We start from the raw sequence: 72,089 nt of genomic DNA, 5'->3' as shown, positions 1-72,089 counted from the left end.
AGACAAATCTATTAAAATCCTAAAATTCACGGAGGACAAGACTGTAGTTGGTCTTGTAGGGTAATGTAATTGAGGGAAATGTACATAATTCACAACCACTGATATTGAGTTGAGGTTGCACTTTAAGAGGCTGGTCTGACATGATGAGGTTAGCATGAAAAGATTGAGCATGCTTGTGCTTAATGCTTGGGGGTTCAATAAAATGTGTTACATTTCATTAAACATAAAACTCCTCACTTTGTCTTATTTGATCCTGATGCTTTAGGATAATTCCAGAGTTATTGAACATGTTGGCCAATGCAATTGCTTTGAAACTGCCAGAGTTTTGGGAGCAAAATGCAGTCGCTTGGTTCATGCTGTGAGAAACCACTGCTGACACCAAATTCTACTATGTGGTAGCATCACTCAGCAATTCCATGGCTACAAGAGTTGTAAGTCTGTTCGAACAACCACCTAAACACGATGAATACTGATCGCTGAAAACTCACTTTTACAGACTTCAGGAATATCAGAATCTGAGAGTGCTAAACTGTTGCTCTCCTTATGAAGGATCAGCAATGCTAGGCCTTTAGACTAATAGACCACATGCTGTCTCTGCTGGAAAATCACCTTCCTTGTTTTATTTTTATAGAATTCTTCATGCAGCAAATGCTTGATCAAGTTCACATAGCCCTCACTAAGCTTACTATGGTCCTTTTCGGGTGCATTGCTAAAATGGCTGATAGTCTACACTCAGCCAAGCAGAGATGCATAATTCCTGCTGTCTCTGCTTCAATAAGCCCAGTCAGCAAGGCTGCCAACATAGGGACATGTGCAGCTACAAAACAGACGATGCCAGGTCTGTGTTTCTACCTTGCTCGTTTTAGCTAGGAAGTGCCGACCACCTTGCAGCTTTGACAGTGCCAGCACAGGGGAACATCAGAGATCTGTGAACACTGTGGGTTCCAGCTGCCAGGGTCACCTAATGTTCATTATGGACACCCTTTCAGGGTGACGATTCTTGTGTGACACAAGTGCTCAAGTGAGTGTGCTCCCAGCATCACCTACTGATGAGAAGCCAAAGAGCAATAAGACTTCCACTGGAGACCACCAACAGCAGCAGGATCCAGACCTATAGGACATGTCACATGACAATTTGCGTCAGTGGTGACGTTACACATGGGACTTTGACCTGGCTAAAGTGGCTAGATCTCTGCTCAGTGCAGATTTCCTGTCTGCTCATGGACTGTTAGTCAATCTTAAGAACTGCATGCCAGTGTATATCCAAGAATTTAAGTCATTATCCTGCTCCCCCAGTAAGTTCCCCATGACTGTCAAGTGCAAGCACCACCACATGAGAGTTTACTTGACTGCTGGGCGAATTCCCAGACCTCACCAAGCCCACATTCTCCACTGCTCTCACAAAACATGGGGTCAAGCACCATCTCCTACAACTGGCCTGCCAGTCCATGGCCATTCATGTAGACTGGACCCAGAAAAGCTGGCAACTGGGAAGCCTGAGTTTGCCAACAGGAAAGACAATGCATTGTATGCCAGTTGAACAGCCCCTGGGCTTGGAATACCCCCTCCACTCCATATGGTCCCCAAGTCCCTGTGGTGATTACCGATGCCTTAATGAGGCCACCAACTCTTATCATTACCCGGTGCCACACATCCAGGACTATTTCACACGTTTAGCCAGAAAGTTAATTTTTTCCAAAGTTGATCTCGTTGTGCCTGTGTGCTCAGAGGACATTCCCAAAACAGCTGTGATAACCCCATTTGGCATCAGTTTCTGCAAATGCCATTTGGACTGAAAAATGCAGCACAAATGTACTAGAGAAGACCTTCCTGTAAAGGAGACTGGTGCAAGAACAGAGACTGGGCTTTTAACAGCTAAATCTGAAGTCTTGCCAGCTGCTTTCCACCAGTGGCTTTTGACAACTTGTGCTCTTTGATGATTGTCTCCATAGATCAGAGAAATTTGGAAACTGTTTAATTACAATTATAATCAGACTATTTCAAAATAACTTTTATAAAAATCATACATGTAACACAAATTATAATAGAGAGAAAAGAAGTCAATCGCCAACCCTAGTAATGAGGATCAGCACCCCATTCTCCTGGAATCTAAATCAGGTATACTGTCACTGACATACTGTCATTTGTAAAATTTCTTGTTCTGCAGCAGCAATACATTGTAGGCATAACAGATTAATACAAGCTACAAGAAAAGTAAACTAGTGCTCAAAAAGGAAAGGTACTGTTCATGGACCATTCAAAAAAATGATGGCTGCAGGGAGAAAACTGTTCTTAAAGAGTTGATTGTCTTCAAGCTCCTGTACCTCCTCCGCGATGGTAGTAATGAGAAGTGGGCACATCCTGGTTGAGGATCCTTCATGATGGATGGCTTGAACCACCACCTTTTGGAGATGTCCTTGACCATGCGGAGAGTTGTGCCTATGATGGAGCTGACGAAGACTACAAACCTCTGAAGCCTCTTTCAGTCTTGTGCAATGGGGCCTCAATACCAAATGGTGATGCTCTCCGCTGTACATCCGTAGATATTGCTAGTCTTTGGTCTTTGAAACTCCTAATGAAGTTTAGCCGCTGGCCTGCCTCTGATATGATTGCATCAGTATGTTAGGTCCAACATTAAAGTGCTCACCCGTTCCACTCCAAGGATTGGCATGTGTTCTCCCTGAATTCTACAATCAGGATTACTAAAGCAACAGGGTCTAGTACAAAATGGCTAATCCTTCAACTTGGTACAACCAATTGGACTTGCTGCTGGCTGAATCAAAGATGGAACAAGAGGTCACATAGACTGGTAAACATTCTCCATTTCTGGTGAAAGTCAAAACTTACTGACAGGTTCTCTGCAATTAGCCTGTTGTTCCCTCATCCCCACCAACTAGTCATCTGTGGAATCTCCTCCATTATCCAGCTTCCGTGTCAAATTTCAAAGTAATATTATCGAAGTACATGTGCCACCCCGAGATTCATTGTCTAACTAGGCTTAGAGAAAGGAATTGCTTTAAGCACTGGGCAAGAGGAAAGAATGTTGAGCAGCTATAGTTATTCAATTGACAATGGAATGCTGGTGATCAATGATACAAATTATTACTGATTGCCTGGCAAACCCATCTTATTGTGGCGGAGGGGGGTTGTGGACAGAGCAATGTGGTATTTCACTGATGATAATATATGTTGCAATGATGCATTTTAATGCTAATTATTTGTTATTGCACTGTGTGTTTGGAATGCAGTACAACAGAATTTGTATCAACATGCATCATTGCAATACTACATCATCATCAATCCTGCTCCAATGAGAAAGACGATTTGCAAATTATTTGAAAAATACCTTGCCAGGAAGACAAATAAAATGAAAAAAAAATGACAGCTGAGTTCAATAGAAGTGTTCAATAAAATCCAGTACGTTCCCCACTGTCTTAAGTAATCTACATCTTGCTTGGTAACACGCTAAGCTGGCACTGTTCACTCCAGTGTAGGTACATTGCATCAACTCCCATTGCCTGCAGTCATAATAACTACCATCACCATTACGAATAACGGTGCATTTACTTGCCTTGATTATGTTTTGCCACTGGTGAAGTGAAATGTGTGATAAAACCCATTATAATCTCCTTGACATTAATGTTTTCACTGAGCACCATCCAGATGCATCACTTACGCTGGCTCTGGCTGCGGTGATGTAAATCTTTTCCCCTTGCTGCGTTTACAGGAGTGGATCTGTGCTGTCAAGTGGCAGCTTTAAATTATGCAGCAGCCTCCCATTTCAAAGCACATCAGCTGCTGCAGCCGCAGGATACCAACACTTCATTACTGCCCGTGACAGAACGTATTAGCCTTGCTGCAAAAATGAGACAATGGGGATTCTGTGGGGAGGTGGACACAAAATAATTACATGATCAGATTTCTACATGGTTGTTGAGAGCTTTTTGTGAAGGCAGTACTTCATGTCATCTTCAAAGCAGGGGAACTGGCAGTGCAATCTCAAATGTCTTCCATCCCCTTCCACAAAGGAACCCCCCCCCCGGAGCTGCAGCCTAACAATTCACTGAGATTTTAGAGGAGTGATCCTTAAAGCATAAAGTTCAAAGGTTCAATTTAGTGTCAGAGAAATGTGTACAATATACATCCTGAAATGCTTTTTCTTCACAAACATCCAGGAAAACAGAGAAGTGCCCCAAAGAATGAAAGGCAGATAAATGTAAGTACCCCAAAGTCTCCCCAAGCTCCCCTCTCTCTCGCGTGATCGCGGCAGCGAGCAACAATTCCCCCACCAGCAAAATAAGAAGCCAACATCGGTACCACAAATAAGCACTCAAAGTGAGCAAAGCCACGGACTTGTGGAGCTTAGGAGGATGATGGCGCCTAACGGCAACTCCTTTACTTGCATCTTCAGAAACAGCTCTACTTCTACCCTTAATATCTTTATTTTTCCCTCTCAAGGTTCTTTTGAAGACCCTGACCTGGAGTTACACACAGGCTTTGGTTCTTTGCGTGAATGGGACCCATTCTCGGGGTTCCACAACTGGCCGTTATTCAACATGCCAAGAGTTTAGACTGAGAGAAGATCTCGGGGCTCTGGAGACGGGCGGATCGAGGGTCAGTGTCACAGCAGAAGACTCACATGTCGTTGGGGAGGCCAGAAAATCTTTCGCTGCGGGCCCGAAGACCTGAGGTCTTTGCGATCTTCAGACACAGAGCTCGAAAAAAGCGACGAAACGGACCTCTAACATCGAAATCCATCTGTTTGCTGTTATGTCTCCCACTCACTGTGAAAATGGGGGACACCTCCCTCTCCCTTGCCGGGGAGAGAGAGAACCTGTGATTTGTTGAATGTTGGATGAAATGCGAGGCCTTTGGGCTAACTTTGGCCTGTGTCTTTGCTATTGCTTAGCACACACTTGGGCTCGGTGATGGTACAGATGCGCATTTTTTTTTGCTGGTGAGGGGAGGGGGGATTGTTGTTCGGTACCGCTTACGCACAGTAGGGGGGAGCTGGGGGGTACTTTGGGGTTCTCACGTTTAACTGTTGTTCATTCTTTGGGGCACTTCTCTGTTTTCATGGATGTTTGCGAAGAAAAAGCATTTCGGGATGTATATTGTATACATTTCTCTGACATTAAATTTGACTTTTGAACCTTTGAACCTTTGAACCCCAAAGAGTTGCTTACCGCATAAGTTTTGGATGTAGCGGTCCACTGCATCTGAATCAAAGCATCATTGCCTCTCCACACCTTCATACCAAGACTGATCATAATCACCTCTTGAGGGATCGGAAAGCACATCCTAATGTAGAACCAGATGAGGGATACAACTTCAACATGTTAGAGTTGCTTTCTAGCTGTGTACTAGTCTTTTGTTGTTGATTCTCTTCAGTTACACTTAGGTCATTTGCTTACCATAGCAATCAACATTTACATGAGAAAACTAACCTAAAAAAATCACATACAAGATGTAAGAATTGACCTACCAAGAGAGGTTAGCTAGATGGGGCTTGTAATCCTCAAGAGCAAACGACGGGAACAGAATTAGGCCATTCTCCTGCCTTATTACCATAACCCTTGATGCCCTTACTAATGAACAATCAACCTCTGCTTTAAATATACCCAATGACTTGACCTTAACAGTCATCTGTGGCAATGAATTAAATTAATTTTGTTCTTTTATGAAGGAAAATAAAAGGAAAGTAAGACCAATCAAAGATTGCAATGTAGACCAAAAAGATTCATCTTCCATCCTGACAAGGTCATGGTAAGCTAAGGACAGTGGAGAAATTAATAGGAATGTAGAAGATTGATTTCAAATGATTGCAGTCCTAAGACATTTATAGCCCTCAATAAACTTAGTTTGGTCAAAAGAGTAACTTAGGTTATAGAACAAAAAATAGAAATACTTTTAGCCATGAAAACACTGAAAACTTGTGCCAACTAACTGGTGGAGTTGTTCAAACGCATTTCCAATCTCTCATTGTTACGGTCTGAAGTTACCACCAGCTTTACAAGCAGGTCACAGTGCCTAAGAGCAGTGTGAACTGCCCAAACAATTATCATCCAGTAGCAATCATATCCATGGCGATGAAGAATTTTGAGAGGTTGGTTATGGCTAGAATTAACTTTTGTCTCAGCAAAGTCCTGGACCCACTGCAAGTTGCCTATCACTGCAATAGGTCTCTGGTGAATGCGATCTCTTTGGCTCTTCACATGGCTTTGCGTCACCTGGATAACACAAATACCCATGTCAGGATACTGTTTGTTGACTACAGCTCAGTGTTTAATGCAATCAGTCCCACAGTTCTGTTCAAAAAACTGCAGGACATAGGCCTCTGTACCACCCTCTGCCACTGAACCCTCAACTTCTTAACCAGAAGACCACAATTTGTGAAGAACTGAAATAACCACTGTCACAAACACGAATTCGGCAGTGCAGTGGATACGACAATTGCGCTTGTGAATTTGCACATGTCAGCTAATTATTATTTAACTGTGATAGTATTTAACTCCATACTTGTCGTCGTAGTGCTTGTCGAGACTTGGACAGAGCACAGCAAAGCTTCGCTGCTGTTTTGCATTCGGCCTTCCCTGAGATATTGGACTTTCAAGTCAACTGACTCTGAAGACTAGCGGTACTCGTTTAATGTTTATATGTTCTTTTCAGCTGCAGTGTAGACTTTGTTTCCCTTTTGAGAGTTTTAGTTAACGGCCCTGTTTGGCCTGGCATTTATTATTTTATTTTCCCTTTAACACTATTTGTATTAAAGTCTGTGAACTATCGACCTGCTTCAGTGTCTCCCACTCCACATTTGGGCCATATCCGAACCTAGTAACAGCAAGTCTCGACCACAAAGATGGACCCAGCAGAGAGAGATCAGCTGACCTTGACCGTGAGATTCATTAGTCGGGTAGGAGACAAGCTACTGGCAATGGATACTGTTCTCAGTGAAGTTACGGAGGCAATGAGTCAGATAACCTTGTGCCGACAAGCCCAGTCTCACTTGGAGGAACAGGTATCATCCCGAACCGCAACTCGATTTCCGCACTCACGGCCACGAACTTACTGTGAACAGCCAGCATCAGCTGACAACCATTAACGAACACCGCTAGTCTTCAGAGTCAGTTGACCTGAAAGTCCAATATCTCAGGAAAGGCCGAATGCAAAACAGCAGCAAAGCTTTGCTGTGCTCTGTCCAAGTCTGGACAAGCACTACGACGACAAGTATGGAGTTAAATACTATCATGATTAAATAATAATTAGTTGACGTGCAAATTCACAAGCGCAATTGCCTTATCTACTGCACTGCTGAATCCATGGTTGTGACTATCTCTACCTCGCTGACAATCAATACTAGTGCACCTCAGGGATGTGTGTTAAGCCCACTGCTCTACACTCTCTACACCCATGACTGTCTAGCTAGGCATAGCTCAAATGCCGTCTATAATTGTGCTCACTGCACACCTATTGTTGGCAGAATTTCAGATGAAGAGAAGGTGTACGGGAATATCAACTGACACATCAGTAGATGTTGCAGCAACAACCCTGCACTCAACATCATTAAGACTGTGGAACGGATTGTGGATTTCAGAAAAAGGTGAAATGAGGGAAAACACACACACACACTAGCCCTCAGAGGGATCAGAAGTGGAAAGATTGAGCAATTTTCAAGTTCTGGCATTCCTGTGTGTCAATATCTCTGAGGATCTATACTCGGCCCAACATATCAATGCAGCTACAGAGAAGGCAAGACAGCGGCTATATGTCATTAGGTGTTTGAGGAGATTTGGTAGGTCAAAGACGCTAGCAAATTTCAACAGATGTACCATAGAAAACACTCTAACAGGCTGCATTACCATCTGGTTTGGGGAAGGAGGGCCAATGCATAGGATTGAAAGCTGTAGAAAGTTGTGAACTGTCAGTTCCATCATGGGGACTAGCCTCAGTAGTACCCAGGACATTTTCAAGGAGCAATGCCCCAAAAAAGCAACATCCATCATAAAGGACCCCATCATCCAGGTCATGCCTTGTTTTCATTGCTACCATCAGGAAGGAAGTACAGAAGTCTGAAGCCAAATGCTCAAAGACAAATTTCATGACATATGCTGATGATAGCCAACCTGATTCTGATATCATCTGATGTTTCTATAAAGTCATACTATGGAATTTCTAATATCTACAGTACACATACAGGTCACACAATGTTAGTTTAGCAAGAGTATACTCCGTCTCAGTGCACACTCCAATATTGTACTAATAGAGGCCAAAATAGGACTTGATCATCAGCTTTCTGACTCAAGTGCACAAGTGCTCAATGAAATCTCAACTGGTTTACCTTTACAATGAACTAGATCAAAACTCTAGAGAACAGGGAACAGCCCAGTTACATAGAATAATAAAGTAGAGACCATTCAGCCCACATTGTTGTGCCAACTTTTAACCTACTCCAAGTTCAATCTAACCCTTCTCTTCCACATAGCCCATATGTGGGATGACCACTTATTCACTCAATAATAAATGGAACATTCAGAACTTTAAAGTGGCCTCTGTAATATTTTGAAGATGCCACATTCACGTTGTCTCCATGCTATACACATACTTTAAGGCTCTACTTGTTGCTGTATTGGAAAAATGCCATTCTTCTAAGAGATAACATTCAGTGATTTTAAAAAAAGTGAATGCAGTTGGCTGAGGCTAACAGCATTTTGGACAGAGTGAAAAACAATCAAGTACTTTGTTCTGTTGTCTCTCTAGTCAACACAAATCTATGCTACTGTTCTCCAAACAGGAATTCACAACCTGTTCTAATTGCTGTTCTCTACTCTAAGTGCCACTCTCTTCTCTCATGTCCTCCTAAACTGCATCTGATCTCAGAATGAGGCTTTCCATTCATAAACATCTCTGGAATTTCCCGCTTTTTCAAAGAACAGGGTTCCTTATCCACCACCATTGTTGTTGCAGTCACTCATATCTCCTCCATTTCCAGCACATCAGCCCTCACCTCATCCTCCTGCACCATAACAGAAATAGAGTTCCCCTTGCCCTTGCCCATCACCACATGAGCCTCCATATCCAGCACAAAATTTTCCATAACTTTCACCATCTCCAGTTGGATCCTACCACTAAGAACCCCTCACTTTCCACAGGGGTGACTCCTTGCCTGATTTCCTTATCCACTCGTCCCTTCCCACTGATCTCCCTCCTGGCACTTATCTCTGCAACTGCCCCCAACACCTTCTCCCTCACCACCATTCAAAACTCCAAACAGCCCTTCCAGGTGAGGTGACAATTCACCTGCATGTTTCCTGGACTCCCAGTGCAGCCTCCTCTATATCGATGAGAACCAAGGGAACCATTTGTCAGCCATCTTCATTCTGTCCATCGCAAAAGGTGGGAATCTCCTAGTGGCAACCCATTTCAATTCACCTTCCCATTCCACGTCTGTCCAAGGCCTCCTCTACTGCCATGAGGCCAAATACAGACTGGAGGACCAACACGTTGTATTTCTGTAGCCTCCAAAATGATCACATGAAAATCAATTTATCTAACTTCTGATTTCTCCTCTTTTTCCATTCCCCATTGTTTCCCATCTCACCCATCCTTTTCACACCTGCTCACCACCTCCCTTTGGTTCCCATTCACCTTCCCTTTCTTCCATGGTCCACTGTCCTTTCAGGTTTTGTTCTTCAGCCCTTTACCTCTTCCACACATTTCCTTCCAGCTGCTTTCTTCATCCCCTCCTCCTTCAACCATCCGCACACCTTCCCCCTCACCTGGTGTCACCTACCGCCTGCTAGTTTGCACTCTTTCCCCTCACCCCATTACCTTATTTTGGTTTCTCTCCCTTCCTTTTCAGTCCTGAAGAGTCTTCACCCAAAACATGAACCATTTCTCCCTCTTCATAGATGCTGATTCACTTACTGAGTTAATTCAACAATTTGTGTGTGTTCGGCGATCAGCACGACTGGTATTGATGGCACAGCAAGCCCCAGTTCAAGTTTAATCTCAATTGCAATTCAACCGTACGTAACATGCTGTACGGCTTCACTGCTAAGACTAATGTAATGGCTTCTCTGTAATGTTCCACTGTTAAGGTAATGGTTTCTCTGTAGCAGCAATGTTTGGGTTATGGCTAAAGACAACAAGACTTTGGCATGTATGTTATCCAATGGGAAAAACGTTGTTATTTCTTGTGTGTCTGGGAGCCGGGCTTTTCACGGTCTTTCATCAGGGAGCGATGGAGAGAGAGGACGTGAATGGAGAGAGTCGGAAGACCACCAGATGGGGTGGAATGAGGAGTGAGGGTCAGAGGGACGGCTACGCTTGGGGGTCGATGGGAACAAATGAACGAACAGTGAGCTTCAACGATGCACAATAGACTTTTTTCTTAAAATGGGCCCTTTTACTTTTTATTTTCTTTACTATCCCTCTAACCAGATTAAGATTTATAAAGTTCAATCATTTCATTGCACGTGGTGTACTGTCTGATATTTTGTGGTGCAGATGTGGAACCGGGCAACACATCACGCAGCATCCACACAAACAAGATTTCTTGTTTTCTCCTAGATGAACACGTGCAGGTAGAGTCTGAGGGTTGAACATACATGAATACAGCCGAACAAAACAGCATTACTCCAGGGCCAAGGTGCAAAACACAATACTGACAGTCATACACAGCACAAGGCACATATAGCATACAAGACAGCAAGCACATTCAAGATATCAGTAAAATACAGGCACACATAAAAATATAGTCAAAGATCCTGAGCCCAGGCATGTTGCAGTAGCTTACAGTCAAACAGAATACAGCTTGTTTTCTGCCTCATTTGACCAACAAGGACTGAAAATGTCAGTCTTGTAGGCAGATTCACAGATATAATCACAGCATGGAAAGAAACCATTCATCCCTTTGTTTTAATGAGCTCTATGTACCATCCATCCAGCTGGTGTTACTTTCTCAGCCTCTCCCATAGCCCTGCAAATCCTTTCTTTTGGCTGATAGTCCAGCTCCCTTTGAGCACTGATTGATTCAGCCTCGTCCAAGCAATGTCTTCTGGACGTTAAGTACTAACTGTACAAAAAATCATCCCTAATGCTACATTCTCTTGTGCCAGTTACCTCCAGCTTCCAGCTCTTGTCCCATTCCCATAGGCGAAGAGGTTACATAGCATCCAGCCAGGACCACAGTCTCAAAAAGAGTCACTGCCCCAAGCTTTCAGACCGAACAACACCTCCATTCATTAACCCACACCACCACTACATTCACAACACCTAACATCACTTTATGTACATTCAATCAGTCTATAACAATTACATTGTTCTATAAGATTGCTTTTATATTTTATTTATCATGTTTTGTCCTTCTATTGTGTACTTTATGCTTTGTGTACTTTTTATGTTGCATTGGATCTGAAGTAGCAATCATTTCATTCTCCTTTACACCCGTAGACTGAAGAATGACAATAGACAATCTTGAATCTGTTGGGGCAGTGAGTACAAGAATTGGGAAATCATGTTACAGATGTTGATGAGAGAGTGTTGTGTGTAGTTCTGGTTGCCATGGAAGATTGTGAGCATGCAGAATAGATTCACAAGTGTGCTGCTAGGACTGAAGAGCTGGAATTATAAGAGAGAAGACTGGATAAGCTGAACCAGTTTCCCTGCAGCAGAGTAAGCAGACAGTGACATTATATAGCATCACGATAAGGCCATTGTATAGTGTCACGATAAGGGTAGGGAAGTCGAAAACTGGCCGGCATAAACTTAAGGTGAGAGGGGAAAGATTTAAAGGGGACCTGAGAAGCAAGTTTTTCCACACATTGTCTTTATTAATGGTGGAACCAGCTGCCAGAGGCAGTGGTAGAGGAAAAGTATAATTTCAAAACAAATATGATTATATGATATATATGTACAGTATCTGAAATACATCTTATGGAAATGTTTGTTTGATGATGAAATTCAATATAAAATAAATTTTAAAAATAAAATTAAAAAAGAAAATGGATCAAACACAGGTTCAAGTAGTCATCTTGAACAGCAAAGAAGTGATGGGCAGAAGGGCCTATTTCTGCACTGGACTACTCAATGACAATGGGATAAACAATGTTTCACATTAAACTGTGACAAGCTACAACTGACTGGACATTCTATCCAGCAAGTAATGGGACCTCAGAATCTGTGCTGATCTTTTCACAGGGTATGAGCTGGAAGAAAGTCATTAAGTTGTTCATGCCAACACAAATTTCTAGTCACTGGACCCCCAAGGCTAAAAATTTACAAGTTGGCAAATAAGTAACAAGCTAACACTGATTTGTCTTCTTCTGTTCTCCACAGACTTCTGAAGTAGTCAACATTAGAATTTTCACTGGAATGAAGCCGATTCACTAGTCCTTCAGAATACAAATCCGTTCAAACTTTTCCCCCATTAAAACATTGTTGTACTAATGATCAAACAAAACATTACTGCTCCAGACATCTTGAAATCTTTTAGCAGGCGAATGGAGTGAAGATGATTTAGAAAACGGTGGACAGGGTTGATCCAGGAGGTTGAAGAGATGACATGGGTTACACTAACACGTCGGCCTTAAAGTTGCTTCGGATATTGAGCTCAGGGGTGAATTTGGTCAAAATCTTTAACATCTATTTTATCTTCAGAAATTTCATATAATGACTTGTCATGGTAGTTGTGGCACTTGCACTTAATTTCTGGCGGTTGCTCAGTTTCCACAAACTCTTAAAAGAAGTTCTCAACTGTACCTCCTCTGAGTCATAACTGGTTTTAATTTCTCAGCCTTGGTTCAGGACATACAAGAGAATTTGTATAAGAGGAAAATACTTACACGCTTTACTGCTTCTTGTTTTTAAGTGCATGTCCTCATCTGGCTTCAATCCTTATAAAACATTTTGGAAGATCACATACACCTCATCAACCCTCTTACTTTATCAGCTTAGATAAGCATGATTTGGACAAAAAGTGGAAGTGTAGTTCTGATCCAGAAGCTTGCCAAATATTTTGGAGGGAGAACAGGCTTGTATCACAGAAGTGATCCTTGTCCGCTGCGCCACAGAATAGAGCAGCCTTGTGGCCCTGCAGGAGCCACACAGATGTCACAGAGAGGCAGTTACTTGTGTTCAGTAACAGAGACAGAGATCCTTCAGTTCACTCCAATAAGTAGCAACAGGGACTGGACACCTTGTCCCACCTGCTGCTCACTAATTCCAACATCCTCCATGATAATGGAAAAAGTCAAGGCAAGGCCAATCTTCCAAGATGGGTTAAATTGACACCCACATCCCTAGCAGTAAAACCCTGTTTGCAGATCACACCAATCTACCCAAGACACTCTACTGCAAGAAGCACCTCATTCACCCACTTGGCATATCAGCAGGGTACTAACTGGTTGGCAACCTGGACATTTCATTGCTAAAGCTCTCAAATCAAGCAAGAGGGAATAAAAAGGACCAAAAACAACAATGTAGCATGGTGTGTTTTTGCAGATTTAACTCTCCCTCATGATAGTATCTGTGCACTATTCTATTCAAGACTTTATAAGTCTTCACAAATTGCTCTGGAAGAGAACATTTCTATCCCTGTATCTGGTCAAGATCCTTAATGGGGCTTATTAAATGCTATAATGGATGATAGAAGTTATGTAGCACAAACTGCTGTTATGCATCATCTAACCAGTAAGAATAAAGTATTGACAGTAGAAATAGAGCTAATACACATAATGCACACTGAAGGTACATTGGATGCCAACTTGCCAACTATATATTTAAAGTAGTCATTGATTAGTCAAATGCATGCAACAATGCCTTCTGAAATGTCATTTATTTAATCACAAAGTGATTAAAACAACAAAGGAAGCCATTCAAACTGTCAGACCCATACTGGCCCAGTCCAAGAGCAATCCAGCTAGTCCATCACAGCTTGGTATGGCATTGGCTCTGACCAAGACCACAAGACACTGCAAGGCTGCAGCCCAGACCATCACCATGGCTAGTCTCCTCCACTCCCACCTCTACTTGCCGTGGGAAAGCAGACCCTTTTCACCACAGTCATTCCCTCTTTTTTCTATCCACACTATCCTTTGGCCTTAACAGTCACAAGCTTATAGATAATGAGTATCTGTAAGCATGTGACTGTTAAGGCCAAAGGCTGGTTTGGATAGATTTGATTACCAGTCACAAATTTTCCATTGTCAGCTATTCTCTCTTCTTCACCAAACCCCAGCCCCTCCCATCGGGCAGAAGGTACAATAGCTTGAGAAAACGTACCAGCAGGCTCGAGGACAGCTTCTGTCCACTGTCATAAACTTCTTAAACAAACCATTTGTATAATACGCATGAACTCTTGATCTCTTAATTTTACCTCAGTAGTTCTTGTACCTTAATTGCCAAGCTGCAATACACTTTCTAGAACTCAAGCATTGTTATTACTCTTTATTTTGTTCTACATCAGTCTACTTATGTCCAAAATGATCAGTTTGGGTAACACACAAACAACGTTTTTCACATGACACAATATTAAGCCGATCACCACCCTCCCCGAGACCCTTTTGAATGCTAGAATTGAAGATGCATCCACTATCCCTCTGAAGTAAATTTCAGATCCCTACTATGTGCTACATGTAAAAGTTTACTCTCCTGAGTTTTGATTCTTTTGCAGATCATCTTCATTTTACATGCCCCGATCCCTGACCCACCACTAATCCGAGGGAAATAGAAATATAACCAAAGTCAGGGGGTACTTTTAAATTCACAGAAACCCCAGAGATTTTGGCATGAGTTCACATACAGTATTTCATGTAATCAGTCCTTTACCCACACTACCCAAGAGGAATACGAATGTAAAGTGTCAGCTATATTCTGCTACCAATCATTGTATTCAATTATGCTATGTGTGTTTCAATCCTGTTATAATCAAATTAGTTAGATGCATGAAGGCCATTTATCTGGGGAACCTTCTTTGACTTATATAAAGTCAGTTGAATACTAACCACAAAAAGTAAATACCTTTGTAGGTAATCCAAAGATGTTTCTGGAATAAGTGATTAACATTATCGTTTTAGAATGAACAAGTTTACCATTACTTACTTGCCATAAGTAAATTAAAGGTTTGTTCCAAAGCACATTAATGCTCAAAAAGAACACTGTAGTGTACGTTGAAGTCATTGGTGAGGCCACACTTTGAGTACAGTACACAGATTCGCTCACCCTGTTACAAGATGTGATTAAACTGGAAAGAGAGCAGAAAAGATTTACAAGGATGTTGTCAGAACTAGAGGACATGAGTTCTAACAGCAGGTTGGCCAGGCTAGGACTCTATTCATTGGAACATAGGAGAATGGCTAGGGGCAGGGGCAAATTGTGTAGAAACGCTTAAAATTATGACAGGCAATAAAAATGGTGGCTGGCACTAGTCTTTTCCCCAGGAAATGGGAAACATTTAAGAGGGACTAGAAAGGCAACATTTTCCACACGGTGCATGGAACAAGCTTCCAGATGAAGTGGTTAAGGAAGGTACAACAGCATCATTCAAGAAGTATTTGGATAGGGAGATGGTGGTGGAGCGCTTAAAAGGACTGGGCCAAACACGGGAAATTGGGACTAGCTAGCAGTCACCACCATTGGCATGGTCTTGTTGGGCCAAAGAGCCTGTAATCCTCTATGACTTTGCCTGTACTAATAAGGCTGGAATAAACTCTTCTGCTTGACAGCAATTAACTAACTTTTCCTTGAGACAAGAATTGTTTCCATAATTATACTCAGGGATCAATTTATGATGTTCTAGTCTAAACTGGGAACATGATAGCAGTCTCCCTGTAATCCAAAAATTAGGTGAACTTTAATACTTCACAAACCTGATGCAAAAGGTTAAATGACTTTATTTTACTACTAAAAGTGAACAGTGTCATGGTCAAGCTTACCATCAAATCTCATACTGAAAGCAACAATATCTATCTGGAATTCAGAAGTTTCAGCAAGTCACTTATCCTGCACAAATACAACTTTCTCTCTTTCTCTCTACCCTTCCGTCTTGACTGGAAATTAGCATTTGATCCAGGCTGAATAAACTAACCAGCAAGTTTTTAGCCCCAGACTTCTAGTCAATAAGAACCAGGTTTAGCTAATGGAAATAGTAGCATTATTTAGTATTATTGGTGTGTGTTGTATTGGATGCTGTCAATATGTCCAAGTCCTTAAACTGGGCATTAACTAATCAATTCCCTCACCAATCCCTGAACAGAGACTTACACCATATTGAATCTATCTCAGCATAATAAATTACTATTTTTCCCTTAGTATCTGATCATTATTTAGATTGAACATTTTTAAAAAATTAAGAAGCTTCAGGAACTCAGGAACCTACCATTTTTCCCATGCTTTAAATGGCTGGTAAGCAGACAGCTTTGGTAAAGGCACAGAATCTGATGAAATCTCCTTTTCTAATTCTACACCTAAACGTAAAAGTTAAAAAAAAATCCACATAACAGGACAGTCAATTAAGACTTACTCTGAGGAGCAAAGCTCCACCAAGTGGATTATTCAACTTTAATACTGACCCATCACTGCATCACCCAGCTGTTCATAATAATTTACCACAGGAGGAGGGCACTTAGCTCATCATAAAAATGCCGCATCTCTGAACGTTGTGCAATTAGTCCTATTTCTTCATTCCTTTCCCCAGAGGTCATTTTAAATTCGGCTCTGAAAAGCTGAATGTGAGGGCAATATTTTTAATTCAAATCATACCAAGTATCTTTCCATGAAAGAAACAGCAACACCTAACTTAGTGATTTTGGCAACTAAAGTTGAAGTCGAGGGCACCCGTTCTCTTATTTCAGATAATTGAAAGGATAGAACTCAATGTTTCTCTTCATCCAATAACATTGGAAAATGATACAGTATATCTGATATCTTCAATAGTATCAGATTTGTGAAGCTATATATCCTACTTATCAATAAATGAATAAATCATAAGACAGCTTTATCCTCTATTCATAGTCGTGCAATCAAGGAAGAGGCCATTCTTCCCACTGTGTCAATGCTAGCTATCAAGTACTTAACTACACTAATCATATTTCCTAACTCTCTGTTGGTAGCCATCCATGATATGACATTTCAAATGTTTACCTAAATACTTCTTAAGTGTGTTTACTCCTGATTTCATCACCCCCTCATGCAATGAGTTCCAGTTTTCAGTCATCTACTGAATGAAACCACTCTTCTCAAAATCCCCTCAAATCATCCACTCCTTACCTTAAACCAGTACCATCAGGTTATGGATTCCTCTGTCAAGCGAGAAAGGTTCTCAGTATCCAACTTATCCATGTCTTCATAATCTGTATAACTCAATCAAGTTCCCCTCAATCTTCTCCACTCCAAAGATAACAAAGCCAGTTTATTTAGTCTCTTTTCTTTTAGGTGGAATGCTCTGTCCTGGGTGAATCTTGAGGGATATCATTTGCACCTTCTCCAATGCAGTATCATTGTTCCTATAGTATCGTGACCAAAACTGTACACAGTACTTCAGTTGTGGCCTAACTATATACTGTAGTTGTACCATAATCTTCTTGCCCTTACATCCATGACCCAGCTAATAATTATAAGTATATCATGTACCTTCTCAACCATCATATCTATCTCTGACCCTGCCTTCAAGAAAATTTGGATAAGTGCACAAAGGCCTCTCTGCTCCCCAGTACTTCCTAGTTCTACTACTCACCGTTTACATATGTCATAGCACTATTAGACCTCTTAAAGTGCATTACCTTGTGTTTTTTAGGACTAAGTTCTACCTGCCATTTCTCTGACCATATTATCAAGTGATCAATGTTGTTTTATATTCAAAGTCTTTTTCTCCTCACTATCCACAACAACACAAATCCTCATGTCATCTAGGAACTTACTAATCATTCCCCTCCAGATCATTCATATTTGTGCTCAGTGACCACTTGATTAGGTACCTCCTGTACCTAATAAAGTGACCGTGGATGTACGTTTGTAGTCTTCTGCTGTTTCTGCCCATCCATTGCAAGGTTCGATGTGTTGTACATTCAGAAATGCTCTTCTGCACACCACTGTGGTAATGTATGTTTATCTGAGATACCATCTCCTTCCTGTCTGCATTCTCCTCTGACCTCTCCCATTAAAGAAGTGATTTTGGCCACAGAACTGCCACTCACTGGATGTCTTTTTTCTGGTTTTTCAACCCATCCTCCGTAAATGTGAAAATCCCAAGAGATCAGCAGTTTCTGAGATACTTAAACCACTCCATCTAGCATCAACCGTCATTCTACGGTCAAAGTCATTTAGATCACATTTCTTCTCCATTCTAATGTCTGAGCCCTTCCTCTACTTCTAGCAAAGTTTAATGGTGGTTGGCAGACCAAAGTAAGGTGCATTACTGCCACCTACTGAGCATCATTCAAGCACACCAAACACTTTTCTTCCAGAAAGTCTTCCACCACCGTCCCATTCACATTTGTGTCACTACAACCCACATAGCACTATGAGCATTAATATCTCCTCACCATATAAACTTGTTTTTCCCATTTCTATCTACTCTTTACAATACATCTTTCACAGGGATTATAAAATTTTATTACCTGTAGTTGACTATTCTTTCCCCAAAACCAAACTACATTTGACTCATAAACATCTCCATTTTCCAAAACTCTATGTGCAATCCTTTTTTTAACAAAGGTAGCTTTTTTCTCCTCCATTACCCATTTTCGGATCACGTCTTATATCAACATAACCTTGTATTCTTAAAACTTAAACAAGATTTCAACTAGGTTCCCTGTACACATATACCATCAGATTTATTTGGTAAATCTTCAACAATTTTTTTAAATTCTTCACCATTAGCTAACAAACTTTTAGCAGTAACTCCTTTGAAGTCTGAATATTATTTACCCCTTCTTGTAAAGCATTGTTAATAACTTCTAAATTTAAGCCTTTTATCTCTAGATGTTCTCTGCAGCTTTTAAGATCATGTAGTCCCCTTGTTCACATCTTTACTGTTATGCTGTGGGTACTTCATTTAGCAGCTCTTTAAGAGCAGTTTGCTCTGCTTTCAGCCCGTTTGGGTTATTCTTGAAGATAAGAGATAATGTGGAATGTGTCCCATCCAGTTAGCGGAAGGTTTTCTTGGTGAGGGACAATAAGGTTGGTCTTGGGTTTTTGTTTGAGAGGAGATGAAGAGAGAAGACACAGAGGAGAACTGGTTGTAGCATACAATCCAGTGGGAGACCCGTCTGTTCGAGATGGATTGCGAACAACGTTCGGAAGGTGGTGTGTGCTTTCACATTGACCAGGGGCCCAGCGCGTGAGTGACAGTGAAGTTCAAGATGAGCTCCCACTTGTACACATTTGTCTGTTTAATTAGAATAGGCCCTTTTCTTTTTGTTATTCATTTCTAATCCTTTAGTTAAGATTCATAAATATAATTCCTTTAATCGCATGCAGTGTACTGTCTGTTATTTTGAGTCATTAACTTGTAACAGGGTAGTGAATTACACAGCATCCACTCAAACTGGGAGCTGGGGGGGGCTCGCACCTCAATCTCACACGCTTTGCGGGGCCAAAGATTGTCTTCCTTTGCCTTACCTAGCGAGGAAACCAGAGTGTTTCAATCATTTTAATTTTCTTTCCATCTTACTTTTAGCTTGGGCTGTACAATTTACCACATCTGCCATGAAAGTACTAAATTTTAGTTTTTCAGCAATCAACAAATCCTTTATTATAAAATCACGTACTTTACACACTGACTTTAATCTACCCATATTTAGAATATTAGTAGGTCCCACTGGCACAGTCTTCTGTATTTTATGAAGAGCCTCTGCATTTGATATGCCGATTTTCACCTGAACACGTTGTCCTTCCACAGCTTTCTTTATATATGCTCCACCACATCGATCACACTGCCTTTTACCCCTACACACAGCTGCTACATGACCAAACTTCTGGCACTGAAAACGTCTCAGAGAGAACAGCACATAGACTTATATAACCTAAATTAACTCTATCCAACAATTTTTTTCCTTCAAATTTAATCAACACCAATAAGCTATCCATTCTTACTCCACAATGAAGCCCTTTTAAATGTTTAGAGTCCAGAATTTTTTCCCTGACCAAATTATTTTAACTTGGTCCATGGATACACCTAGAAACACTCTTGTGATTACTCCATAAAACCACTGCTATTCAATATAATTCCTTGGTGTTATTTATCTCTCTTCCACAGCTTTTAACTCCAGAGTTCTCTTACATTGCTTACTATCATTACAAAGCACTAAGAGTACCCCATCTCTTAAAGGTTTTATGCCCATAATATCTCCTTTTTTCAGATTAGATTAGATTATGAGGACACTCAGTCCTCGTTTATTGTCATTGAGAAATGCATGCATTAAAAAATGATACAACGCTCCTCCAGAATGTTATCACAAAAAAACACAGGACAAACCAAGACTAAAACTGACAAAACCACATAATTATAATATATAGTTACAACAGTGCAAAGCAATACTGGAATTTGATAAAGAGCAGACCATGGGCACTGTAAAAAAAAGTCTCAAAGTCCCAATAGCCTTATCATCTCATGCAGGCGGCAGAAGGGAGAAACTCTTCCTGCCATGAACCCCCAAGTGCCACAAACTTGCCGATGCAGCACCATTGGAAGCACCCGACCGCAGCGAACTCTGAGTCTGTCTGAAAACTTCAAGCCTCCGACCGGCCCCTCTGACACAGCCTCTCCGAGCACCATCCTCTGCCTAGCGCTTTGACCCTGCCCCGGCCGCCAAGCAACAAGCAAAGCCGAGGACTCGGGGCCTTCCCCTCCGGAGATTCTGGATCACACAGTAGCAGCGGAAGCGAAGCAGGCATTTCAGAAGTTTCACCAGATGTTCCTCCATGTTCTCATGTCCGTCTCATCAAATCAGGATTGTGCACGGCACCCTACTTGACAAATAACAGACATCACCACCGGAGTGGCAGCTGCGAGCTGCGTCGTGCTGCCATCTTCTCCTCCCGTGCTTTTATTTCAAATACTTAGTTAATACTTTAGCTCTCCCTTCTTTCTTTTATTTAAATCCTGTCTACTGTCTTCATCACTGGATAATAAGACACTACAATCCTCAATTTGCCGCTTATTTTTCCATTCCCCTTCCTCCATACGATTCCTATCACCCAATACCATTTCCCATTCACTATCGCCATCTTCTTTGTCACTTCCTGCCATCTGTAACCCCCTACCTGGGATCTCTACCCCATCCTCTGCTGCTGCTCTGATTCACACTCAAACTAAAAGCTGCCGTGAGAAAGGTCCGCCCATCTGGCTGTGCTGACGTCTGGTCTGAGCAACAACTGAACCTCTTGACCACATCTGCATGCTTTCATTGATTGAGATGGTACCACCTGATTGGAGATACCTGCATTAACGAGCAGGTGTACAGGTGTGCCTAAAAAAGTGGCCACTGAGCGTATAACAAACAAGGGTTCCAGAGGCCCACCGTGCTCTACCACCAGCCAAAGGGTTCCAGATGCAAAGTAACCCATACACTCTGCCCCCCTTTTAACAACTTAATTTGGGATCCAATTTGCCCTTGATCCCATTAACACTTTCTGTAGGGGCACGATTGACAGCATCCTGACTGGCTGCATCACTGCCTGGTATGGGAACTGTACTTCCCTCAATCACAGGACTCTGCAGAGAGTGGTGCGGACAGCCCAGCGCATCTGTATAGTATAGCATAGAATAGTACAGCACAGTACAGGCCCACAATGTTGTGCCAACCCTCAAACCCTGCCTCCCATATAACCCCCCCACCTTAAATTCCTCCATATACCTGTCTAGTAGTCTCTTAAATTTCACTAGTGTATCTGCCTCCATCACTGACTCAGGCAGTGCATTCCATGTACCAACCACTCTCTGAGTAAAAATCCTTCCTCTAATATCCCCCTTGAACTTCCCACCCCTTAACTTAAAGCCATGTCCTCTTGTATTGAGCAGTGGTGCCCTGGGGAAGAGGCGCTGGCTATCCACTCTATCTATTCCTCTTAATATCTTATATACCTCTATCATGTCTCCTCTCATCCTCCTTCTCTCCAAAGAGTAAAGCCCTAGCTCCCTTAATCTCTGATCATAATCCATACCCTCTAAACCAGGCAGCATCCTGGTAAATCTCCTCTGTACCCTTTCCAATGCTTCCACATCCTTCCTATAGTGAGGCGACCAGAACCGGACACAGTACTCCAACTGTGGCCTAACCTGAGTTTTACAGAGCTGCATCATTACCTCACGACTCTTAAACTCTATCCCTCGACTTATGAAAGCTAACACCCCATAAGCTTTCTTAACTACCCTATCTACCTGTGAGGCAACTTTCAGGGATTTGTGGACATGTACCTCCAGATCCCTCCGCTCCTCCACACTACCAAGTATTCTGCCATTTACTTTGTACTCTGCCTTGGAGTTTGTCCTTCCAAAGTGTACCACCTCACATTTCTCCGGGTTGAACTCCATCTTCCACTTCTCAGCCCATTTCTGCACCCTATCAATGTCTCTCTGCAACCTTCGACAATCCTCTACACTATCTACAACAACACCAACTTTTGTGTCATCTGCAAACTTGCCAACCAACCTTTCTACCCCCACATCCAGGTCTTTAATAAAAATCACGAGAAGTAGAGGTCCCAGAACTGATCATTGTGGGACACCACCAGTCACAACCCTCCAATCTGAATATATTCCCTCCACCACAACCCTCTGCCTTCTACAGGCAAGCTAATTCTGAATCTACCTGGCCAAACTTCCCTGGATCCCATGGCTTCTGACTTTCTGAATAAGCCTACCATGTGGAACCTTGTCAAATGCCTTACTAAAACCCATGTAGATCTCATCCACTGCACTACCCTCATCTATATGCCTGGTCACCTCCTCAAAGAACTGTATCAGGCTTGTTAGACACAATCTGCCCTTCACAAAGCCATGCTGACTGTCCCTGATCAGACCATGATTCTCTAATAGATGGATCCTATCTCTAAGAATCTTTTCCAACAGCTTTCCCACCACAGACGCAAGGCTCACTGGTGTATAATTACCCAGACTATCCCTACTACCTTTTTTGAACAAAGGGACAACATTCGCCTCCCTTCAATCCTCCAGTATCTTTCCTGTGGACAACGAGGACATGAAGATCCTAGCCAGAGGCTCAGCAATCTCTTCCCTCGCCTCATGGAGCAGCCTGGGGAATATTCCATCAGACTCCAGGGACTTATCGTCCTAATGTATTTTAACAACTCCAACACCTCCTCTCCCTTAATATCAACATGCTCCAGAACATCAATCTCACTCATATTGCCCTCACCATCATCAAGTTCCCTCTCATTGGTGAATACCAAAGAGAAGTATTCATTGAGGACCTCACTCACTTCCACAACATCCAGGCACATCTTCCCACCTTTATCTCTAATCGGTCCTACTTCTGTCATCCTTTTTTTCTTCACATAATTGCAGAATGCCTTGGGGTTTTCCTTTACCCTACTCACCAAGGCCTTCTCATGCCCCCTTCTTGCTCTTCTCAGCCCCTTCTTAACCTCCTTTCTTGCTACCATATATTCCTCAATAGATCCATCTGATCCTTGCTTCCTAAACCTCATGTACGCTGCCTTCTTCCACCTGACTAGATTTTCCACTTCACTTGTCACCCATGGTTCCTTCACCCTACTATTCTTTATCTTCCTCACTGGGACAAATTTATCCCTAAAATCCTGTAAGAGATCCCTAAACATCGACCACATGTCCATAGTATATTTCCCTGCAAAAACATCATCCCGATTCACACCCACAAGTTCTAGTCTTATAGCCTCATAATTTGCCCTTCCCCAATTAAAAATTTTCCTGTCCTCTCTGATTCTGTCCTTTTCCATGATAATGCTAAAGGCCAGGGAGCGGTGGTCACTGTCCCCCAGATGCTCACCCACTGAGACATCTGTGACCTGACCCAGTTTGTTACCTGATACTAGATCTAGTATGGCATTCCCCCTAGTCAGCCTGTCAACATATTGTGACAGGAATCCGTCCTGGACATACTTAACAAACTCTGCCCCATCTAAACCATTGGAACTAATCAGGGGCAAATCAATATTAGGGAAGTTAAAGTCACCCATGATAGCAACCCTGTTATTTTTGCACCTTTCCAAAATCTGCCTCCCAATCTGCTCCTTGGTATTTCTGCTGCCACCAGGGGGCCTATAGAATACCCCCAATAGAGTAACTGCTCCCTTCCTGTTCCTGACTTCCACCCATACTGACTCAAAAGAGGATCCTGCTACACTACCCACCCTTTCTGTAGCTGTAATAGTATCCCTGACCAGTAATGCCACCCCTCCTCCCCTTTTCCCCCCTCTCTATCCCTTTTAAAGCACTGAAATCCAGGAATATTGAGAATCCATTCCTGCCCTGGTGCCAGCCAAGTCTCTGTAATGGCCACTACATCATAATTCCATGTATGTATCCAAGCTCTCAGTTCATCACCTTTGTTCCTGATGCTTCTTGCATTGAAGTACACGCACTTTAGCCTTTCTACCTTACTCCCTTTACACCCTTTATTATGTTTCTCTTTCCTCAAAGCCTCTCTATATGTTAGATCTGACTTTACTCCATGCACTTCTTTCACTGCTCTATTGCTCTGGGTCCCATCCCCCTTGCAAATTAGTTTAAACCCTCCTGAACCACGTTAGCGAACCTACCTGCAAGGATATTGCTCTCCCTCGAGTTCAGGTGCAAACCATCCAATCTGTACAGGTCCCACCTTCTCCAGAAGAGATCCCAATGATCCAAAAATCTAAAACCCTGCCCCCTGCACCAACTCCTCAACCACGCATTCAACTGCCATCTCCTCCAATTCCTACCATCACTGTCACGTAGCACTGGCAGCAATCCTGAGAACGCCACCCTTGAGGTCCTGTTCTTCAGCCTTCTGCCTAGTTCCCGAAACTCACACTTCAGGACCTCATCCCTCTTCCTGCCTATGTCGTTGGTGCAAACGATGTGAACTTCCCACTATTCAGGACACTTACAAAGACAGGTGTGTAAAAAGGGCCCGAAGGATCATTTGAGACCCAAGTCACCCCAACCACAAACTGTTCTAGCTGCTACCTTCCGGGAAACGATACTGCAGCATAAAAGCCAGGACCAACAGACTCCGGGACAGCTTCTTCCACCAGGCCATCGGACTGCTTAACTCATGCTGATGCTACTGTATTTCGATGTTATATTGACTATCCTGTTGTACATAATATTTATTATAAATTACTATAATTGCACATTGCACATTTGAATGGAGACTTAACATAAAGATTGTTACTCCTCATGTATTTGAAGGATGTAAGTAATAAAGTCAATTCAATTCAATTCTGGACCAGTCTCCTAAAGTGAGACCCCTTCAAAGGCCTTTTGCAGTCCACACAGACTGCATTAACTGCATTATCTTCATCAACTCAGTCACCTCCATAAAAAAAGTCAAATTAATCACACGGAACCTCTCCTTAACAAAGTCATGATGCATATCCTCAATCAGTCTCCAAGACTGATCCTATGTGCAGACAATGCACAATTCAGAATCAGAATCAGGTTTACTATCACCGGCATGTGACATGAAATTTGTTAACTTAGCAGCAGCAGTTCAATGCAATACATAATATAGAACAAAAGTAAATGACATGAAAATAATAAATAAATAAATAAATAAATAAATAAATAAATAAATAAATGAATGAATGAATGAATAAATAAATAAATAAATAAATAAATTGCTGTATACGTATATTGAATAAATTTTTTTAAAGTGCAAAAAACAGAAATACCGTATATTAAAACAAGTGAGGTAGTGTCCAAGGGTTCAATGTCCATTTAGGAATCGGATGGCAGAAGAGAAGAAGCTGTTCCTGAATCGCTTCCTACCTGATGGTAACAGTGAGAAAAGGGCATGCCCTGGGTGCTGGAGGTCCTTAATAATGGACGCTGCCTTTCTGAGACACCGCTTCCGGAAGATGTCCTGGGTACTTTGTAGGCTAGTACCCAAGATGGTGCTGACTAGATTTACAAATCCCTGCAGCTTCTTTCGGTCCTGTGAAGTAACCTCCCTCCCCATACCAGACAGTGATGCAGCCTGTCAGAATGCTCTCCAATTCCAAGCCTATGATTCACCTGTACTGACTCTCACATTTTATGTTCATGCTTACAGCTTTTTCTTCCTTCCCACTTCAGAGGGAAGAGGGCAGCATCTGCTGATGAAGAGTTTCCAGGATGATGTCAGTAAATAGCCGAACATTATTCTTTGCAGCAATTTACAATGATGTTTACTGTCATGCATAACATTTTTCATGTAGAGACCCACTATGAAGTCACTTCTTTCATCTTAGCAGAAGTTTGCCTTGTTTTAGAATGCAACAAGAACTCCCTAGGCTTCAGACAAAGGAGCAGTCTCTGTGGACAGGGACATATATCAGGCTGCAACAAGCAGTCTGTTGGAGGTACTCAGCAGGTCATAGAGCACCTGTGGGAGAAAATGAATGGTTAATGTTTCAAATCAATACCTTTCATTGATCTGATGCAGGGTTTCGATTCAAAACGGCCATATTTCCTTTCACCCCACAGAAGCTGCTCGTCCTGCTGAGCTCTTCCAGCAGATTAATAATAATAATAATAATAATAATAAATAATCTATTGATCCTGAGTGAGAAATTCTTTCATTACAGCAACACATTTAAAAACACACTTAACAATGTACAGACTTAACTAATAATGAAGTACAGAACAATAATATACACAATAATAATTTACCAATGTGCAATGTGCAATAACTTGCAATAATGTGTAATAGTAAAACAGAGACTATTGTACTATGATATGTGTTCTCCTGAAGCACAGAGATGAACTGTTGTATATGCTTATTGCTGCTTATTGACTACAGCTCAGAGTTTAACACAATTAGTCCTACAGTTCCGATCAAAAAGCTCCAAAACCTGAGCCTTTGTACCTCCCTCTGCAACTGGATCCTTGACTTCCGAACCGGATGAGCACAGTCTGTGCAGATTGGAAACAACATCTCCACATCGCTGACAATCGAGACTGGCACACCCCAAGGATGTGCTCTACTTTCTCTACACCCATTACTGCTACATGCTAGTCAGAGTAGAAATAGGAGGATATATCAGATGAACACGTGGCTTGAAAAATGGTGCAAGGGGGAGGGATTCAAATTTCTGGGGCATTGGAACCAGTTCTGGAGGAGGTGGGACCAGTACAAACAGGACGGTCTGCACCTGGGCGGGACGGGAACCAATGTCCTAGGGGCAGCATTTGCTACCGTTGTTCAGGAGGATATAAACTAATGTGGCAGGGGGATGGAAACAAGTGCAGATAGACAGAGGGGTGTAAAATGAGGGTAGAAGCAAAAAGTAGTAAGGTGATTCCTGGGATGGCAGGACTTTCATATGATGAAAGACTGGATCGACTAGGCTTATACTCTCTGCAATTTAGAAGATTGAGAGGGGATCTTATTGAAACGTATAAAATTCTAAAGGCATTGGACAGGCCAGATGTAGGAAGATTGTTCCTGATATTGGGGAAGTCCAGAACAAGGGGTCACAGTTTGAGGATAAAAGGGAAGCCTTTTAGGACCGAGATGCGGAAAAACTTCTTCACACAGAGAGTGGTGAATCTGTGGAATTCTCTGCCACAGGAAACAGTTGAGGCCAGTTCATTGGCTATATTTAAGACGGAGTTAGATATGGCCCTTGTGGCTAAAGGAATCAGGGGGTATGGAGAGAAGGAAGGTACAGGGTTCTGAGTTGGATGATCAGCCATGATCATACTGAATGGCGGTGCAGGCTCGAAGGTCCGAATACCCTACTCCTGCACCTATATTCTATGCTTCTATGTTTCTATGTTTCTAAAAGTGGCAGGCAGGCAAATCCAGGGCAAAAATCAAAAAGGGCCACTTTTCAACATAATTGTATAAGGGCTAAGAGTGTTGTAAAAACAAGTCTGAAGGCTTTGTGTGTCAATGCAAGGAGCATTTGTAACAAGGTGGATGAATTGAATGTGCAGACTGTTATTAATGAATATGATATAGTTGGGATCTCAGAGACATGGCTCCAGGGTGACGAAGGATGGGAGCTCAACATTCAGGAGGGATAGACATGAAAGAAAAGGAAGTGGGGTAGCATTGCTGGTTAGAGAGGAGATTAACGCAATAGAAAGGAAGGACATTAGCCTGGAGGATGTAGAATCGATATGGGTAGAGATGCATAACACTAAGGGGCAGAAAATGCTGGTGGGAGTTGTGTACAGGCCACCTGACAGTAGTAGCGAGGTTGGGGATGGCATTAAACAGGAAATTAGAAATGCGTGCAATAAAAGAACGAATTGGTAAGGGTGCTGAGGAAGAGGATTTCTTGGAACGTATGCGTGATGGTTTTTTGAATCAACATGTCGAGGAACCAACCAGAGAGCAGGCCATTCTAGACTGGGTATTGAGTAATGAGGAAGGATTAGTTAGCAATCTTGTCGTACTAGGCTCCTTGGGTAAGAGTGACCATAATATGGTGGAATTCTTCATCAAGATGGAGAGTGACATAGTTAATTCAGAAACAAAGGTTCTGAGCTTGAAGAAGGGTAACTTTGAAGGTATGAAACGTGAATTAACTAAGATAGACTGGCAAATGACACTTAAAGGGTTGACGGTGGATATGCAATGGCAAGCATTTAAAGATCGCATGGATGAACTACAACAATTGTTCATCCCAGTTTGGCAAAAGAATTAACCAGGGAAGGTAGTGCACCCGTGGCTGACAAGGGAAATTAGGGATAGTATCAATTCCAAATAAGAAACATACAAATTAGCCAGAAAAAGCGGCACACCTGAGGACTGGGAAAAATTCAGAGTCCAGCAGAGGAGGACAAAGGGCTTAATTAGGAAAGGGAAAAAAAGATTATGAAAGAAAGCTGGTAGGGAACATAAAAAGTGATTGTAAAAGCTTTTATAGATATGTGAAAAGAAAAAGATTGGTTAAGACAAATGTAGGTCCCTTACAGTCAGAAACAGGTGAATTGATCATGGGGAACAAGGACATGGCAGACCAATTGAATAACTACTTTGGTTCTGTCTTCACTAAGGAGGACGGAAATAATCTTCCGAAATAGTAGGGGACCGAGGTTCTAGTGAGGTGGAGAAACTGAGGGAAATACATGTTAGTAGGGAAGTGGTGTTAGGTAAATTGAAGGGATTAAAGGCAGATAAATCCCCAGGGCCAGATGGTCTGCATCCCAGAGTGCTTAAGGAAATAGCCCAAGAAATAGTGGATGCATTAATGATAACTTTTCAAAACTTTTAGATTCTGGATTAGTTCCTGAGGATTGGATGGTGACTAATGTAACCACGCTTTTTAAAAAAGGAGTGAGAGAGAAACCAGGGAATTATAGACCAGTTAGCCTGACATTGGTGGTGGGGAAAATGCTAGAGTCAGTTATCAAAGATGTGATAACAGCACATTTGGAAAGCGGTGAAATCATCAGACAAAATCAGCATGGATTTGTAGAAGGAAAATCATGTCTGACGAATCTTATAGAATTTTTTGAGGATGTAACTAGTAGAGTGGATAGGGGAGAACCAGTGGATGTGGTATATTTGAATTTTCAAAAGGCTTTTGAGAAGGTCCCAAACAGGAGATTAGTGTGCAAACTTAAGGCACACAGTATTGGGGGTATGGTATTGATGTGGATAGAGAATTGGTTGGCAGACAGGAAGCAAAGAGTGGGAATAAATGGAACCTTTTCAGAATGGCAAGCAGTGACTAGTAGGGTACCGCAAGGCTCAGTGCTGGGACCCCAGTTGTTTACAATATATATTAATGACTTAGACGAGGGAATTAAATGCAGCATCTCCAAGTTTGCAGATGACACGAAGCTGGGTGGCAGTGTTAGCTGTGAGGAGGATGCTAAGAGGATGCAGGGTGACTTGGATAGGTTAGGTGAGTGGGCAAATTCATGGCAGATGCAATTTAATGTGGATAAATGTGAGGTTATCCACTTTGGTGGCAAGAACAGGAAAACAGATAATTATCTGAATCGTGGTCGATTAGGAAAAGGGAAGGTGCAACGAGACCTGGGTGTCACTGTACACCAGTCATTGAAAGTGGGCATGCAGGTACAGCAGGCGGTGAAAAAGGCGAATGGTATGCTGGCATTCACAGCAAGAGGATTCGAGTACAGGAGCAGGGAGGTTCTACTGCAGTTGTACAAGGCCTTGGTGAGACCACACCTGGAGTATTGTGTGCAGTTTTGGTCCCCTAATCTGAGGAAAGACCTCCTTGCCATAGAGGGAGTACAATGAAGGTTCACCAGATTGATTCCTGGGATGGCAGGACTTTCATATGATGAAAGACTGGATCGACTAGGCTTATACTCTCTGCAATTTAGAAGATTGAGGGGGGATCTTATTGAAACGTATAAAATTCTTAGGGGATTGGACAGGCTAGATGTAGGAAGATTGTTCCTGATATTGGGGAAGTCCAGAACAAGGGGTCACAGTTTAAGGATAAAGGGGAAGCCTTTTAGGACCGAGATGAGGAAAAACTTCTTCACACAGAGAGTGGTGAATCTGTGGAATTCTCTGCCACAGGAAACAGTTGAGGCCAGTTCATTGGCTATATTTAAGACGGAGTTAGATATGGCCCTTGTGGCTAAAGGGATCAGGGGGTATGGAGGGAAGGCAGGTACAGGGTTACAGGGTTCTGAGTTGGATGACTAGCCATGATCATACTGAATGGAGGTGCAGGCTCGAAGGGCCAAATGGCCTACTCCTGCACCTATTTGCTATGCTTCTATATTTCTATTGTGTGGCTGGGCAGAGTTCATATGCCATCTATTAATTGCTGACAGTACAACTATTGTTGGCAGAATTTCGGATGGTGACAAGAGAACATAGAGAAGTGAGATGTATCAGCTAGCTGAGTGGTGTCGTGGCAACGACCCGGCACTCAACACCAGTCAGACCAAAGAACTGATAGTGGACTTCAGAAAGGGTAAGACGAGTGAACACACACCAGTCTTCATAGAGGGATCCGAAGTGGAAAGAGTGGTCAATTTCAAGTTCCTGGGTGTCAACATCTCTAAGGATATCTCCCGGTCCCAACATATCGATGCAGTTACAAAGAAGGCATGACAGCAGCTATATTTCATTAGGAGTTTGAGGTTCCTTGGTGTTACTGACATTGAGTGCAAGGTTGTGGTTGTGACACCACTCAATCAGCTGATCTATCTCACTCTCACATCTAGCTTCAAGTTGACTCTTGGTATCATTAATTCCAAGAAAATGACAGCAGCACTAGAAGTGCAGAAGAGCAGGGTAACAAAGGTATACAGAGAAAATCATTTGTTAAATGATGAGCGGATTAATACAGAGAAGTTGAGACAAATCAGAAATGTGTGCTTCAATCATGTAGGACCAAACATGGAGTGCTTTGACTCTTTAAGAATTCCCTACTTTGACTGTGGCTGAGTGTTTAGGCAATAGTGATCATTTAGGCAATAGGTGAGGCATTATACATCCATTAATTTACTTCCAGTGCCATGTTCAGAGCAGATCATTATTACAGTGCACATTAAGTGGGAAGATTGATTGGGAGACATTATAATACAGAAAAATAAATTTTATTTAAAATTGTGCTAAGGAGTGATGAGTAAAGTATACTGTATAAAATGTATAAAGGATCTGTGTGTAAGGAACCATATTAACACACAGGAACTCAGCAGGTGAGGCAGTATCAATGGAAAGGAAGAAGCAATTGATGTTTTGAGCCGGGACCTTTTGCCAGGACCAATAAACATCTCAGCCTGAGACATTGACTGTTTATTCCTCTCCAGCATGTTGTTGGTGTTACTCTGGCTTCAGCATCTGCAGAAACTCTTGTGTGTGTGGAACCAATATGTTCACTAAAGGGACACTCTCATCAGACGGGTAAAGAAAGTTCTCAGCAGAGTAAGTAGAGATCTACTTAACTAGGAGAACAAAGCACTGCAACTTCGGGAAATCTTTTTTAAAAACACAAAAATTTTTTCTAAGTAACAGAAAATGTTGGAAACACTCAGCAGACTAGCTTACTTTGGTACCAAAAGAAACAACACTCAATAATCCTCTATCAGAACTGGGAAAGAGATGACAAGAAGTTTCCAAGAACACTGGAGATGAATGACCATCGTCCAAAGGGAAATACTAACTAATGGAGTGAGATCATGGCTGTCGTGGTGATAAGCTGTTCATGAAGCCATCAGGTTAGTCCATTAATGAGGACATTTAGAAGTAACAACGATAAATAGAAACATAGAATCATAGAAAATAGGTGCAGGAGTAGGCCATTCGGCCCTTCGAGCCTGCACCGCCATTTATTATGATCATGGCTGATCATCCAACTCAGAACCCTGTACCTTCCTTCTCTCCATACCCCCTGATCCCTTTAGCCACAAGGGCCATATCTAACTCCCTCTTAAATATAGCCAATGAACTGGCCTCAACTGTTTCCTGTGGCAGAGAATTCCACAGATTCACCACTCTCTGAGTGAAGAAGTTTTCCCTAATCTTGGTCCTAAAAGGCTTCCCCTTTATCCTTAAACTGTGACCCCTTGTTCTGGACTTCCCCAACATCGGGAACAATCTTCCTGCATCTAGCCTGTCCAATCCCTTTAGGATTTTATACATTTCAATCAGATCCCCCCTCAATCTTCTAAATTCCAACGAGTACAAGCCCAGTTCATCCAGTCTTTCTTCATATGAAAGTCCTGCCATCCCAGGAATCAATCTAGTGAACCTTCTTTGTACTCCCTCTATGGCAAGGATGTCTTTCCTCAGATTAGGGGACCAAAACTGCACACAGTACTCCAGGTGTGGTCTCACCAAGGCCTTGTACAACTGCAGTAGTACCTCCCTGCTCCTGTACTCGAATCCTCTCGCTATAAATGCCAGCATACCATTCGCCTTTTTCACCGCCTGCTGTACCTGCATGCCCACTTTCAATGACTGGTGTATAATGACACCCAGGTCTCGTTGCACCTCCCCTTTTCCTAATCGACCACCATTCAGATAATAATCTGTTTTCCTATTTTTGCCACCAAAGTGGATAACTTCACATTTATCCACATTAAATTGCACCTGCCATAACTTCACATTTATCCACATTAAATTGCATCTGCCAAATAATAGGACGTATACAAGATGAGAAATGCATTTTAAGCTGCTTCACTGACAAATTATCCCCAAAAAATATACTCACTGGATGTATTAAAACAGTGATGTCATGGATGGTTACTACTATGATGAAGATCTCCTGAATATTGCTGACTGAACACAGGATTGCTTCCTGATGTATGTAAACACACTGCAGTAATCACTCTTCAATAGCTCTCTTGTATATTCTGACAATACCTGAATGCTTTAGCCTGTCCACACAGACACCCACAAGCATCCGGACAGGACCAGAGAACGTTTATCTTTACATTCCCCGAAGTGCTTCCGCATCAGGGAGACAGCATCTGGCAAAAAGCCTGGCTTCCTGTGCTGAAGAGATGATGACGGATTGTGAGAATGCAAATACAGGTGTCCCCTGCTTTTCCAACGTTCGCTTTACGAAACCTCGCTGTTACGAAAGATCTACATTAGTTACCTGTTTTCGCTAACAGAAGGTGGTTTCACTGTTACGAAAAAAGGCAGTGCGTGAAAAAAGGCAGCGCTCGCCCCAAGCAGCCAAGCTCCTCCCCTGGAACTGCATTCTAGCCGGCATCGCTTAAATACGGGCCTGTGAGCATCTGTGCTTTATGTCAATTTATTTTGAGCATCCATTAGCAAGATGAATTCTAAGGTATCGGAAAAGCCTAAAAGAGCTCGTAAGGGTGTCACACTTAGCGTAAAACTAGACATAATTAACTGTTTTGATCGTGGTGAACAAAGTAAGGACAAAGTGAGTTTGGCTTGTGGAAGTTGACGAAGATGATGTTGAACAGGTTTTGGCATCCCATGACCAAGAACTGATAGATGAAGAGCTGATGCAATTGGAAGAGGAAAGGATAACAATCGAAACCGAATGCAGTAGCGAATGGACCAAAATTGAAGTCGTCCAGGAACTGAACGTGAAGCTACTGCGTGAGATTTTCGCTACAATAATTGCAGAAAAGTACGACTTTAATTTTGAAAGGGTACGTAGGTTTAGGGCATATTTTCAGGATGGTTTGAATGCTTACAAAGAACTGTATGATAGAAGAACGCGCGAGGCTAAGCAGTCAAGCATACTGTCATTTTTCAAGCCTTCCACATCAACCACAGCAGACAACGAACCTCGAACTTTGACATCGAGGCAGGCAGAGATAGAAGAAGATGACCTGCCTGCCCTGATGGAAATAGACGACGATGAGATGACACCCCAATGTCCCACCACCCCAGTGGTCCGCAACCTCCGATACATTGCCACGAAGAATGCAGCGATGCAGCGGTAGCCGGGACGCACCCAGCACATCTTTATGAAAAAGCCGAAATAAACAAGCTAATTAATTAGGTGCTGCCCGGCACGTAATTAATTAACTTGTTTATTTCAGCTTTTTTTCTTAAAGATGTGCTGCGTGCATCCCAGCTACCTGCTTCATGCTTTGCGGATCGGTATCGGTCGGCGGCCTGGAGGTTGGGGACCACTGCACCACCCAACCTCCGACAACTCAGCCTAACACACCATCATCAGTGTACTCGCTGTCTTCTCGATTCCAGTAAGTGATACTACACTGTACACACATTATTTCTACTTTATATAGGCTATGTATTTTTATGTGTTATTTGGTATGATTTGGCAGCTTCATAGCTTAAAGTTTACTGGAGAGAGTGTTTCTGCCGAGAGCACTTGCGCCGTGTTTCTGCTGAGAGCGCTTGCGTGAGATTTTTGCTACGGTGGACAGTGTGGCAATGATTGTAGAGAAGTATTTCTACTTCATATGGGCTGTGTATTTATCATATCATTCCTGCTTTTACTATATGTTACTGTTATTTTAGGTTTTATGTGTTACTTGGCATGATTTGGTAGGTTATTTTTGGGTCTGCGAATGCTCACGGATTTTTCCCATATAAATAAATGGTAATTGCTTCTTCACTTTACGATATTCCAGCTTACAAACAGTTTCATAGGAACGCTCTACCTTCGGATGGCGGGGCAGACCTGCAACCGTAGACTCATTGACTCATTGAGGGTCTTCCTTCCCAGCAGTTCATACTAATGTCTTTTTTTAAGATGATCTGACATTCATCCACTTGGGGGCAAGATTTCATTCAAACTCCCAGTCTTTTTTTTACCCTTAAATTTCTAATAAACAATTTGTCACATTTTCTGGTGGTGTTCCAATCTCTCTTTCACAGCTATTGACTGTAAGACCATAAGATATAGGAGCAGAATTAGGCTAGTTGGTCCATCTAGTCTGCTCCACCATTTCATCATAACTGATCCAATTTTTCTCTCAGCCCCAGTCTCCTGCCTTCCTCCTGTATCCCTTTAAGCCCTAACCAATCAAGAATCTATCAACCTCTGATTTAAATATACATAAAGGCTTGACATTCACACCCGTTTGAGGCCATAAATTCCATAGATTTACCATTCATTCTCGGCCTGAAGAAATTCCTCCACAATTCCGTTCTAAAAGGACATCCCTCTATTCTGAGGCTGTGTCCTCTGGTCTTAGCCTCTCCCACCATAGGAAACATCCTCTCCACATCCACTCTATCAAGGCCCTTCACCATTTGATAGGTTTCAATGAGGTCACCCCTCATTCTTCTGAATTCTAGTGAATATCGGCCCAGGGCCATCAAATGTTCTTCATATGACAAACCATTCAATCCTGAAATCATTTTCATGAACTTCCTTTGAACCTTCCGCAGTTTCAGCACATCCTTTCCAAGATAGGGGGTCCAAATTTCCTCACAATACTCTAAGTGAGGCCTCACTAGTGCTTTATAAAGTCTCAACATTACATCCTTGCTTTTATATTCTAGTCTTCTTGAAATGAATGCAAACATTGCATTTGCCTACCTCACCACAGACTCAACTTGCAAACCAACTTTTAGGAAATCCTACACAAGGACTCCCAAGTTCCTTTGCACCTCTGCTTTTTATATTTTCTCTCCATTTAGAAAATAGTTAACCCTTTCATTTCTTCTACCAAAGCGCATGACCATTCACTTCCAGACACTATATTCCATCTGACATTTATTTGCCCATTCTCCTCACCTGTCTAAGTCCTTCTGTAGCCTCTGCACTTCCTCAAAACTACTGCCCCTACACCTTTTTTCATATTGTCTGCAAACTTTGCAACAAAGCCATCAATTCCATCATCCAAATCACTAACATATATCATAAAAAGAAATAGTTCCCACACAGACCCATGTGGAACACCACTAGTCACTGATAGCCAACCAGAAAAGGCTCTCTTTACTCCCACTCTTTTCCTCCTGCCAATTAGCCAATGCATTGTCCATGCTAGAATCTTTCCTGTAATACCATGGCCTCATAGCTTTTTAAGCGGACTCGTGTGGCAATTTGTCAAAGGCTTCTGAAAATCCAAGTACAACACAGTGACACGGCAGCTGTGACTATTCCCTCAGAGCTCAAGAGACTCCTGTTTGACCCTGATCTTGGGTGCTACCTGTGTGCAGTTTGACCATTCTCCCTGTCATCAGCGAGTCCTGGGTCGATACCGAAGATGAAGCCCAAAGGTCGATCAGAAAATCAGATCGAAGCCTGAAGGTCGGTCAGATGTCCAGAAGTCGAGACCCAGTGGCTGGAGCCTGAGTCTGCGAATTTCTGTGAGACCGCTGGGGAAATCAAAGGCTCGATGTCCATGAATCCATGAGTCCACCGGAGGCTAAAGGCCAAAGACAGCTTGTTCTGGGGCTAGAGAACTGCCTATGTGCATGGGTGGGAGGGAAGGAGGTACAGAGTTAGATTTGCTGTTGTTTCTTTATCACTTGGCACGTTCTGTTTTTTTTTGCTCTCTGTTGTTCTGCTGAGCAGGGCAGGCTATGTTGGTGCCAACTTGTGTGGCAACACTTGCATGTTGCCCGCTCACCCTTGCTGGTTGTTAGCACAAACGACATAGTTCACTGTATGTTTCACAATTCTCATGTGATAAATAAATCTGAATTTGAATCCATGACCACATGAATTGCTGTTTGCTGGATGATGGGTTACTTATTAGCTGCTCTAAATTGCCCCAAGTGGGTGGCGAGAGACCTGGCAGAACTAAAGCAGGATGATAAAGGGATTAGTGTCTAATGGTCCCCCAAGGATGCAATCAGTCTTTGGCAGCCCTTTAAGGAAGTACCAGGATCAACATAATTGGGTTAACCACTTGATCAAGAAATGCCAAATGAATCTGTGGCAAATTCACAGATATCAGCAGCAATTCCTTTAAAAAAGAAACAAAACTTGGCAGCAATCATCTTTTATGAAAGGTGCTGCTGGAGAAAATAAAGCTGCTTCATCTTTGACATTTTTTTTTATTTTTGTATTAAATGAATAGAAGACAAGGACTTCGCTCTAGGAGCTTTGTACAATCAAAGAGATTTTTCACACCATGATTTTCAAAGGGCATTAATAATTTATTAAACCTTTTCTTCTACTGGATCTCACAGTCTACTGACCCATTTTCATCTTACCAGCTCAGTCCAGTGCAACACAGAAAGTATTCATTTTTGTGAAAAATCTGAAAAAGAAACAGAAATGGCTAACATCAGAAAGCATCAAAGTTAAAGTATTTTCCAATTCTAAATACATTTTTTAAAAATATTTGAAACATTGTGGCAATAAAACATCACTATTAATGGTACAATTAGTATGATAAATGGTACAATGAAACCAAACATCTTTTCACTTTTGAATCAATTGTATTTGTAAGGTAGGTCCATTGAGGAATTTTTAGAAAATGCATTTGCCCTGCAACTAAAAAGATAATGTTTATCTTCAGAGACATTGCTAATAAGTTTCTACTGATATTGATTGATGACAACTAATAAGTGAATGATTGCTTCAGTCTGTTACAAAGAGACACAAATATATTGCAGTACATTTCCATTCATTGTGAGATTTTACCATTAATAGATCATCTCCCTAATCAACTGTTGGAAATCAGGGGGAAGGAGTAAGTGCGTATTTATTTCAGCTAGAACACATCCAAGGTATGGTAACATACCTCCTGTGCCTAATGGAGTGTCCACTGAGGATATGTTTGTGGTCTTCTCCTGCTGTAGCCCAACAACTTCAAGGTTCGAAGTGTTGTGCGGGCAAAGATGCTCTTTTGCACACAACTGTGGCAATTTGAGTTACTGTCACCTTCCTGTCACCTTGAACCAGTCTGGCCATTCTCCCCTGACCTCTGTCAACAACGAGGCATTTTCATCCGCAGAACTGTCACTCACTGGATCTGTTTTTTGTTTTTTTTTTTGCACCATTCTCTGTAAATTCTAGTGACTGTTGTGCATGAATATCCCAGTAGATCAGCAGTTTCTGAGATATTCAAACCATCCACACCTCTTCCCCATTCTGATGTTTGGTCTGAGAAACAACTGAACCTCTAGACCATGCCCGCATGCTCTTATGCATTGAGTTGCTGGGCACGATTGACTGATTAGATATTTGCATTTAGGGTGTTTGGGGTGTCAGGGAGGTGCAGACACGCCATGCTCCCTTGGGAGTAGCTCGTCTGCCACTGATGCCTACTGGACACACAGCTCTCACCTGTGGCCCCAAGCCACTGTTTGCTAGTAACGGTGGCCACACCCTGGAAAACCATTTCAATGAGCAGGCTAAACCAGGTGAGGGTGACCGATGGGTCTTCAACCCCCAGTGAGTTTGGACTTGCCTACCCAGGCTAGCAAAAACTGGACCTGAAAGAATGCACAGAGGTAACCACTAGTTTGGCTCAATGAGCAGAAAGGCGGACCCAGCAAAGTGCTGTGGAGTGTCTAGAGCATGATAAGCCAATAAGGACATCGTGGTCATCCATTGCACCTGACTCCACCTCCAGGAGTCTTGACTCTGTCTTGCCACTGGATACAGATGAGTGAGTGAGGTCAGTGCTGTGCAACTCTTCCTCACTTTGCGTACACCACCCTTGTCATCTATCCTTTCTAACCTCAGCCCTGTGGCGACAGGCTAGCGATGAAGCAGCAGGTATGGGTACGCTGACAGCCGTAGCCACTAACCTGCGCACTGGTGACTCAGGCCATGGGGTCATTTTCCACTGGCATAGCGCAGCCACCCGAACGACTGAGCAGCCCTCTTCAGGAATGCACTGTTCACCTCCATGGTATGAGGAAGGGGCTGGAAAAGGTGCCCTAAACATTTCCTGCTCCATTCCTTCCCTGGCCCTCTTAGCACATCTAGCAGGGGTCCTGTCACAGCTGTCAAAATATATTAAAGAGAAAATTAAAGCCTATTCTTCTCATCCTCAGTCCAAGAAATATGTGCACACTTTTAGACAAAGTCGATGCCGACAGACCTCAGAGGAGTATTGCTCTAACAGGGACAGAATTAGCCCAATATAATATCGATATCACAGCTCTGCCTGAGACCCAACTTGCAGGAGAGGGCAAACTTTGTGAAAGGCTTACGGATACACATTCTTTTGGAGTGGAAGAGGAAATCAAGGCCAATATGAGACTGGGGTTGGAATTACAGTAAAGATGGAGATTGCTGGCAAACTTGCTCCAAAGGACATGAATGACCAGCTCCTGACCATGACACTCCCCCTGTCACATGGTAGGAAGCATGTCTCCAACATCAACACTTCCACCTCAACCATGACCAACCCAGATTGATGTCAAGAACAAGTTCCATGAAAGAACTGCACTCAGTTATTGCTATTGTTCGCAAAGCAGACAAGCTGATCATCCTTGGTGACTTCAGCGCAAGAGTAGGCTTTGACAAGACCTCCTGGCCTATGGCCATGGGGAAATACAGCATTGGCGGCTGCAACAGCAATGGTCATCTACTACTCCAGACACCGTCTTCCACCTTCCCACTCATAACAGAATTTCATGGATGCATCCCCGCCCCAAGCATTGGCATCTAATTGACTACATAATCATCAGGAAGAGAGACGGACAGGATACAAGGGTGAGAAAATCTATGTGTGGTGCTGAATGCTGGATAGACCACCATCTTATCGTTTCTAACCTGAACATCCACATCCAGCCCAAGAGACTCCCACAGAGAAAGAAAATCCCAAGATGGCTGAATATCTCCAAGCTGAAAAGAAGCAACATAAAGCAATCTTCTGTTGACACTCAGGACAACTGCTTAAGCCCCGTCCCTCTGGACAATCAGAATATGAAAGCTACTTGGTCAACCTTTCGAGGGCTGAGCTACAACACTGCTACATAGATTTTGGAGCCGGCTATCAGAAAGCACAATGAGCAGTCTGCTGACATCAAACAACTGCTGGATGAGAAACATCATCTCCACAAAGCTTTCTTCAGTGACCCTAAGTTCAGCTCAAAGAAGGATGCCTTCAATAACATACAAAGGACCATACAACATAACTGCACCAGATGCAGGGTTCCTAGCTGAGCAATAAAACTAATGGTATCCAGTGTGACGGGGTCCTAAATTACCCCTATGAATTGTGCTTTTGAAAAGAGAGAGAGAGAGTTGTGGAACACAGACGCCTTGTTAAAAAGAGAGAGAAAGAAAGAGAGAGAGAGAGAGCGAGGCAAAGACTGCTCACAGTTTGTTTATACTTTCTGCAAGGACACTAGCAGCTTCCAAGTTCTTACAGAGAGAGAAGGGAGGAGCTGCTTGATGGACAGCTAGTAATCAGCACGGGGAGATAAATAGAAGGTCAGCTGTTAGACCGGGAGACACATGGTTTTGGACACTTAATGAGCTTTGTTGAGCCCACAGAAAAGGTGGGTTTTGGAGGATCGATCAGAGGCTCTCGCAGTGTGAAAAGGGAGTGACCGGTGAGAAGTTATTCATGTGGCCAACCCTTGCCTGGGTTGATAATTCCACCAAAGAAGAACGGTCCCCTTTGTGGTGGTCACAGTCTGTGATTTCTAAAGGATTTCGGAGGACAACGGGAAGATCAACGGTGTCAGCTCACCTGAAGACTCAAATCTCTCCCTCTCTCTCTCTCCATCACTACTCGACTTAATACCACAAACTGAACTGAACTTTACTCATCATTGTAAGACTATCTATTTACCCCTAGACTCGAAGCTTGGTTTTCATATATTTCCACACTTACTTATATATAATCATTGCTAACCTGTACGATATATCTGCATTTATATTACTGTATTGTGCAGTTACCAATAAATACCATTAGTTAATAGCAATACTGGACTCCAAAGTGTTTTCCATTTCTGCTGGACCTTTAACCCATCACGAGGTACATGACACCAGGCATTGCAGATAGGTAAGATTTAAAGAACTTCTATAATGTACTTAAAGAAGTCTATGGCCCACATCATCAGGATCATCCCATCTCCTTAGTACTAAAGCAAACACTTTGATCATGGGCAAAAAGAAAATTCTTCATTTGTGAGCTGAGCATTTTAACAGTGTTCAGAATTTTCTTTTGACTGTTAAAAAAATCAAAGCAAAGCTATGAATTGCCTGCCCCGAGAACCTGTCAATGAAGCCTTGGATGTTCCACCAACATTAACCGAGATCCAGAAGGCAATATATTAACTCTCTAGCGGCAAGTGACCTGGATCAGATGCAATACCAGCTGAGTCCTACAAGGAAGGTGGTGCAGTGCTAATAGAAAAGATCCAGCAGCTCTTCCAACTCATGTGGCAGTAAGAGACATTTCCACAGGAATTAAAGGAAGCATCCATTCAACCCATATAGAGAAGGGGAAGCCTGCAGTCCTGTGATAACTGTCAGGGAATGCCCTTGATATCTATGCAGTCAACTTCTATGCTGGGCTTCATCTCAGCCATCTCACATCATAGCTTGACGTGGGACTCCTGTCAGAGAGCCAGTGTGGATTTCAGCAGCAGTGTGGGACGATCAACCTGGTGTTTGCTGAAAGGGAAATGTCAGGAGCAAGACGCTGACATGCTCTCCTGCTATGTTGATCTGACTAGGGCCCTCGACACTGTTAGAGAGGGTCTGTAAAAGATCACGGCGAAGTACAGATACCCAAGGACATTCATTGCCATGGTGCAGCATTTCCATGATGGTAGGCAAGCTAGTGTTCAGGACAATGGTGAGACATCCAAGCCCTTCCCTGTCTCAAACAGGGTCAAGTGGGGGTGCCTCTTGGTGCCAACACTATTCAGTCCGGTGTTTTCTGTCATGTTGACTGCTTCCTTTAAGGGCAGAAAATAGGCATCAGCATCAGATGGGAAACTGTTTAAACTCAGGAGGCTCCAAGCAAAAACTAAAGTTATGACCGACATCATCAGAAACTTCCTTTTTGATGATGACTCTACCCTCGATGCTGGTTCAAAAGATGATATGCAACTCTGTGTCGACAAGATTTCTGGTGCACCTACCAAATTTGAGCTGACCGCCAACATCAAGAAGGCTGAAGTAATGCATCATGCAGTTCCAGGGAAATCATACGCTGAGCCAAACATCACAATCAATGGTCAAAGACTCAACCCGGTGAACAGGTTCACGTACCTTGGTAGCACACTGTCCCAGAACATCGTCACTGATGGTGAAACAAACACCAGGATCACCAAAGCAAGTGTGGCCTTTGGCAGACTTTATTCCGGCATCTGGAACAGAAGAGGCATAGGTCTACAGACGAAGTTGAATGGTGAACAGGGCTGTAGTACTTCCCACTCTGCTTTACCCCTGTGAAACACGGACAGCGTACCAACAGCATGAACCACTTCCACACCGTCTGCCTTAGAAAGCTCCCCAACATTAAGTGGCAGGACAGAATCCTAGACACTGAGATACTTACCAAGGCAGGCCTGCCCAGTATCTATACAACCCTAATGCAGTCCCAGTTACACTGGGCAGGCCACATAGCTTATATGACAGATCATCGGCTGCCCAAGTGACTGCTTTACAACATTGAAAGTGTTCCCGAAGGAAATGCTATAAAGACATCCTGAAAACTTCACTAAAAGCCTTTGGCATCAACCCGGACACATGGGAATACATCTCCCAGGAGCAGGTTGAGTGGTGCCTCTCCCTCCATAAGGGTGCTGTGACACATGAGGCAGAAAGAGCACTGCACCAGAGAGACGTAGGTTGGCCAGGAAAGCCCGAGCCAGCACTCCTACCCCCACCCATCATGGCTGCCATCTTTGACCCACACTGCCAAAGAATGCTTTGACCGTGGATTGGTCTCTCCAACCATCTGCGTGCCCACAGACCAGTCCAGCGCCTACAAATCATGGGTGACTCAACTAGCTCTCATCATTGCATCAACGAATAAGGCATTTAGGTGTACAGGTGTACCTAATAAAGTGGCCACTGAGTGTGCTATTGCTGCAATGAAATAAAATTTATCTTTTGCCATGGATTTTTAATAGAACTGCCCCTCAAATGCTTAACACACCATGTTCACACTTGCAATAGGTTGTAAATTTTCTCTGAATTCCTTTAGCTCCTGACAGACAGAACTAATAGGCATTCCAAGGCTCAATATAACTCTAGAGTAGATATTGCTAAAAACAAAACTCTCAATATCTATGAAAAAAAAATTTAAAAATGTGCTTCAAATCATATAGTTTCCTCTTCTGCCATTCTTGCTGAACTGTTTTTTGATTAACAGCGAGCTCTGATGGCTGAACTGCCAACTTGGAGTTGAAGAAATGGCTGAGTTTGACAGCACAGAGGAGGCGAATTAGCATATAAATTGAATTGACATGCTGCCGAGTGCCCCATGTTAATGACTACGCTTTCACCAAAATTAATTTGTACTGTTTGGCTCAGTAACTACTCTGAGTGAGTTCCACCAATTATAATCTTAGCACTGTTTCAAAGAAAGTATTTAAAACCAGCACGACCAGCCAATAGCAACAAAAGAGGATATTATAACTAATGGAGCCAGGTGACTTTAAAGAGATCCCGATTGGGAAAATTAACCCCTAAACCATTTATTTTTAAATTCAGAACAAGTATAATCACAAATTAGCAAAACCTCTGACAGAGAAGCTATTGATATTCAGGATAGATAGCAACTCTGTTACAGCCCCTGGAGAAAAACTGAAACTTGCAAGAGTTAGTTCGATAGATTTTTGTCAGGTGGAAAAGTCAAAGGATATTGAGCAAAACCAGAACAATGAAGTTAAGAGGTAGGCTGTCCTGGAACCAATTGAATGATGGATCTGATCAAAGGGGCTGCTTTTGTTCCATTGAAACTTTGGCTGAGCTGAAGTAATATATGTTAAAATGGAAGGGTGGTCTTGCAGTTTTGAACCAAATGAGGTTTTAAGGAGGTGGAACATGAGAGGAGGCCAGGAAATACGTTATAGTTCTTTCCAAGTACGTAGCTCATTTTAGCATAATAGAAAGAAAGTATGCTGGAAATATTCATTATGTCAAGCAGCATGTGTGGACATTAATGTTACAAGTCAATAATCTTCTGTCAGGACTGGGAAAATTAATTAAACAGGCTTGTCTTAAGGTGCAGAGGGTAAAGAGGGTGGGGATCCTGGTGTGTCAGAGGGAGTGTGGGAATGGGGACCCTGGTGTGTCAGAGGGAGTGTGGGAATGGGGACCCTGGTGTGTCAGAGGGAGTGTGAGAATGGGGACTATTACCACACTACCTCTGACACACCAGGGACCCCATTCCCACACTCCCTCTGACACTCCAGGGTCCAGTTTCTACACTCCCTCTGACACACCAGGGTCCCCATTCCCACACTCCCTCTGACACACCAGGGTCCCCATTCCCACACTCCCTCTGACACTCCAGGGTCCAGTTTCTACACTCCCTCTGACACACCAGGGTCCCCATTCCCACACTCCCTCTGACACACCAGGGTCCCCATTCCCACACTCCCTCTGACACTTCAGGGTCCAGTTCCCACATTCCCCCAGAAACACTGGGTTTCCTGTTAAGAAGAAGGAGATGTATAGCAGGTATAGCCAGTAAGGAGAAAAATAGGTTTCTCAAAAAGTATAGGAAATGCAAAAGAACACTTAAGAGGGATGTCAGAGGCTAAAAGAAGGCATGAGGTTGCTCTGGCAGATGAAGTAAAGGAGAATCCCAAGGGCTTCTACAGATACATTGAGAGCTAAAGGATAGCAAGGTACAAATTTGGTCCACTTGAAGATCTCTGTGGTCATCAATGCAAGAAAACAAAAGAGATGGTGGAGATGTTAAATGGATTTTTTTACATCTGGATTTATTTGGGGGATAGTTGCAGTGTCTATAGAACTGAGGCAGAGGAGTAGTGAGCTCATGGACTTTATCCAGATTATCCAGAGGGGCTTCCTGTCTTGAAACTTATTAAGTTGGATAAGTCCCCAGGGCCTGAGAGAGTGCCCCTTTGACCTTGTGCAGAAATTGCAGGGTCCCTGGCAGAAGAACTTAAAATGTCGCTATCTACAGGTGATGTGCTGGAGTACAGGAGAATAGCTGATATTTATTCCATTGTTCAAGAAAGGCGCTAAGAATAAGCAGGGAAATTATAAACTAATGGGCAAATTATTGGAAGGTATTGTAAGGGACAGGATGCATAAGTTTTTTGATAGATGGAGCCTGATTACAAATAGTCATCATGGCTTTGAGTATGGTTAGTTGTGTCTAACCAGACTTGTGGAGTTTTTCAAAAATATTATCAGTGAAGTTGATAAAGGAAAGACAGTGGATGTTGTGTACAGGGACCTTAGCAAGGCCTTAGATCAGTCCCATGTGGGAGACCGCTTCAGAAGATTCAGTCGCTTGGCAAACAGTAAATAGGATTCAACATTGGCTTTGAGGAAGAAGCCAGAGTGTTAGCCTATAGTTGACTCATTAACTGGAGGCCTGTGACTAGTGGTGCACCACAGGGATCAGTGCTATGTGTGTTGATGTTTGCCATCTATATTAATGATTTGGATGATAACGAGATACTAAGATCGAGGGCACAATGGACAGCAAGAAAGACTGTCAAAGCATGCTGTGCGGTCTGGACAAGCTAGAAAAATGAACTGAAGAGTATCAGATGGAAATTAATGGAGACAAGTGTGAGGTGTTGCATTTTGGGAGGATAAAACAGTAAACAGTAAGGCACTGAGGAATACAGGAGGGCAAAGGGATCTGGGAATGCAGATTCACATCTCCTTGAAAGTGGTATCACAGGTAACAGGATCATAAAGAGAGATTTTGACACATTGGTGTTTATGAATCCAAGTATTGGGTACAGGATTTGGGATGGCATGCTGATGTTGCATAAATGCAGCCAAATTTGGAGCATTGTGTATCATTCTAGTCACCTAACTACAGGAAAAATATCAAAAAGATTGAAAGAGTACAGAGAAAATTTATGAGGATGTTGTTGGGAATTTAAGTTCGGACTTCATTCCCTGGAGTGTAGGAGAATGAGGGGAGATTTGAGTGAGGTAGACAAAATTATGAGATGTATATATAGGGTAAAAGCCAGCAGGCTTTTTCCACTGAAGTTGGGTGAGACTAGAACGAGAAATCATAGGTCAAGAGTAGAAGGTGAACATAAGGGGGAACTTCATTGCTCAGAAGATGACACAAGTGGATATGGGTTTGATTGCAATATTTAAGAGAAGTTTGGAGAAGTACATGGATGGGAGAGGTATAATAGGTCCAAATATAGGTTGGTGGGATTAGACATAATAATGGTTCAGCTCAGACTAGATGGGCCTTTTTCTCTGCACTGTAACACTCTATGACTCTACTGTGTAATATTGAAAACTAGTACATTTAAATTGCGTTGCAGCATTAATAAGAATAGCATCTACTAGTCTGGAAAAACTTCCAGTCAAGAACCACTAAAGTTCCAAGCATGATAAGTTAATGAAGTTTTACTGTATTTGACACCTTTTCAAATTTGTTCAAGATATGAAAGAACATTAGATCAATTGCTTCCTCTGCAATTTCACTATCTGTTAAACTTAATTGCTAGTTCATGAATCCAAGTATGTTATATTGAAATTTATAGAATATCCTACTCTGCCTTCCTAAAATGAGACATTATCTCAGAGTTCCAACGACAGAGGTTAGACTCCTTCTAGATTCATCTTTCTTTCTTTCTTGGAATTACATTTACAGTTCTCCGAACAACTGGGACCTTTTTAAACTTTTGCAAGATCCAATGTTTCTGAAGTCACAGTTTTCTAAGATCCTTGGATGCAGGCCAGCAGGTCTATGTGGCCTAATGGAGTTTTCCTCCTAAATCTTCCCTAGTGACTGTGATTGTTTTATATTCTACCTTCCCACTCTTCTGCCCCTGGAATTATGATTGTTATTGATGCACTTTTCGAATCTTCTACTACAAAAACAGATCTAAAACATAGGGTGGCTCAGTAGCATGGTGGTTAGCACAATGCTTTACAGTACAGGCGACCCTGGTTCAATTCCCACTGCTGCCTGTAAGGAGTTTGTATGTCTCCCTGTGACCGCCTGGGTTTCCTTTGGGAGCTCCAGTTTCTTCCCACAGGTTAATTGGTTATTGTAAATTGTCCTGTGATTAGGCTGGGATTGAACTGGGGGATTTCTGTGTGGTGTGACTCAAGGGGCCAGAGGGGTCTGAGGGGCCTACTCTCTGCTGTACCTCAATAAATAAATTATTCCCAATACTCCTTCATCAGAAGCACAATCGGCATCAGCTTTAATATCAAAATTCAAAGTTCTGAACCGGCCTGTACCCCACCTCGACACTCTGAGCTTTTCAACCTGGCCCAGCACTTAAATCTCCGACCAAACAGCAGGTTCTGCCGCTTAGAAACACCGGACTTCACGACCTCAATTCGGCCTGCAAATCTCCATTCGAGCATCATGTTCAGTAGCATCGCATGCTCTGGAAATTGGGACCCGCAGCTTCGATTCGGCCTGTACTCAACCTGTCGCGCTCTTGGCAATGGGCCTGCTGCTTCATCTTGCCTCGGTTCTACCGCATCGAATTGCCTCCGATCCAAAGAGAAGTTACAGACTATTACTTGTGACGATCGCTTGCCAGAAAAAGTTTGGTTAACAATGTATTTAGTTGCTGTCCTTGTTTTGTTAACCACCAGCCAGAAGTCACTTAAGGTCACCAGCGCCATCTTAAACCAGAAGATGAAAATCACCGTGAATCATTGTAAAATTCAGTAACTTTATGTCGTAAAATTTGCTAACTTTATGGCAGCAATAAACATAGAGAGAAAAAATTGAATTGCAGTAAGTATATAGTAAAGTTAAAGTAAGCAGTGAGGTAGTGTTGATAGGTGCAATGTCCATTCAGAAATCCGATGACAGGAGGGAAAAGCTATTCCTGAATCACTGAGTATGTGCTTTCATAGTTCTTCTCTTCCTCTTTATGGTAATTTATATTAATTCATCCCTTACGGTTTCTAACATTTTCTGACCATAAATCTTTGCACCATTATATGCCTTTGCATTCAGTTTGAAACCATAACTCATCTTCACTAGTTTGCTGTGAATTTATCAGCCTTCCTGTCAAATCCTTATTTCCCAAATGAATACATAATTATTGTATTAGGAAAATATCACCTAAAGTACCTAGCACTACTTATCTACTCATCTCACTCTTAACATACTTAATTAGATTTATAAACACTGTCTTACCTGATGTGAAATTTGTTGTTTGGCTGCTGCAAATACACAAAATAAGGAAACAACACATTTTTTTTTAAAGTGGTTGGGTTCATGGATTCATGGGCTGATGAGAAATCTGATAGTGGAAGGGAAGAAGTTGTTCCTTAATTGTTGAGTGAGGGCCTTCAAGCTCCTGTACCTGCTCAATGGTAATATGAGAAAAGTGCATGCCCCAGATGGTGAAGGTTCTTAGTGTTAGATTCTGCCTTACAGAGGCTCAGAATCGATGGAAGACATCTTGCCCACATGGGGAACTTGGCCAAATACTAACAGCCTGCTCTGATCAACTGGCTAGAGGAGCCTTTCCCAACCTTTTTGCCCTGATGGAAGTCTTCATAAAATTTTCAGGTCTCAGAGAACACCTGCGTAAAAATTATTAAATCTAATAATTTAATCAGCATGGTTTTATGAAGCATGGCGAGTCAGCACGGACTTACAAAGGGGAAATCGTGCTTGACTAATCTTCTGGAATTTTTTGAGGATGTAACTATGAAAAAGGACAAGAGAGAGCCAGTGGATGTAGTGTACCTGCACTTTCAGAAAGCCTTTGATAAAGTCCCACATAGGAGATTAGTGGGCAAAATTAGGGCACATAGTATTGGGGGCAGAGTACTGACATGAATTGAAAATTGGCTGGCTGACAGAAAACAAAGAGTAGCGATTAACGGGTCCCTTTGGGAATGGCAGGTGGTGACCAGTGGGGTACCGCAGGGTTCAGTGCTGGGACCACAGCTGTTTACAATATATATTAATGATTTAGGTGAGGGAATTAAAAGTAAAATTAGTAAATTTGCCAATGACACAAAGCTGGGTGGCAGTGTGAAATGTAAGGAGGATGTTATGAGAATTCATGGTGACTTGGACAGGCTGGGTGAGTGGGCAGATGCATGGCAGATGCAGTTTAATGTGGATAAATGTGAGGTTATCCACTTTGGTGGTAAGAACAGGAAGGCAGATTATTATCTAAATGGAATCAAGTTAGGAAAAGGGGAAGTACAATGAGATCTAGATGTTCTTGTACATCAGTCACTGAAAGCAAGCAGGCAAGTACAGCAGGCAGTGAAGAAAGCTAATGGCATGCTGGCCTTCATACAAGGGGAATTGAGTATAAGAGCAAAGAGGTCCCTCTGCAGCTGTACAGGGCCCTGGTGAGACCACACCTGGAGTACTGTGTGCAGTTTTAGTCTCCAAATTTGAGGAAGGACATTCTTGCTATTGAGGGAGTGCAGCGTAGGTTCACAAGGTTAATTCCCAGGATGGCGGGACTGTCATATGTCGAAAGATTGGAGCGACTGGGCTTGTATACTCTGGAATTTAGAAGGCTGAGAGGGGATCTTATTGAAACATATAAGATTATTAAGGGATTGGACACGCTGGAGGCAGGAAGCATGTTCCTGCTGATGGGTGAGTCCAGAACCAGAGGCCACAGTTTAAGAATAAGGGGTAGGCCATTTAGAACAGAGTTGAAGAAAAACTTTTTCACCCAGAGAGTGAATATATGGAATGCTCTGCCCCAGAAGGCTGTGGAGGCCAAGTCTCTGGATGCTTTCAAGAAAGAGATGGATAGAGCTCTTAAAGATAGCGGAATCAAAGGTTATGGGGATAAGGCAAGAACTGGATACTGATCGTGGATGATCAGCCGTGATCACAGTGAATGGCGGTGCTGGAAGGGCTGAATGGCCTACTCCTGCACCTATTGTCTATTGTCTATTGTCTACAGCTCACAGTACGTTAGTGTGATTAGTAATTTGTAGATACAATAATCCAGAAATAATTGTCGATGCTCTTTTGAGTAGAGAATGAATTTTTAGCCAACCTTTCTTGAAAAAAATAGGTAGTTAGCCTTAGCTTACTGTTCTTGAAATTAATCTCTTTCATTCCTTTTCATAAATTTTAAAAACTTATAAGACAAACATAATAAATTTCTGTTAAATAACTGGCTTAGGCCAAAATGAAATTTAATTTTTCTAAAGGTAGGCTTGTTAGATTTAATTTAAATAAAGGCTGTAAATTGATTTTAATTAATGGTATTTACAACATGGAAATTGATTGACAATGTTGAATAGTAAAATTACTAAAAGCCATAAGCCAAAGCAACATGAATAAAAATATAGCCAAAGACACAGTCTTATACAAAGCTTTGAAAAATATTTTCTTACTAAGTGACATGATCAGGCTGAACCCAGCAACCGAGTGCCCTCATTACCATCTCAGGTGACTTCAACCACGTTACCATGGCTAGAACACTGCCCAACTTCACAGAGTGTGTAAGCTGTACAACCAGAGGGGAGAGGACGCTGGATTTGATGTACGCTAACGTTAAGGATGCATACAGCTCCTCTCCCCTCCCCCCACTGGGAAGGTCAGATCACAACCCGTTGCATCTAAAACCCTGCTCCGTGCCCAACCAACACATATTCCACTCTCCCCTCCTACCCCTCCTCACAGTCCCCCACCCTGCTCTCATGACTATACCCCTTCCCCACAGGAAACCACCACGGTGGGCTTCACAGCTGTACAGGTGAGAAGACAGCTGAGACGTCTCAACCCAAGCAAGGCTGCAGGACCGGATGGTGTCAGTACCAGGGTGCTCAAAGCCTGTGCCCCTTAGCTATGTGGACTACTTCGCCATGTATTCAACCTGAGCCTGAGGCTCCGGAGGGTTCCTGTATTGTGGAAGACGTCCTGCCTCGTCCCTGTGCCGAAGACGCCACACCCCAGCGGCCTCAATGACTACAGACCGGTGGCATTGACCTCCCACATCATGAAGACTCTGGAGACTTATTCTGGAGCTGCTCCGGCCTATGGTCAGGCCACACTTAGATCCCCTCCAGTTCGCCTACCAGCCCCAACTAGGAGTTGAGGATGCCATCGTCTTCCTGCTGAACCGTGTCTACGCCCACCTGGACAAGCCAGCGAGCACTGTGAGGGTCATGTTTTTTGACTTCTCCAGCGTTCAACACCATCCGCCCTGCTCTGCTGGGGGAGAAGCTGACAGCGATGCAGGTGGATGCTTCCCTGGTGTCATGGATTCTTGATTACCTGACTGGCAGACCACAGTACGTGTTCTTGCAACACTGTGTGTCCGACAGAGTGATCAGCAGCACTGGTGCTCCACAGGGGACTGTCTTGTCTCCCTTTCTCTTCACCATTTACACCTCGGACTTCAACTACTGCACAGAGTCTTGTCATCTTCAGAAGTTTTCGGATGTGACTCTGCCATAGTTGGATGCATCAGCAAGGGAGATAAGGCTGAGTACAGGGCTACAGTAGGAAACTTTGTCACATGGTGTGAGTAGAATTCCCTGCAGCTTAATATGAAAAAGACTAAGGAGCTGGTGGTAGACCTGAGGAGAGCTAAGGTACCGGTGACCCCTGTTTCCATCCAGGAGGTCAGTGTGGACGTGGTGGAGGATTACAAATACCTGGGGATACGAATTGACAATAAACTGGACTGGTCAAAGAACACTGAGGCTGTCTACAAGAAGGGCCAGAGCCGTCTATATTTCCTGAGGAGACTGAGGTCCTTTAACATCTGCTGGACGATGCTGAGGATGTTCTATGAGTCTGTGGTGGCCAGTGCGATCATGTTTGCTGTTGTGTGCTGGGGCAGGAGGCTGAGGGTGGCAGACACCAACAGAATCAACAAACTCATTCGTAAGGCCAGTGATGTTGTGGGGATGGAACTGGACTCTCTGACGGTGGTGTTTGAAAAGAGGATGCTGTCTAAGTTGCATGCCATCTTGGACAATGTCTCCCATCCACTACATAATGGACTGGGTGGGCACAGGAGTACATTTAGCCAGAGACTCATTCCACCAAGATGCAGCAGTGAGCGTCATAGGAAGTCGTTGCTGCCTGTGGCCATCAAACTTTACAACTCCTCCCTTAGAGGGTCAGACACCCTGAGCCAATAGGCTGGTCCTGGACTTATTTCATAATTTACTGGCATAATTACATATTACTATTTAACTATTTATGGCTCTATTACTATTTATTATTTATGGAGCAACTGTAACGAAAACCAATTTCCCCCAGGTTTAATAAAGTATGACTATGACTATGACTATAAATGTAGGTCTCGCATGTGAAACCGGTGCTTGTTTTTTGCTGCACAACTACTCAATTCTGGGTTGAACTTGAGATAAATACACATGGATTTCACCTTCAACTGAAATGGGATGATTTCTATCCTTGCTCTTGATGTTTGCTAAACAAGAAAAAGCTTGCTCACACATGTAAGAAGTTGAAAACTACAGCAAAATGTTCAATGCTTTCCTATGAATGGTAGGATACTCTTCTTTCACAGAAATCCAGAACTTGTTGAGGGACAGGTCAGTAAACCTCGAATGCACGATCGGACTGCATCTCACAAAGTTCTTCCTCTTCTCTCAAAGTCAGGTTCTCAGGCTGAGCAGAAGATTCAGAGAAAGAGTCCCTCACCCAGTCATACACTTGTGTTAAAAGGGAGGAAAAATTCTGTTCAATTTTGTTCTACAGTTCTTCCAGGTGGTTTTCAATATGACTCGAGACTTTTTGATCCTTCCTCACTCTCAAGCCCAAGCAGCAATGGAAATACTTCAAGATTTCCTTTTGCAACATGATTTTTCCAAAGATTCAGTTTCCTTTTCAATCCAAGGATTTTGTCACTTGAAGTCAAAACATTTTCTCCAAGGGCTTACAGACTTGTTCAACTGATTCAGATGATGAAAAATGTCTGCTAAGTAGACTAGTTTCTGTAGGCATTCTTCATCTTTAAAGCACCTTATCAAAATCTGGCCTACTATTTTCTTGAAAGCACTCCTACAATTCCCCTTTCAGCTCAAACTCCCTGTTGAGAACTCTACCTCTGCTAAGCCACTGGATTTCTGTACATAGCAGGAGATTGGTGTGCTCTTTGTCCAGGTTTTCACACAGGTTTTTAAACATTCTCGAGTGAACTGGTCTTTATGTAATAAAGTTAGTCATTTTTGCAGCATCATCCAGAACTATTTTCATTTCCTCTCCAAGGGTTTTTGCCAACAGCACCTCTCTGTGGAGAAAGCAGTGCATTGTGACAATCTCAGGACGTTTTACAAGAGAAACAAAACTTCTCATAGAGTCATCCATTGATGGGACACCATCAGTTCAGATACCAACATAGTTCCTCCAAGACAGACCTTTTGTTTCCAGATATGAAGAAAAAACATTAAATATATCTTGGCCTTTGCTTATTTTTGGCAGCCCTTTGCAACATAAAAAGTTTTCTTGTATTTCACCATCATTTACAAATCTTAAAAGTGCTACAACATGACATTTATTGGTGAAATCTGTTGATTCGTTAATCTGGAAATAGAAGCTGTTGTTTTTCAGTTTATCACACAACTTCTTCAGCATCCAGTGACACGTCACCAATATATCGACTTCTTGTATTGTTGACAGTGGCTGTCTTCTTGCCTGAACAAACAAAAACCATGCAAAAGCCCATTCTCAAGCTACTATATGCAGACGACTGTGCTCTTCCCGCGCACACAGACAAATATGCTACAGGCTGCACGCATCAGTCATACTGATGGGTTTGTTTTCATTATAACAGGAAATTTGATTCAATATGGAAAATACATCTCCGGTGGGATGTTAGTTTTAGAAACTCCACACAGCAGTTCTTTTAATCTGTATTTTGCAAAGATGCTTAGACACATAACATGCCTAATTCTGCTTTTATACCTTATGGTCTTATGACCTTATTGTGGGGAGGTCTAGGATCGGAAGGCTTCAGAATACGAGGACATCCCTTTAGAGTAGAGATGAGGAAGAACTTCTTTAGTCAGAAAGTGGTGCATCTGTGGAATTTACAGAGAGCTGTGGAGGTCAGGTCATTCAGTATATTTAAAGCACAGGGTGACATTTTCTTCATTAGTAAGGGTGTCAGAGTTACATGGAGAAGGCAGAAGAATGACATCATCAGCCATGATGAAATGGTGGACCTCATTCCCATCCTCTGAACGGCCCAATTCTGCTCCTACGTCTCCTGGTTTTAAAACCAATTGGTTAAAAATGTGAAACTACTGGATATAAACTGTCCCCACTGAAATTATTTTGTACTCACATTTTCCCTTTCCTTGGTAAAATTAGTTATGAAGAATATCTTATGTCTCAGTAGTAACATGCTTGAAATGCACAGGTGCAAGCCTGCCCCCAGGAGTTTGGGAAAATAATCCAGTTCACAGCAAAGCACAGGGGCATCTGCATTATCTGATGAGAGAGGCCAGGACATAATTCATGTGATCTTTATGTGTTGGGCACGTGGCCAAGTGGTTAAGGTGTTTGTCTAGTGATCTGAAGGTTGCTAGTTTAAGCCTCAGCTGTGGCAGCGTGTTTGTGTCCTTGAGCAAGGCACTTAACCACACATTGCTCTAGCGTCTGTGCAAGGAGTGGCGCCCCACACAGACTTCCAATCTGCGCCTTGTAAGGCATGAAAATTCCCGACGCAGGCCCCTCATGGTCTGAGTTGACGTTCCCTCCCCTCCTTTAAAAGTCCATGCCTAGCAATCTGACAAAGACGATTGATGAAAATTGCATCTTAAGTTCCATCTTACAGACTACTTCTGCCTCAGTCTACTATTCTTTCTGATTCATAAGCCACATAAAATGTAAGTATACACCTCTTCCTTTCGCTTCTTCTTGACCATTATCGGGGATCAACCTTATTTACCACATGGTTGATTGGCATCCATCTGCCTTGAAGGACAGGAGGTGACCATCACCATCATCACAAGCCTGGGTGGAAATCCTGAGATACAAGTCGTCAAGATCCCCCTCTTGGCCTCACCAGTGTAGTCCAAAGGAAAGCTTATGAAGCAATACATATGGCACCAGTTTGACTACAGGAGCTGTTGGAACGATGTTCAGTGATGTCTGACAGCCTTAGGGGCTACATTCTGGATTTGCAGTCTGGGTTTACTCCTGTAGTCTTCGTCTCTCCCAAAGCTGCCAACAAGGTAGTGGGGTTATTTACCCATAGCTGGGGATCTGGTTCACGAGCACCAAGGCGTGTTCACACGCCAGTGGGCCTGCGTGCTATGTGTGCGGGGGCTAGACCTCCTCCCCATTCTCTGTAGTTCAGCCTGAGTCCAAACGGAATTCAGTTTCCCTGTGTTGCCAGACAGGAGGCACTAAAAGAGGCTTGCTGTTGGAAAGGCTATGTACTGGCAGGGAGAGACTTACACAATTAGCTCTCCTTTTTGCGAGACTGCTAGGTAGTGGTGGAAGCTAAAAGTGAGAGCCACAGGCACTACCACACTAGATGTGTCACTACAACCATTTACATATACAGTGGATTCTGGCTAATTGGGCCATCAGTTAATCAAGGCAGCCATTTGTTTCGGACAACTCTTAAAGAACAAATGTTAATTGAGAAAATAGCCGGGCTTCCCTTTATTTATTTGGGATGCTATGCCAGTTAATTGAGACAGAAGACTGTTACTGAATAGTTTATATCTAACGTCAATCACATGCATCTGCGTGGCCATTAGATACTATACCATACACAGAGCAAGCAGTTTTTAAATAGAAGCAGATGATGTGTTTGTGTTAAAAAAAAAGTGATTTTTGTCACTGAGAGTTGGCAAAAAATAAGACAATTTTGAAATATTTCACTCACCATGGTTTCAAGCATTCAGGCTTGGAAATGCCGGAAATGGCTGGGAGTAAAAATGCAATGATGTCACTGCTTCAATTAGTTAGAAATTATGAAGAATTTGAAGGTATCAACAATCATCTTCAATATTACAATGAAAATGAAGATTTGGAGGCTGCAATTATCAAAAGCATTGCATGAAGTCAGTCCATTATCGGCACTAGGTGACTGCGCTGATTTTGTTCATTTACAGTCAATCAAAAGAACGCGGGAGCATACATGGGATGAATTCCCCCATCGATAAATATTAGGAACTAATATACAGTTTTATATTACAGTAGAGGTATTAGTAGTGTCCTGATTGGTAAATGAATAAACTGCTACTCAATTAAATGGTAGTTGTCTTTTTATTCCTTTTTAAGTATCTCCATGAAACTTGGGACAGCGAAATTGGGCCTAATTGTACTGGTCCTGTTGTGACCCAATTAACTGGAGTCCACTGTACTAGTAATATGCTGTGGTCTGTTAACATGACCTGCAGTAAAAAACAACATTCAAAGATCAAAGTTCGAGTTCACCATAAATGTATTATCGAAGTCCATATGTATATGTCACCATATACAAACCTGAGATTCAGTTTTTTTGTGGGCACATTCAGTAAATCCAAGAAACAATAGAATCAATCATCAGAGATGTCCTCCTTCTTCAAAGAACAGGGTTTCCCTTCCTCTACCATTGATGCCGCCTTCAAACACACCTGCATTTCCCATACATCCGTGCTCACCCCATCTTCCCGCAACCAGCTATTGGAACTGAGCTAGAACACGAGTCACATCTTAGTGAGGGCATCCTTGGGGAGGTACAGCCAAATCTGAAACACACCAATGTTCTGCATCAGAATAGTGGTTCAATATTCTACTTTACAATGTTGATTGAGAGATAAATACAGTCCAAAGGTCACTTGCAAAATTTCCATGGGATCCCGTGTTTCTGCCCGAGAGACGGGACGGAGCCTCAATCACTCACCTCTTACGAAAGACAGCACCACCTGCAATGGAACAGTTCTCCCTTAGTGCTGAACTACACATTTGGTGGCCAGCCCTTGGGAGTGGGACTGCGATACACATCCTCCTGTTTCAGAAACAAAAATTGAGCCAATGGTAAAACAGGAACCGAGAGAAAAATAAGCAAAAATTTTTCCTCAGAGCGCCTTGACTCAGAAACAAGAATCCTCACTAAGTCATGGTTTACCATCACCTTCATTCATTTCCTTAGAACACATATTTACTTAAAAATAAAAGCATAAACTTGAGAAATTCTGCAGAGGCTGGAAACCGAAAGCAACATACACAAAATGCTGAAGGAACTCAGCAGATCAGGCAGCATCTATGGAAATGAGCACACTGTCCAAGTTTTGGGCCAAGATCCTTCTTCAGGACTGAGATTAGATTAGATTAGAGTAGATTATGAGGACACACAGTCCTCTTTTATTGTCATTTAGTAATGCATGCATTAAAAAATGATACAGTATTCCTCCAGTGTGATATCACAGAAACACAGGACAGACCAAGACTGAAAAACTAAGCAACACCACATAATTATGACATATAGTTACAACAGTGCAACAATACCATAACTTGATGAAGAGCAGGCCATGGCACAGTAGAAAAGTTTAAAGTCTCTCGAAAGTCCCACATCTCACGCAGACGGGAGAAGGAAGAAAACTCTCCCTGCCATGCCTGACCACAGTCCGACTCTGAGTCGTCCGAAAACTTCGAGCCTCCAGTCAGCTCTCCGACACCGAGTACCGAGCACCATCTCTGCCGAACGCTTCAACTTCAGCCTTGGTCGCCAGCAGCAGGCAAAGCCGGGGATTTTAGGACCTTCCCTCGGGAGATTCTCGATCGCACAGTAGCAGCGGCAGCGAACTGGGCATTTTAGAAATTTCTCCAGATGTTCCTCTGCTTCTCGTGTCTGTCTCCATCAAATCAGAATTGTGCATGGCATCCTACTTACAAATACGATATCATTTCACCGGAGAGCTGTGCACACTGCGTCACGCTGCCATCTTCTCCTCCCGCCAAGAAGGAAGGGGGAGGACACCAGAATATAAAGGTTGAGAGAGGGGAATGAGGATAACTGGAAGATGATAGGTGAAGCCATGAGGATGGGAAAGGTCAAAGGCTGGAGAAGAGGAATCTGATAGAAGAGGAGAATAGACCATATGAGAGGAAGTGAAAGGTCAGAGTGGGGAATGGAGGAAGAGGGGGGAATTTTTACTGGAAAGCAAAATTGGTGTTCATGCCATCAGGTTGGAGGCTACTCAGATGGAATATTAGTTCCTCCACCCTGTGTGGCCTCATCTTGGCACATGGACCAACACATCAGAATGGGAATGGGAACTGGAATTAAAATGTTTGGCCACTGGGAGTTCCATTTGTGGCAGATGGAGCAGAGGTGCTCGACAAAGTGGTTCCCCAATTTACAACAGGCCTCATACAGTAGAGAAGGCTGTATTGAGAGCACTGGACATGGTAGATGACCCCACAGATTTACAGATGTTGCCTCACCTGAAAGGACTGCTTCAGGCCCTGAATGGAGGAAAAAGAGAAGGTGTATGGGCAGGTGCACTTAGGCTGCTTGCAGGGATAAGTGCCGAGAGGGACAAATGGATGAGGGAATCACAGAAGGAGAGGAGGGCAGGTGCAGTAAAGATACGTTTAGTGGTGTGATCCCCTTGGAGATGGCAGAAGTAAGGCTGATGGGGTGGTAGGTAAGGACGAGAGGAATTCTATCACTGTTTCAGCGATGGGAAGATGGAGTGAGTGCAGATGTTCAGAAAATGGAGGAGATGCAGGTTAAAGCAGCAGCAATAGTGGAGGATGTAAAGTAGCATCAATAGTCTCTGACGTCCTGGAATGGAAAGCCATGCCCGGGGAACAGATGCAGTGGGGGCGGAGGAGCTGAGAAAAGGGAATAGCATTTTCACAGGAGATAGGGTGGGAAGATGTATAGTCAAGATAACCGTGGGAATCAGTAGGTTTATAAAAGTTGTTGGTTGACAGTTTGTCTCCAGAGATGGAGACAGAGAGATTGAGAAATGGGAGAGAGGTCTCAGAAATGGACCAAGTCAATTTAAGGACAGGGTGCAAGTTGGAGGCAAAGCTGATAAAATTAATGAACTCAGCATGGGTGCATGAAGCAGCACCAATGCAGTCATCGGTGTAGCAGAGGAAGAGTCGGGGAGTATTACTGGGAAGGCTTTGAACCTAGATTGTTCTATGTAGCCAGCAAAGAGGAGGGCATAGCTGGGGCCCATGCGGGTGAAATAAAATAAAGCATTTCACTTTGTATGCTGTAAGTCTTGAATAAAAACAATCTGTTCTTCGCTGTCATGTTTATAAGAATATAAGACCAAGGAGCAGAATTCAGCAGTTCAGCCCAGTGTGTCTACTCTCCCATTTGATCATTATCTCTCTCAAATCCTTCTTCTGCCTTTTTCCCATAACCTTTGATGCCCCTACTAATCAAGAACCCATCAACCTCCACTTAAAAAAATGGCTTGGCCTCCACAGCTGCCTGTGGTAATGAATTCCACAGACACTCCACCCTCCTGGCGAAAGAAATTCCTCTCATCTTTGTTCTAAAGGGACTTCCTGTATTGTGAGGCTGTACCCTCTGGTCCTAAATTCTCCCACTACAGCAAACATCCTTTCCATGTCCACTGTTTTTAGGCCTTTCATTATTCAACAGGTTTCAACAAGATCTCCCCTCATTCTTCTAAACTCCAGTGACTGCAGACCCTGAACCATCAGATGGTCCTCATACATTAATCCTTTCATTCCTGGAATCATTCTCATGAATCTCCTCTGGGTCCTCTCCAACACCAGCACATCCTTTCTTAGATAAGAGGCCTAAAGCTGCTCACAATTCTCCAAGAGCAGTCTTACAATGCCTGACCCATACTCCTGATGCTGATGCATGCCCTTGAAAATAAATGATCAGAATTTTGTTATGTGGTGGTATTCATAATAAAATCCACATACAAATTCTAAAGTGACATACCTTCACTTACAACACATGGGTGAATACACCAAGACTTATAAATCAAAGTATAACTTATGTTCAAACATATTCAAAATCTTTTAAAATCAACTTAATGGATGGTATCTATGCAGAATAGGTCATTGAGGTGTGCATGTTAATATATTATGACTGTCAAGATTAATAAAATACGTTATTTGAATGCTAAGCCAACCCATTGTCATACTACCCTTCACCATTCAGGTATAACATAATGACCTGCTCCTTGCAAAGATAACTAGGGAAATTGTTTTTTATTACTGTTAAAAGAGCATTCTCTTCTAAAATTATTGTGCATCAAATCCTTCCATCCACCATTCATTGTTATGGGAGCACAAATAAACTTGGCATAAATATGTTAATATTGTCTTGCAATAATCTGTTGTCCAAGGTTGGCTGGAGAGATGAATTATTCACCTTTTGCAGTTATTACAAGTTGTGCTTGGTGATTCTATATCTCCAAGAACTGATTCATCAGTTCTTAACACACTTAATTAGAAAGACAAAGCTATTTTGTCGCCTGTGCCATTGAAAGATTGAAGTAATACAGGACGAACTGGTACGTTGCATAAACCTCCTCTCCACTGCATTTTGAGTGAAGTCTGTACTTTGTCATTCAGTGGAGGTTAACTGAAGACGTGAGCTATGGGATTGGAATAAATATGTCACAGCTGTCACTGACATCAAGAGCTGCGTTGATGAGTGTGTGACTTTGAGAATGTACCAGGCTTTCCCAAACCAGAAGACCTGGATGAACCAGGAGATTCACCTGTCTGCTGCGTGCTAGGTCTGTAGCATTCAAGACCGGTGATTCACAGTCTATGGAAAACCATCGTGAGAGTGAAAGGTAATTCTACACCAAATTAAAGACACAATTGGATGCCTGGCAAATGTGGGAGGGTCTGCATGTCATTACTTCCTATAAGGTGAATCCTAACAACATAAGTGACAGTGATGCTTCACTTCCTAATGAGCTCAGTGACCTTTACGCACTCTTTGAAAGGGAGAATAACACTGCATCTGTGTGAAACCCCGGTTACTGTGTGGTAACCGGAATCTCCGGAGCAGAAGGCCCCAAAATCCTCGGCTTTGCATGTTTCAGCGGCCGGGCCGAGGTCGAAGGTGCTCAGCAGAGGATGGCGCTCGGGAGACTGTATCGGAGAGGCTGGTCGGAAGCTCTAAGTTCTCGGATGGATGGACTCAGTGTCGGCTGTGGTCGGCTGCTTCCAAAGCATCGGCAAGTTGTTGGTGCCTGGAGGTTTATGGCAGGGAGTTTCTCCCTTTTGCCGCTGCTATCAGGGACTCGGGAGTCGATCGACTCGGGGACTTTTGAGACTTCATTTACCGTGCCCGTGGTTTGTTCTTCATCAAATTATGGTATTGCTTTGCCCTGCTGTAACTATATGTTATAATTATGTGGTTCTGTCAGTGTTAGTCTTTGGTTTGTCCTGTTTTCTGTGATATCACTCCAGAGAAACATTGTATCATTTCTTAACCCAGGTATGCATTTCTAAATGACAATGAAAGAGGACTGAGTGTTCTCATTATCTAAAAAAACCCCACAGCAATCCTGTGATGTTTGTCCGTGAGCTATGAGGAGCTCTGGCCATTTGAAGAAGAATTCGTCAAGAAATTCTAAATGCTGGAAATCTAAAATAAAAACAGAAGATGATGGAAACAAGTCAGTAGGTAAGGCAGCATCCGAGGAGAGAGAAACAGAGACAATAATTAAATTTAATGACCATGCATCTGGACAGGAAAAGAAATGACACATGATCAGCTGAATTCAGCATTTTGTGTTTTAATTAATTAAGGGGTAACCTTAGCTACAGAAAATACTATATCATAGAGTTAATACAAAATTAAAGTGTTAGCTTATATTCAGCATGAATAATACATCCATAGAGAAAGGTCTCAAGATGCTTTGCAGGCAAGTTATTAAACTAAATTTGACATCAAGTCATATAAGAAGATACTCTGGTAGATAGTTTAGCCAAAGAGCTAGATTTTATGGAGTATCCTAAAGGTTTTAGAGAAGTGGAGAGGTGTGAGGAAAGAGCTCCAGAGATTACTTAAGCAACCAACTCATGGTGGTCAATAATGGAAGAGATCTATTCAAAGATCACTCAAGTTGCCAAAATTGGAGGAGTGCTGTAATCTCAGAGGTTGTCAAGATGGAGGTGCTTTCACAGATAAGGCAACTTGTAAAAATGATTGACAAGAAGTTTTAAAATAAAGTTTAAAATTATGGAGATAGAGAGTTAATTAACCCATTCGCATGACCCAAAGCCCTGGGGTCAGTGGATACTGACTCCCATCGGTTAAGTGTTACAGAGAGATGGAACCCTTGGTAAAACTTGTGCCAACCTCCATAAAAGTGCTTGGGAGGGGGAGCAGCTTCTTAATGTAGTCACATTTCCAAAGTATAACATGGAAAAACCAGGTAACCTAACAATGAAGAGGAACCTGTCACTACCGCCTGTCTTCCCTATAATTCCACAGTTTCTGGAAGGATCACCAGGATCCTGAAGAAATACCAGATTAATACCAGATTGATTCCTGGGATGGCAGGACTTTCATATGAAGAAAGACTGGATGAACTGGGCTTGTACTCGTTGGAATTTAGAAGATTGAAGGGGGATCTGATTGAAACGTATAAAATCCTAAAGGGATTGGACAGGCTAGATGCAGGAAGATTGTTCCCGATGTTGGGGAAGTCCAGAACGAGGGGTCACAGATTGAGGATAAAGGGGAAGCCTTTTAGGACCGAGATTAGGAAAAACTTCTTCACACAGAGAGTGGTGAATCTGTGGAATTCTCTGCCACAGGAAACAGTTGAGGCCAGTTCATTGGCTATATTTAAGAGGGGGTTAGATATGGCCCTTGTGGCTACGGGGATCAGGGGGTATGGAGGGAAGGCTGGGGCGGGGTTCTGAGTTGGATGATCAGCCATGATCATAATAAATGGCGGTGCAGGCTCGACGGGCCAAATGGCCTACTCCTGCACCTATTTTCTATGTTTCTATGTTTAATACCATCCACAAACCCATAAGGAAGCTCAATTCACAGCTTATGTGGGTCAAAGATGACCTCAGGTTGGCGTGACGTTTACAGTATTCCCTGTGAATGAGGAGCAGTGTATATTAACCAAAGAAACCTGCATCAAGGAGCACAAGCTATGTGTCCATTTGGGTTACTCAGAGAAATTGGCGGTAGCGGTACACTGCATTCACAATGGCCATAGGATTGACTTTGACAGCACAAAACTACTGTGCCGTGCCAATGGTTTTTGGGATTACCAGGTAATAGAAGCCATTGAAGTAAAACAAGAGGAGAAGAATTTTAACAAAGACAAAGGTCTCACTCGAAGTAAGAACTGGAATTTAACTGTAAACAAGGTGGGAGAGCGGAAAACTGACTGGTTGAGGACTAACCAATCAGGAGGGATGGACTACAGGGGTATAAATACCATCAGACTAGACATGTCAAGGCATCATCCCTGATGAAGATTGAAGAGTTTGTCATTGAAACATCGGTTATAATCGATACCTGTACCCAGCTAAAAGCTTATGAAGAGTTTATTCGTCATGTTCACCAAGAAAGAACTAGATTACTTTTTTTTTCTAACTCAGATAGCACGTCACCCTTTGGGAATGGCCACTGTGGGTGAGAATGCACTGTCTTTACAAAGAAATGATGACATTGAAACAGCTTATTCTATCTCTTTGGCTTATGCCAGGGGTCCCCAACCTTTTTTGCACCGCGGACTGGTTGAATATTGACTATTTTCTTGTGGACCAGCCGACCGGTGAGGTGGGGGGGGGGTGTTAATCACAACCAGAATATAGGTGACAAGTCAACTAAGTCACTTATAAGTGGCTAATACACTCAATTTTGTTTCTAATGGGGTTTATCTAATGAATTTAATATTAAACACACAGCGCATATTTTCCCCGTATGAACATATAAAATCATTGCAACACACCAATATCGCTCAATCAGTGGGAGGCCTGGGCTTGTTTTCCTGCAACGAGATGGTCCCATCGAGGAGTGATGGGAGACAGCGATACTCGAAAGGGGTTCCTTGTGTCCAGTCTATTCTTCAATTTAGTTTTCGTTGCATTCATTGCAGAAATGTTCTGCTTTGCAGAGATATGATGTTGGAAATGGAAGCAATGTTTTCAGTGCTTTCATGGCTATCTCAGGATATTCAGCCTTGACTTTGATCCAGAATGCTGGCAGAGATGTTATGTCAAACATACTTTTCAGCCCACCGTCACTTGCAAGCTCGAGGAGTTGATCTTCTTCCCGCACTGACATAGATGACACGTGGGTAATGACCTCGCGTGCGTAATGACCTCGTGTGCGTAATGACCTCGCGTGCGTTCAAGTTCCAATAGTGGGTGTGACAGGGAATGAGGAAAGGTGCAGCTGACTCATATCGTTTCATATCGAAAAATCATATCGTTTCCTCGCATCCTGGTAGCACATGCTTTGCAGTGGTTGGGGACCACTAGCTTATACCATCATTTCTACTACATAGTATACTCCAGTAACCCAATTTAATGAAACTCTATCAGCACAGGATTCTATGCTCTGTTCCATTTTCCTCTCATCATATTTAGTTTCCCTTTATAATTATTCCTCACAAACAATCCCCATGTTCTATCCGATCTCTGTTTAAAACTTCTGAATTTCATAGCAGTTTCGTTGGTTACTGTCTTACATATAGTCCCCTTAACTTTGAATCCCATATCCTTTATATTCCACACAATCAAAATGCTACATTATTTTTTGAGAATAAACAAGAGAAAATCGACAGATGCTAGAAATCCAAGGAAAACACACAAATTGCTGGAGGAACTCAGCAGGTCAGGCAGCATCTATGGAAAAGACTACAGTTGATGTTTTGGGGCAAGGCCCTTCATCAGGACTGGGAAAAAAAAAGATGAGGAGTTAGAGTAAGAAAGTGGGGGGAAGGGAGGGAGAACCACCAGGTGATAGGTGAAACCGGGATGGGGGGGGGGGGTTGGGGAACGGGTGAAGTAAAAAGCTGGGAAGGTGATTGGTGAAAGAGATACAGAGCCAGAGAAGAGGGGATCTCATAGGGAAGGACAGAAGGCCATGGAAGAAAGAAAAGGGGGAGGAGCACCAGAGGAAGGCAATAGACAGGTAAGGAGATAAGGTGAGAGAGGGGAATAGGAATGGGGAATGGTGAAGGGTGGGGGAGGGTGTGGTTTCATTACCGGAAGCTCGAGAAATCAATGTTCTGTTCATGCCATCAGTTTGGAGGCTATCCGGACAGAATATAAGATGTTGTTCTTCCAACCTGAGGGCGGCCTCATCGTGACAGTAAAGTAGACATGTCGGAATTTTCAAGAATTCTGTTTGATCTATTGATGTACTGTTGAAAGTATCTTGACTTGTTACGTAATGGTCTTGTAACCACCTGGGAAAAGTTTCCCTGCAAGTGTAATGGTTTCTCCGTAGCACAGTGTTTGGGTTATGACTAGAGATAAGGGGGGCTTTGGAATGTGTGCTGGCCAATGAGGGGAGATGTTTTTCTTTCTTGTGTGCCCAAGTGAAGGTTTTGCGGTCTTTTGTTCGACAGAAGATAAAGAGAGAAGATGCCAGAATGGGGAAGTTGTAGACTGCAGGACGGAGTGGACTTGGAACGGGGTCGGGAGTCGACACCCGGGGGCGGGAGGGGGAATCGATGGAGAACGACAGACGGGAAAAAAGTGAGCTCCAACGTTGCACATTAGACTGTTTCACGAGAATGGGACCTTTTTCTTTTTTTGTTTCTTTACTAACCCTTTAGTCGAATTAAGAATTATAAAGCTCAATCTTTTAATTGCATATTGTGTACTGTTTGTTATTTCGAGGTACTGACTTGTAACAGGGGAACACATCACACAGCATCCACCCAAACATGATTCCTTAAGTTTGGCTGGGCCGGGGAGTGTCTTTCCCTAGATTATGCTGCTAGCCGAACCTAGGGTTACACTCTGGTACAGCAATTCAACGCTGAGGAATGTAAGAAGTTGCGGAGTATTGGACTCTGCCCAGTGCATCACAGGCAAATCCTTCCTCACCACCGGTAGTCTCTACAGGAACTGCTACCTCAATCTAGGATCGTCATCCGGGTCTTGTCATCTTCTCGCACCTACCATCAGACAGGATGTGCAGAAGTCTGAGGTCCCACATCACAATGTTCAAGAACAATTACTTCCCTTCAACCACTGGTTCATGAGTCAACCAGGACAACCCCAGTCATGACAGTTCATCACTTTATCACTTTGCACTAAAATGGACTTTTTTTTCCTTCTCATTCTGTTCTCTTTCAAAAATTGTATATAATTTGTGGTTGATCTGATTTTCTTGTGATGTGGCTGCAAGTAAGTTTTTCATTGCATCAATGCATACATAGAGTATAATTGTGCACGTGACAATAAACTGGACTTGGACTTTGACTTTGGTCATCTCTCAGCAGTGTTAGAGATCAAGTGTCTAAGGGCATACTCAAAATGGGAGCTGACTTTACATGTGTTGTGTGCTATAGGACTGTCAGGTCTGCACATGCAGGCTTCTCCCAGCTCTCAGAAGTCACCTGCCACTTGTTTCCAACTCATCAGCTGCAGCTTATTTAACCCAAGCTCTCATCCACAATCTTTGTTCACTCATACGAAGCAGCCAGCCTCAACCAGTTGCTCCCAGCCTTCAGTTACCTTGTTGCCTTTTCGTGTTAAATATCTGTTCTCTCTTGTTTTGTGGCTTGTTACTTTACAGTTTATAATGAAAGCAATCGCACATCACTAAATCATCTCTGATGCATTGAATTTGGGTCAAGCCTCCTCTACATTTGCTGGCAGGATGAGTGAACCAGTGATTAATCTAGAAGAGTTTCTCACCTAATAGAAGTCACCTGCCAGCACGAATAGAAGACATCTTCCAGCACAAATACATGATCCAGAAGCAGCCAGAAACCATTGACCATCTGCTCACCACTCTCACCCAATCCTGTCAAATTACAGCAACCTCGCACCAGTTAACTTCTTCCCTTGGAGCCCCAGACTCCGGTACCCAAACACTTCAATGGAGCCCTTACCGGATGACGAAGTAATTCACCGCTGAGATGTGCCGCACTTTCAACTATCTGGGAATTGGAAAGGATACAGAGGACCAGATACTTCACCAAGGCTCATGCTTGGTGCTGGATTACACCACAGAGTGCAGCTGGACTGCAGGAACATTGCTGGCCCGTTACCATCTATGCCTTCTGGAGCACTTGAAAGATGAGATGTCTACCCAGGAGACGATCACCGACCTGGAAAGCCCTATCACTCTGGCCCGCTGCGATGACAATCATCTTATGGAATGACCCTCCAGATCATCAGCCAGAATCCCAGTTCCATGCCCAAAATCATTTCAGACTGCAGGACTCTCATCAGCAAAGCCTCCAGAACCCATGCTTTTCTACCCCCAAGATCAAAAGTGTCAGTGGAAAAACACCTTGTGCACTTACTGCAGACACTGATCACCCAGGCATCAAATGCTCATTGCATCCAGGAAAATGGCACCACTGGATAGAGACAGGTAACTGGTAAGCTCCCTCTGGCCCTTTGTTCCAGCACCATAGCCCAACTCACTCTCAGTCATCCTCCATGTCCCAATGGCTGTACATGCACTGGAGGCTCCAGTGAATTTTAGATTAGATTAGATTAGATTATGAAGACATGCAGTCCTCTTTTATTGTCATTTAGTAATGCATGCATTAAGAAATGATACAATGTTCCTCCAGAATTATATCACAGAAACACAAGACAAATCAGGACTGAAAAACTGACAAAAACCACATAATTATAACATATAGTTACAACAGTGCAAAGCAATACCGTAATTTGATAAAGAACAGACCATGGGCACGGTAAAAAAAATGTTTCAAACTCTCTCGAAAGTCCCATCACCTCATGCAGACGGTAAAGGAAGAAAAACTCTTCCTGCCATGAACCTCCAGCGCTGCAAACTTGCCGATGCAGCACCCTGGAAGCACCGACCACAGCCGACTCTTGAGTCCGACTGAAAACTTCAAGCCTCCAACCAGCCCTCCGACACCGAGCACCAAACACCATCTCTGCCGAGCGCTTCGACCCTGGCCCCTGCAACAGGCAATAGGCAAAGCCAAGGATTTGGGGCCTTCCCCTCCGGAGATTCTTGATCGCACGGTAGCAGCAGCAGCGAAGCAGGCATTTCAGAAGATTCTCCAGATGTTCCTCCAGATGTTTCTCCAGATGTTCCAGATTTTGGTGCAGTAGGTAACCTTCTGGACTGAACTATCTGTGTGCATCGTGGACTCCCTACCTAGCCTACTTCTCACCCCTTCTGCATCACAGTCCCTTGGGGTCTCGGATGTCGAGAGCATGTGCTCGACCTGTACACATGAGCATTGGAGAGCACCACAAGTCCATCCAATTCCTCCTGATCAACTTCCAGGTTACCACTGCCTCTCCATTCATGACCTTCACTTCACCTGGTTATCCTGTTCACTGCTGAGTTGGGGACCTGCCTGCTTACAGCCTCAGTTGACTTCACCCCGTAAATCTGTGGAGACAGAGGAAAATGTCTACCTCTCCATTCCCCCAAAGGAATACCAGGACTTAGCCATCACCTTCAGTAAAAGGGAAGCTAGCATCCTGCCACCTCACAGAGCATGCACCTACATGATCGACCTCCTCATAGGCACCACCCTCTCCCCTCCTAAGACATAAGCCATGAATGACTATATCGCCGAAGTGCTACAGCACAGCTTCATTCATCCATCCCAGTCCACAGGTAGTGTAGAATTCTCCTTTGTTGACAGGATATAAGGTCTGGTGGACAGTCTCGATCAGGAAGGGCTCTATGTTTTCCTTCAGCCTATGTTTCCATTCCTCTCAGGCCCATTTAATGCCAAGTAGCTCCCTGTTTCCTACTCCATAACAGCGCTGTGTGGAATTGAACTAGTGTGAGAAGAAGGCACAAGGGTGTGTCTTCTCACCCCGGCGCCAATTTCATCTGCATCCACCTCTACCACAAAAAGTTTGGAGGAGTTTGGATGGTGGAGAATGGGAGTGGTAGTGAAGTGTCTCTCGAGCTCTTCAAAAACGTGGTCTGTGGCAGCAGACCAGGGAATCTGTCAGGTAGGTGGCTTCGTGAGAGAGAAGTGGCAATTAGGCTGTAGTTTCTAATGAACCGACAGTAAAAGTTGGAGACACCCAAGAAATGCTGCAGTTGTTTGAGGGAGCATGGTCGAGGTCATTCAACGATGGTGTGCACTTTCTCTGGGTCTGTGATTATGCACTGGAGTGAAAGAACGTAATACAGGAAGGTGTGGAACTGGCATTTCTCTAATTGTAGGAGAACTCAATCCACAAAAGGCTTCCTGGACCCTCTTCTTCAAGCAATTCAACTTCGCCACCTACCGACCTGGCTCCAAGAATGCTAAGGCCAATGCACTGTCACAACAGTTCGACCCAGCCGAAATGGAAAACGCCCCTCAGCCCATCATTCCAACATCTCAGATACTCGCCCTGATCTTTGGGGACCTTGAAAACCAGATCCACCAGGCCCTATAGTACAAGCCTTCTCTGGCCAGCACACTTGACAAGTTTGCTAGTGGCCATGTGCTCTGAGACACTTCAGTGGGTCCACTCCTTACTCCTTTCCAGCCATCCAGGTGCACAATGGACTCTGGGTGGCACACCAGGAGTGCAGATGTATGTCAATTCATGTGGCCAGACCAGAGGCTCTCTGGCTCCTGTAGACTGTGTCAGTCCCTCAACACTTATGGTCCTACGTCACCATGGATTTCATTACAGATTTGTTACATTGTTACGGGGCCATGGTGATCACAACAGTGGTGCACTGGTTCTCTAAGGCAGTCCACTTCATTGCTCTCCCAAAACTTCCATCAGCCTCTGAGTTGGCAGACCTGGTTCTCCAACATGTGGTTTGCCTTCATGACTTCTTCTAGGGCATTGTTTTGGACCAGGGCCCACAATTTGTCTCTCGCTTCTAGCAAGACTTTTGCTCCCTTCTCCACACCTTAGTGAGTTTATCTTCTGGCTATCAACTGCAGACCAATAGACAGTCAGAATGAGTTAATGGTGAAGTTGTGATGCTTTGCTGTCTCTATTCCTTCCACATGGAAGAAATATCTGCTCTGGGCAGAGCCATCCCACAATCTGTACACCTCTGCCATGGGTATGTCATCCTCTGACATGTTTTATGGCCACCAACCCGCATTGTTCCCCACAATTGAGCCAACGATGGAGGTCTCATCCACTAGAGCGCTGATTCACCACTGCTGGAATGCTTAGGGAGAACAGAGGGAAATCCTAGCTGTCAACCATGCCTACTGCTACCAGGCTAACCACTGTCAGTGCCCAGCCAGAGTACTCTTGCCTGGGGACCATGTCTGGCTGTCCACCCATGATCTGCCCTAGTACACCAACACCCACAAACTCTCACCCCGATTCAATGGCCTTTTCAAGATTTTCTAGTATATCAATCTAGTCACTTACCATTTCCAGGTGCCACCATTCTTCAGTATCACATCCACATTCCATGTGTCCTGCCTGAAGCCCATTGTCTATGGACCACACAGCCCACCTGAGCCTGCACAAATGGAACCAAGGATGGTGGAAGGTGGTCCAGTGTACTCAGTTTACCAGTTGATGAATTCATGTCATTGTGGATAGACTGCGGAGCACCTGGTTGACTGGGAAGGAAACAGTCTGGAGGAGAGATTTTGGGTCAGTGAGTAATCAGGAGCCTGCCAGAGGACATGGGCGTGTTCTGTCAGGCTTGCACATGCAGTCTCCTCCCAGTCTCCACCCAGCTAACAGGAGTCACCCGCCACTCATTTCCAACCCATCACCTGCAGCCTATTTAAACCCAGCTCTCATTCTCAGCCCTTGTTCACTCATATGAACCAGCCAACCTCCTCCATTTGCTCCTAGACTCCAACTACCTTGTTGCCTCATTGTGCTATGTATCCAATCTCTCTTGCTTTTTGGCTCCTCAGTGCTCGTTATTTTGTAGTTTATTACTAAGACAACCGCTCAATGTTAAATCATCTCTGCTGATCCGTTTTTAAGTCAAGCCTCCTCTACATTTCTTGACAAGGACCTATGTTGTTAAAACAAATGCCAATGTCTGTGTCCAACAGCAAAAAAAAAGCTTGAGGTAATCATCCAGTTAGCAGCAGAGGATTTGAAGATAACAGGATTCGTACCTGATAGACACCAGTTGCTAGTACACAAGAGCTGGTCTATTAGTGTGAAATTGGCAAGTGTTATCCTTGACTTTTCTTACAATGTTTTGTAGGAAATGTACATGATTGTCAATTACAAATAGAAGACCAGGTACATGGATTTCATGAAGAGGGATAACCTTAATTCGAATTGGAATAGTGAAAACAAATGCACAAAATCTCAAGCTATTTATGTACAATAAGGAAGGGTTCATGCAAGTGTAATGTGAATGTGGAAGTGAGGCCAGTGATCA

The 72,089-nt window shown here is 43.1% G+C and overlaps 1 long non-coding RNA gene across 1 annotated transcript; it reads right to left on the bottom strand.

The window, feature by feature from the left end:
* Positions 1-39,333: 39,333 nt before the first annotated feature.
* On the bottom strand, positions 39,334-65,957 carry LOC134357067 (uncharacterized). The gene is made up of 3 exons (XR_010020489.1): positions 65,789-65,957; positions 42,730-42,827; positions 39,334-39,497 (listed from the first exon to the last, which is right to left on the bottom strand). It is a non-coding gene; the product is annotated as an uncharacterized LOC134357067 (long non-coding RNA).
* Positions 65,958-72,089: the final 6,132 nt, after the last annotated feature.

The sequence above is a fragment of the Mobula hypostoma genome, chromosome 15, assembly GCF_963921235.1.
Source record: "Mobula hypostoma chromosome 15, sMobHyp1.1, whole genome shotgun sequence".
Lineage (NCBI taxonomy): Eukaryota > Metazoa > Chordata > Chondrichthyes > Myliobatiformes > Myliobatidae > Mobula > Mobula hypostoma.
Note: the sequence above shows the minus strand (reverse complement) of the source record. Positions and strands in the feature narration are given on the sequence as shown.